Here is a 72,089-nt window from a genome sequence, read left to right as displayed (position 1 = left end):
AGTGCAAAATCACCAGAAGAAGCAGCTCAAACTCTCTCCTCAGCACCAAGACATATTCAGAGTTGGCTTACCAGATCCTGCCTTCTCCTAAATACGCAGAAAACAGTCTGTATGATCTTTTCCAAAAAAGTTATGAACATTAGTCGTCCTAATGTTTTTGGAGATCATGAACTTAAACTAGTAACAGAATTTAAATATCTGGGTGTGCTGTTGGATTCCACACTGTCCTTCAAAAAACATGTTAAAATGATATCTCAAAGACTTAATTTCAACATCTCTAATTTTAATCAAATAAGAAGAGCTCTGACTGATGAAGCTGCAATGATGTTTTTGCACTGTATGATCTTTTCCCATGTAAGCCAACAAGCTGGTCTCTTACAGGTGTGACAATCCTAAAACCAATAGAAGCTTTATATAAAAAAGCTTTGAAAATTCTAGACAAAAAACCTTTCACCTACCATCATTGTAATATCCTCTCAAAATATAACTTGTATATTAGACAGGCATTTTTAAATTTAATAAAGTTTTCAAAGTTCAACAAGTGCTTATATGGGCTGGCACCACCGCCTCTAAAAGAACACATTAAATACAAAACTGCATCACGAACAACCAGAGCCACAAGCAGGGGTGACTGTGAGGTTTCTGTGAGAAAAACTACTTTTGGTCAAAATGTTCTGTCATTTAAAGGTTGTGTAGAGTGGAACAGTCTTCCCACTTTTGTAAGGGAGGCACCCACTTTTACTACATTTAAAAGGTATTTAAAGGAGTGGCTTAGATCAACACAAACATGTGAACACAATTCATAATTACTCAGTTTTAGCATTACATAAAATACTCAACCTATAGGACTTGTACAATACAACTTGCACTTTAGGTTATGTGCAATACACACAGCACTTTAGAACTTGTGCAATACTCACAGAACTATAAAACTCGTGCAATACACACTGCACTTTAGAACTTGTGCAATACACATAGCACTTTAGAACTTGTGCGATACACATAGCACTTTAGAACTTGTGCGATACACATAGCACTTTAGAACTCGTGCGATACACATAGCACTTTAGAACTCGTGCGATACACTTAGCACTTTAGAACTCGTGCGATACACACAGCACTTTAGAACTCGTGCGATATACACAGCACTTTAGAACTCGTGCGATACACACAGCACTTTAGAACTCGTGCAATACACACAGTACTTTAAAGGTTGTAGTAACCCTCCTGAGTTTATGTTTTTGACTTGGCTTCTGTCCTGCCCTGTATGTATTTGACTGTATTTTGTTTATCTGGTATTTTATGTTAAGTGTGACCATCAACCTGTCCAGGGACAACAGATGGAAACTAGCCTGTGGCTAAAATCTGGCATAATTACATATGTATCTTATGTTTATTAATTTGCACTGTCCCTTTTCTAAAAAAAAATAATAATAATGTTTACTACATAATTGCACATATCTTACTTCATATATTTGATGTCTTCTGTATGCATCTAAAATGTAGAAAGTAGTATACATAACAAAAAAGAATCACATGTATTTAGACCATGTTTGTAATAGACTTGACTACATGCCAACATGGTTAAATACAATTGGTGGGTGGTGAGTGAATGAGGTGGGTGGGTGAGGTCTCCATCTGATGTAGTTGCAATTTGGTCTTGTAGCAATCTCTTCAAGTAAATATATATATGTATATACCGGTAATATTTAATACATGTAATAAAATATTGCGTGCATTTTCCCATACAGTCTTTTTTTTTTTTTTTTTTCTCAGCTACGATAACCTACTAGCCTAGATTTGCTCTGGCTTCCACGTAGTGAATAACACAATCCCATTAGTGAAGTGTTGCCGCCTGCTGTTAAATGTTGTACCGCATCCAAAAAGGGAAAATGAGAAAAAACCTGACAGCGCTGATTAAACTCTAGGGATTATCCTCGCGGTGTGGAAATAAAACCAACCCACTATAGAGATATTGACCCCAGTTGCAGTTTTTGCCACTTCTTAGGCCGTATATGGATTGACAGAGAATGTTTTAGATCTGATGAAATCCCGTCAGTGGTCATTACCCACGAGGCTTAGCGACCATTAATCCCACATCAAAATTGCACAAATCACCAGTGCTTCAAAACTGTAGTTCAATGCCCTTAGCTGGATGTGTGTCACCTTGCAGAGGTCACCGTCAGGACCGAGGATAGAAGATGAAGATGAGTTAGAGATTTAAAAGTATTGAAAATACAAATCAGAAACATAGCAGCAGGTTTTACCATCTTCTACCTTACAATAAGCAAAAATACTTTCCTGTTTCGATTTATTAGACCTTGCTCTGGCCTTGATAGACCAATATATCAGAGGCCGACATTTGCATTTTTCAGCATATTGGCTATCGACCTTAAATGTCCACCAGAGGCCAATGTTTAGTTTTGGCCAACCAGCTGCCTAAAGGATACACCTAAAGCAATATTTGAACACTTTAGTGCAAAGAGACAGCTGCACACAACTCTCATAGATTTAAGGTAAAGGGCTGTGGCTCACTCACTATACTAAGTTAAATCAGTGTTGATAAGCTGTATTGACAATGTAGCTGTGCAAAAATTTGAGACTGAATTGGCATGACTAGCTCAGACAATGGTGAAAATCTTTTTTTTTCTTCTTTTTTTCCTATTATGGCACAATAAAGATAACTCAAAACAGGTGCCATAGCAAATTCAGGCTTACAACTTGCATCCCTAGAAAATTATTTCTACACCCTTTTGCATTGTAAAGCCTATTTGAGCATAGAGGCTGATAGAAAATTTTGTTTTGCAACCCGATATTGAACCTTGTATTTGCATAAGAGGATATGGATATATGATTTCAGAAATATCTGGTACAAACAACCAATATTTTAGGTTTGTCTGAAAATCTGTTGTTGGCTCTCCGCCTCCTTATCTCTATCCTTCTTGGCAAACACAGTAGACACCAGGCACGTGCTGCTAACATCAAATGGAGCTTGCCCCCAATGTTCTGGATCACTATTTTGATCCTATACATAGAAAATAAGTCACAGGTCACCAAATTAAATATTCTATAAGACTTTTTCCTTTTATAATTTCCATAGATTGAAAGTGTGTCATCTCAAAAAGAGACATATGGATTTGATCATTTTTATTTAATATTTTTTTTTATATAAAAAGGAGTGGGCTGGACTTACGGTAATGTTGGTGTACCATATTAACCGTATTACCAGACACGCTAAGTCATTTGTATCTTTGTGATCTAGATTTTATAGAGACAACAGGCAACCAGAACCATATGGAAAGGGGGTGAAATGCCATTAAAAGTGAATAAATTATTTAAAGATTAAGACAGCACAATGTGCTTTTGTCCTTTGGATCAAGTCTCCACCACAATGGTCAATGGTCCTTTAATGCAAGAAACTGACTAATCAGAAAAACTAGTTTGTGTACTTGGTTTTTACATGGTCTTTTGAATTCAAAGGTTTCCATGTCGAAACAATGAAAACAACTATAGGATGAATTTAAAGGGCTTAATCATCATCAAACTCAACAGTCAACAAGAACTAACCCAGAACCAAACAAAGACTAAAATGTGGGAATAAACGGGCTGAACTAGAACTCAACCAGGACCAAAACCGGGAACAAAACCAAGACTAAACCAGGACTAGAACAGGACCAAACCAGTAAAAAACTTGAATAAGTATTAACACATAACCCAAGTTAATCCAGGCTTAACAGTAGGACCTAATTGCTTTCTTATGGTACATTATCGCCCATTACATCAACCACATTAACTAAGAAAAACAAGACCTCCTCCTGCCCTTATATTTACCTGCAGTGGAGATGACGACTGTGAGTCACTTCAGGGCTGTGTGTTTGAACTGCTCTTAACCCTGTCCACTCTGCTCTATGCCCCACACTGTTCACTGCTGCTCCATTAAGGACTTCTAATCGCCAATCCCATCTCCAACTCAGAGATGCTGCCGCTTGCCCATCTCCTGTCTCCCTCTATGGGGACTTCACAGACAATTACACAGCATAATGCATCTAATATTATCATTTGTTTGCACAGACATTCAGGCAAACAAACCCTCCCATGGTAAAATGACACCACTGTATTTTACACAATGGGCTGTCTCACAGATATCATAGCAGTTGCTACTCAAAATTACAAAAAATAAAAAATAAATAAAAAACATAAAATAAAATAAATAAATCTTAAACTAAGTATTTTATTTTATTTAGATATACAGCATTTTCATTGTTTTTGGACCAAACAATAATTGTTGAAGGCCCAGGCAATAAATCAAGAGAGGCCTACAGGAAATTCTGTCAGTAAAAGCATGTGGTTTGAGACAGAGTTTGGACTTTGGATTGGAAATTCGGTTATTTATAATTTGTAAATAAATAAAGAAAGAAAGATCAAGATTGTGCAATATGATGGCACAAATATGATTTTTTTGCTATACAGTAGTCCCTTGCTATATCGCAGTTCACCTTTTTTTAATGCAATTTTGCATGCTTTTGTTTTTTTTATTTATTTATTTATTTTTTGCGCTGTGTGACTCTGTTTGTTGCTGTATGTTTCCAAGTTTTCTCCCCGATGATGAAGCGCTCTGCACCGACAAATTTCAGAAACGCTTTGGACTTAAAAGTATTTCTCTGCACAGAGAGGCTGCCTCTGAGGATACCGCTGGAGCAGAGGCATACATGAACAACAAATTTTGTGTGTTTAAACAAGAGAGAAATGTGAGAAAACGTTAATGTCTGTCCGAGAAGTGTACAAAGTGTGTGGTGAGGGATTTTACAGTCTTAAAACATATATAATAATTGTAAAAAATACAGCGGACTACTTCGTAGATTTCACCTAAACTACTATATCCAAGATTGCGCCAGTGTGTGTGGCCGGCCGTCTCTCTCTCTCTCCTAATGTTCATTGTGTTTTTCCTGTTTCTGGCTGTTTTCACACTAAAAGTCAACTCAGTGCTGGTCTATGATCGCCAAACTCTGCTTGATCTACAGACATCGTTTCAAAATCTGGTGAATCATGACTTTCATGGGCAAAAGACATGCCCTCCTCCCCTCTCTGATGTCCCAGCTTACCTGCTCCATGTGCCACCGGCTACACCTTTACGCAGAGGACGCAAGCGCCGAGGAAAACGCAGCGGAAGTCTGGTTAAGCTAAAGGCCCATGTCGCGCTGTCTCCAACGGACTTTCTGGAATATTTGGATCCGTCACTTCGCCGCCTTGTTTCTAGGGGCTCCTTGGATCCTATTGCACCATGCGTCATTCTGGTGGTCGGCGCCTCTCAACCGGTCTGTCGTCCCAATGTTCGCGTCTCTGGGTGCAGAGTAAACTTCCACAGCCTACAGCCGCTTCTCCGAGCACCAGGGACGGCTAAAGCCACAGTGTGCTCTGCTAGGATAGCACTTGTGAACGCTAGATCGCTAGCCAAGAAAACGTTCATTTTAAAGGACTTCTTCATGTCAAACAAGTTGGATTTTCTATGTGTCACTGAAACCTGGATACCTGTGGGTGAGTCCAGCGCTCTGAGTGAGCTTTTACCTTCTGACTGCTCTTACTTTAATTCCCCTCGAACAACTGGCCGCGAGGGAGGAATTGTGACTGTGTACAAAACAAAATATACATGTAAACAAGTCACATGGCCAGACACTTACTCCAGCTTTGAGATTAACCTCTTTGAATTAGGTTCTGTCCAGCCAATGTTGTGCACGGTTATATATAGACCGCCCAAATACAACAAACACTTTATGGGAGACTTTTCGGACTTCTTAGCTGGACTTATGCCTAAGTATGACCGTGTCTTTATCCTTGGTGATTTAAATGTTCACGTTTGTTGTCCCAATAACCCGCTGGCCAAGGATTTTTTAAACCTCACTGACTTGTTTAATTTTACACAATGTGTGACCGTTCCAACACAAGAACACGGACATACTCATGATTTGGTTTTAACGCATGGTTTGACTCTCTCTAACCTAAATGTCCTTGATGCATCTTTTTCTGACCATAATCCTGTCGTTTTTGACATTGAGTTATCGTGCCACATAGAAGTTGCGCGCTCCAGCCAAGCGCTGTCGCATTGTAAACTCCTCCACCGCTGCTGCATTTGGTGCTGCATTTAATCAAGTCGCGACTGTTCAACCAATATCAAATGGTTTTAAAACAGATGTGGATTCTCTCTTGTTATGCTTTGACTCAAACTGTCAAACTGTTTTGGACACGGTAGCTTCCGTGAAAATGAGGCACGTATCCAGGAACCTTGGCTGAATGACTTTACGTGCGCGGCTAGACGAGAAACTAGGAAAGCTGAGCGCAAATGGAAACATGACAAGTTGGAAGTATCATTTCAGTTATTTAGAGACAGTTGGCGGTCTTATCAGAGAATAGTAAAATCTGCTAAAACTAAGTATTTTTCAGATATCATTGTGTCCAACTGTAACAACCCTCGTGTTTTGTTTAAAACTGTAAACTGTGTACTTAATGCTCCACAGTCTGTCTGTGTTGAGCCCGCTGTTGAAATGTGTGACAGTTTCCTTAATTTCTTTGTCTGTAAAGTTCAAATCACCAGAGCTCTTATTAGCCCTCCTCTGTATAATCCCCCTGCTCTTGTCAGGCCCTCTGATGTTTTTAATCACTTTGAATGTGTGACTTGTCATTTTTAAGAGAAACTGTTAATAGCTTGAAGCCTTCTGGGTCCCCCCATGATCCAATTCCACCTCAATTGTTTAAAGAGGTTTTCCCAATTGTTTCTCAGCATGTGCTCAATATAGTAAATTGCAGCCTATTAAAAAGGGCGGTACCTAGGAGTTTTAAGCTTGCTGTAGTGCAGCCTCTTCTTAAAAAACCTGGTCTTGATGCCGCTGACATGGAAAATTTCAGACCCATATCAAAGCTTCCTTTTATTTCGAAAATCTTCGAAAAGATTGTTTACTGTCAACTGAGGGATTATCTAGAGGGCCATGACATCCTCGAAGTGTTTCAGTCTGGCTTCAGATCAAGGCACAGTACTGAGACCGCATTATTGAGGGTTTTTAATGACATTTTCGAGGCTACTGATTGTTGACATAGTGTCATTTTGGTACTTTTAGATCTGACTGCGGCGTTTGACACAGTAGACCACCAGATCCTCCTGTCACGACTGCAGCATTCTGTTGGTATACAAGGGTGTGCACTCGAATGGTTTAAGTCCTACCTAACAGATAGACAATTCTGTGTCCACATTGCAGCCACTGAATCCTCTGCTGCTGCCCCTCTCACTTGTGGAGTACCGCCAAGGCTCCCTCTTGGGTCAATTTTTCGCAAGCATGGCATTTTGCGAATGATGCACAAATTTACATGCCGCTTAAGAAGGAAAATTCCTACAGTGCTAAAACTCTCAGAGACTGTGTTCAGGAAATCAAAAATTGGATGTCGTTAAACTTGCTGTTCTTAAATGACAAAAAAACTGAAATTGTAGTGTTTGGGCCTAGTGAGGCAAACACCTTTAGCACTGATCTTGGCTCTCTTGCTCAATATGTGAAACCTGTTGTGACAAATCTTGGTGTGAGGCTGTCTAATGATTTAAAACTTGATGTCCAGATAAGTGCTGTTGTCAAAACTAGCTTTTTTCAAATTCATCAACTCGCGAAAGTAAAACCTATCCTGTCACAGCATCATTTTGAGATTTTAATTCATGCTTTTATCACCAATCATTTGGATTACTGCAATGCTCTTTATATTGGTCTGAACCAAACTTCTGTCGCACGTCTCCAACTTGTTCAAAATGCAGCTGCTCGCCTTTTAACTGGTACAAAAAAACGGGAACACATTACTCCTGTTTTGATATCCCTACATTGGCTTCCTGTCTCTCATCGAATTGATTTTAAAATCCTTCTGTTTGTCTTTAAATGCCTCCACGGCCTCGCTCCACAATATCTGTCTGACCTGCTTCATTCCTATGCTCCTGCTCGCTCACTCAGGTCTGCAGATCTTTCACTGTTGGTGGTCCCCAAAATGAGGAGGAAACTTCGAGGAGACCGTGCCTTCTCTGTGGCTGGTCCCAAACTGTGTAACGCGTTGCCCCTGCACATTAGACAGGCTGAGTCACTTTCTACTTTTAAATCAGTTCTTAAAATGCACTTTTTTTCTTTAGCTTTTCACTGATATGTTGACTTTTATAGTGTACAGTTTGTAGTTATTTAGTTGTTTGTTTGTCATTTATCCATGTTTTTTAAAATGTCTGTTGTGTACTGCACTCTGGTCAACTCTGTTGTTTTTAAAGTGCATTAGAAATAAAGTTGGATTGGATTGGATTGGATAAAACTGGTTATTTTTAGAATGTAACCCCTGCGATAAACAAGGGACCACTGTATCCGATTCTGCACTATATAGTAAAATCTACAGTTGTAGTAGAGAGGAGAGCGATACATTTATGATGCTAAAGGTTGACAGTTTAATCCTAGTTGTTACTGCCATTGTGTCCTTTGGCAGTATTGGCTTCTGTCCATTCAAATAGCGATTTCAATTGGACAGCGATAAGCCAGATCTAGTGAGCGCATGCTGAAACAACCTCCTGTACATTTACTTTATAAAACATAGTGTGAATAAAGCCGTGAGCAGTTCATAAATTGGCCTTTGTTGGTAGCGTGCCAGTCCCGTAAAAAATTAAACTAGTTCCAAGTCGTTTAGAGCTAATGATGGAGGCAATTATTCGTTGTGGTCATCTGCTCCATTCTCGCGCACCCTTTTATTTGCCCAATGGATTGACTAAACAGTCCCTGCTGCTTTGTCATGTTGATTGCCAGCTGCACAGTCATGTTGCTTAATTTTATGATCTTAACTTAAGTATTGCCGCAATCCTTAGGCTCATATTTAATCAGAATAAATAGCATTTTTGTTGATGGGAAACCTGAGTGTACTTGCGAGATATGGACCCATGTGTTTGAAATGGGATTTAAAGACACAAATGGTAGTTTGTGTAAGTTAGTGAAGGCATCAGGTGTTGCTGTTCTACCACTGATTAGGGATGGGACGATATATGATAATACTGTCAATCACGATAAAAAAAGGTCTGAAATTAATCGTGCGTGGCATTTTTTAATAATCGTGATCATCGCACATAATTATAATCGCCTTTAAGACACTAGACTGCCTCCTGTTTCCGGTTTCAATGTTTAGATGTTAGTTCTGGTGTTTGCCCACAAGGGGGACCTCTATCATTGCAATGAAACTTGTTAACTTCTGTGCCTATTCTGAATTGGGGATGGTTCTTCAGCGTCAGTCAAATTCATGGCTAGTGGGCAGGCAGTGGATCTGGATCCCAGCGCATATTTATATCCTCCACTCAAGAAGGTGAAGTCTGATGTGTGGAATTACTATGGATTTGAAAAGACTAACAAGATGTGCCACCAATCTGCAGAGCCTGGCGAAAAAAGATACGGCTTCGAGGGCAAACACGAACAAATTATATGCACATTTGCGAGACAATCATCCTGCATTATTTGACAAACTTGAGCCGAAAATATCCATCATAAGTAACATTGAATGAATAGAATGAATGAATGGATGGATTTGTATGAATCTGTGTTTGTGTTGACTTTGATATTGCTAGGTTAGCACGAGCTGAATGGTACTTTGCACAGCTTGCTAGCAGTGGCACATGGTTTTACAACAACCATGATGAATCTGAATACCAATAACTTCCTAGGACCTGCCGTCCACATATGTGGACAACACATTTTAGGTTGTCTAAGCCACAATACAATTTTTTTCTCTACAAGGTACTGGTGTCCACATATGAAGACATTATACTGGCTTGGTTTAATAATTATCATGATAATATTGTTAATCGCGATTATTCTGGTCATATATATGTGTGTGTGTGTATCTTCTGTTACTACTTCTATTTTACACATCCATCCATATTTTTTCTTTTACGCATTGAATAAATGAGTGAAAATCCCCGCAGCACCGCGCTCTCATTCGTCACCTTCGAGGGACAACAGAGGCAGATTACTGTAATGATGGTAAAATATTTAGATAGCCCCATGTCTCCCCTTTGAGATGGCATTTGAATTTGATTGAGAGCACGTCTGGGTGCGGAGTTACGCTGCTGGAAAGTCCGGAACTGTGCTCTATCAGCGCCGATAGGATCCGACGCTATAGGGTTAAGATAACTCGGGCTTGTTTATGCGTGTGCAGCGCCGATGATGTGACCTAGGGTCAGGTGTAATCTGACTGGTTGTCCTGTATATTAGTCATGTGACTGGATGGATGATCTACCCAAAATGCCTTCGCGATCGACTGGTAGATCGCGATCGACTGGTAGATCGCAATCGACGTAATGAACACCCCTGATCTAAAGGCTCAGGTCTTCAATGGTGTATATAAAGTTTTCTCCAGACAGTTTTTCATTAACTGTTCTTTGATTGTATTTGACTGCTATAGCACAGACCAGAGTGACTTAAGCCAATGGAGAAAGCAGCTGCGTTGGACTTAATCAAATGTTAAGATTTATTACTTGAGCTATACAAAATGTGGAAAGTGTTCGAATCAAAGCGCATTAGGGAAAATCATAAAACCACATCGACAAGCTAGTTCAGTTATAAGGGGATTACTGATTCAGATTCAGAAAACTTTATTGATCCCAGAGGGCAATTCATTTGCAGCATTCTCAGAGCAGTTCTCACTTGTCACATACATGCAAACACACACACACACAGTGTGTCAGTCCATTACAGTCCACAAGTGGAACTCAAAGCACAATATAAGAACAATATACATAATACAGTGCAAAACTTCAAGAAACACTACCCTTAGAATTTAGCAATTTAATAGCTGAGGGCAACAAAATAATTTGAAAAGCAATTTGTTTTCCGTATTGGAGCATAAAACCGACGCCCTGAAGGCATCATGATAAAGTCAGGAGCCAGTGGATGGAGGGGCTGAGCCAGGAGACACTTTGCTTTGCTCAGCACCCGCTCCTCCCACAGAGAATGCAGCTCCCTCTGTTTAACCCCTGTAATTTTTGAGCAGGTTTTAACAATGTTCTGCAGTTTGTTCTTATCCTTCAAGGACAGGGACTGAAACCAGCAAATGAAAGAAAAAGTGAGCAGACTCTCGATAAAAGAACAATAAAAGTTGTTCAGAATATTTCTGTTTACATTAGAAGAGTTCAGTTTTCTCAACAGATACATTTTTTGCTGCCCTCCTTTAACAATACTTTCAGTGTTTAGATCAACCCTCAATTTGTTGTCTATCACGGTGCCTAAATACTTCTTCACAACATCTCCATGTATAACACTAACACTATGAGAAGGTGCACGTCTAAAATCAATAACCATATCCTTAGTTTTGGCAACATTCAAATCCAGGTAGTTGTCCTCACACCACTGGACAAACTGCCCCAGCGCAGGGCCATGATTTATCTCAGATCCTGCAAGTAGCGACACCAGGACCGTGTTATCCGAAAATTTAATGAGGAATCCGTTTTCCTCTGAGGATCTGCAGCTGTCCGTGTACAGAATAAAAAAGGAGAGGCGACAGTAGACAACCCTGAGGAGATCCCGTGTTAGAGGTGGAGGGAGGAGACATTTGTTCATTTACAAGGACACGCTGGACCCTGTCAGTGAGAAAGTTTAAAATCAGTAAAAGAAGCTGATCTGGTAAATTAAAATCTGCAGCCAGTCTTTGAACCAGGGCATGGGGCTGCATTTTATTAAGAGCAGAGGAAAAGTCTGCAAATAAAAGTCTCACATGGGCTCCAGTGTTTTCAAGGTGCTTATAGACAGTATTCAATAAAAAAAAAAAGCTTTGCGTCCTCCACTCCTTTCTTAGGCTGATATGCAAATTGCAGTGGATCCAGTTTTCCTTCAATTAAAAACAAAATGTGAGTCTTTAAGATCAGTTCAAAACACTTCATAACAAGTGATGTGAGTGCCACCGGCCTGAACTCACTCAACTCTTTTGATTTGTATGATTTGGGGAGAGGTATCACCGTTGATGTTTTCCACAGAGTAGGAATTTGACAATGATCAATGCACATTTGAAAAACAACATTGAGCTGGGTGGTGCAGGGTGTGCCCACAGATGGCATCAGGACCCCTGGCCTTCTCTGTCTTTACCTTCTTAAATAAAGCAGTGACCCGATTCTGTAAAATCACAATTTCATTTGAGGGTTTAAGACAATTCCTACAGTCAGACACATTTTCAAGACAACCCCCCTTTCAAAACGAGAGAAAAAATTATTAAAAGCCTTTGGCAACTCCCCATCAGACACACCCTTTATCGTTAGAGGTTTCCTGACCTCTTTTTGGTGGCCACAGGAGGCCATGTTCTTAAAACCTTGCCAGGCCACTTTAAGATCCCCACTGCTGTACTGGGCTTCCACTTTGTCCTTGTATTTAAGTCTGGCCTTTCTTAGTTCCCCTTTCACTTCCCTAGAAATTATCTTTCTGTCCAATTGGTTCCCAGTACAGTAGATCACTTTCTTTTTATTTATAATTGATTTAAGATCTTTAGTTATCCACAGTTTGTTATTTGGATAGATCACCACATTTTTAGATGGTATGATCAAGTCAACACAAAAAGTGATGTGAGAAGAGATCGTTTCGCATATGTCCTTAAGATCATCTGATGCAAAGAAACAGTCCCAATCCGTGCATTCAAAGGAGGCCTGAAGTGTGGCAATGCTGTCCTCAGACCAACACTTCAGTTTTTACCTCACGCGGCAGGCGCCTTAACACAGGGATATACCGAAGTTGTGGTAGGAGGATCCCAGAGAAGGAAGTGGCAGAGACTTGTATGCCCCACTCACTGTACCATAACACAAATCAAGAAGAAGTAATATAACGTGTAAACCATAAAATAACATTAAACGGAATATGTGAATAGAGTCATCATTGTAACAATATGGCCATATTTGGACTGTGCTGATAATATTCAAGTTAATGGCGTGACCAAAATATTCAAACTTACTGGTAGTAGTTCCACAATTTCTATGGTGGAAGACGGTAAGGTAAGGAAGGCTAAATGGTCAACATAATAATGGATTATCTCTTTTCTGCAGCATTGTATCACCATTCAAAATGTGTTATTTTGCCAGTACATTATCTGCCTCCTAGTAGCGATTTTGATGATTTACAACAATTTGTAGATGCTTGGGACTACCAGAAAAAATACACTAGCTAGCTCCCACTTTTGAGTATTCTATTTACACTAAAAGCCTTACATTAAGAGCATGTGACCTTGTACCTGGGAACCAACATGACAAAGACTAAGCAACTGGTTGGAGTTGTAAGTTTATAAATTAACAGCCTTTCTGACACTTCAGGGCTTACTGGTTTTCTTTGGACGACCCATGTCTCCGCCCCTCTGTGCTGATATAGGGCTAACAACAGACGCACGCCTCACTAGACTAAGTCAGACCAGAGCAAACACCATTCATCACCATAGCACCGGGGCAGGGGGACTTTGGTCCTGTCTGCACACATTACATATATACCACAGCAGGATGTAGTGCTCCTTTAAGGCCTCTTTAATACATAAAAAACAAAAACAAAAAAAAACAAAAAAAAAACAGATAAAGCCATCGAAGGTCAAGTTTCTCAAATCTTAACCATCAAAAGATAATAATTAGATTGGATTCTAATAGCCAGCTAGTCAAAGATGAATTTTTCAATTAGTCGACTAGTCAAAAGATTATTTGGTTAAAAATGTATAGTAAAAATCTCAAAAGAAATAAAGGTTGGGATATACTGACTGAAGCATCTAGACAGAATATTTATGAATTAAGAGCATTAATGATGAAAATTAGAAAATAGTTTATTCTTTTGGCATTTTGATATAATAATGCTGCCGTCTTTGTTATAACAACATATGTTTAAAAGTGTTTTGGAATCTGTATAGACCAGATAACACTTACAATTATCAATCATCGCCGACAATTATTTTTTATATAGTCAACTGATCACGATTAGTCAATTAATCATTGCAGCCTCAATTTTAATCATGGTATCCTGTGTACTGGTCATAGACTGTATACAGTGGCTTGCAAAAGTATGCATCCCCCTGGAACTTTTTCACATATTGTCACGTCACAACCTCAAGATTTCCAAATTTGTTAAAAATACTTTTAAAAAAAACTTAAAAGTGCAGCATGCAAAAGCACCCTTTTTCTTGAATGCAACCAATTGCTTTAGAAGTTGCCTGATGATTTTGGAAAGATTGAATGTTGACCTAATGACTAAAAAGAGTCCACCTGTGTGCAATCTTGTCTCGGTATAAATGCAGCTGTGCTGTGAAGGCCACAGAAGTTTGTTAAGTGAATGTTGAGGAGCAAACCATAAAATTAAGTCAAAAGGAGCACACCAAACAGGTCAGAGAAAAAGTTGAGGTGAAGTTTAAAGTAGGGCTTGGATCTAAAAAGATTTCCCAAGCATTGATAGATTGAACAGTGCTCCTTGAGATGTTCATTCCATCATCCAGAAATGGAAAGAGTATGGCACAACTGCAAACCTACCCAGACATGGCCGTCCACCAACAGCACTCATCAGAGATGCAGCCAGGAGGCCCACGGTGACTCTGGAAGAGCTGCAGAGATCCACAGCTCAGGTGGGGTAATCTGTTCACAGGACAACTATTAGTCATCTACTACACAAATCTGGTCTTTAGGGAAGAGTGGCAAGAAAAAAAAGCCATTGCTGAAAACCATCCATAAGAAGTCTCGTTTACAGTTCACTAGAAGTAATTTGGAGGATACAGCAAACATGTGGCAGAATCTGGTCTGATGAGATCAGAGCACCTTCAAAATCAAAATCAAACTTTTTTGTCTAAAAGCAAAACGCTACGTGTGGAGGAAAACTAACACTGCACATCACTCTGAACACACCATCCCCACGGTCAAACACGGTGGTGGCAGCATCATGGGCTCGACACACGGGGAGCGACTAACGACAGCGTGCAGCGACACTCATCGCATAGGCTTTAAAATCGAACACACGGGCAGCGACAAACTGCAGCGACTAGCGGCAGCTTGTCACGTCGCGCTCTGTTCCAGAGCAGATCGCGAGCCTCCTACACGTCTGATTGGCTGTTTATTTGGAGGGAATTTTGAGGTTAATAGCGGTAGATGGGAAAAAGACGCTAAAATGAAATCTCATAAAGTTTTGGTTGGTTGCACTCTACAAAACTAAAAAAAAAAAAGCGATCCTGGGTCCACCCTATTTTGCAGCTAATTCTGTTTAATGTAAAAACCTTAAATATATATATATTTTTTAATGTTGAATCAGTCATTTATCTGAATTAACAAATTTGCACATATTAACTTACCACTCATATTCACCCTGGCACCAACAAGTTCCCAGGCAGCTGCTTTTTTTGATATATCTCGGTAGTCTCTTTGAGATGTCAAAAAGAATTGGGAAATCCGACACCATGAGTATAATTTTCTCCTCCATGATGTTTCTGAAGTGGACAGTGCATTGGCTCGTCAATCAAACTCTCGCTGATTGGCTGTTGTGCAGGCGACAGCGATAAAAGTAGAACATTTTTCAACTTTCATCAGTCGCGCCGCAGGCCCGCGTGTGCACGTCAACATGCACAAGCGCAAGGTTTTCACGTGCACGACTTTCGCTTGTCGCGGAGGTGAGAGAGACGAGCGATTTTCACAGTGTCGCACAGAGACCATTGAAAATAAATGGAGAGCGAGCGACGTCGCTCCCCATGTGTCGAGCCCATCATGCTGCTTTCTTCAGTTGTAAAAGGGAAGCTGATCAGAGTTGTTGGGAAGATGGATGGAGCTAAATACAGGGCAATCTTGGAAGAAGACCGTTGTAGTCTGCAAAAGACTTGAGACTGGGGCGGAGGTTCTCCTTCCAGTAGGACAACGATCCTAAACATAAAGCAAAAGTGATAATGGAATGGTTTAAAGCAAAACATGCATGTGTTAGTATGGCCCAATCAAAGTCCAGCCCTAAATCCAATTGAGAATCTGTTGCAAGATCTAAAAACTGCAGTTCACAAATGGTCTCCATCAAATATGACAGAGCTTGAACTTTTTTGCCAGAAAGAACGGTCAAAAATTTCAGTCTGTAGGTGTGTAAAGCTGGTGGAGACATACCCCAAAAGACTTGCAACTGTAATTGCAGCAAAAGGCGACTGCAAAAAGTATTGACTTAGGAGGGCTGAATGTGCACGCTGCACTTTTCAGTTTTGTAAGTGACTTGACAAAATTTGAAAACATTCCAGTGGGATGAATATTTTTGCAAGCCACTGTATATGAATGGACATGGCTAACCTTCTACCCACCACATTTCAAAAAAGAAGTGAGCATTGGCATGCTTCTGACTCCAACTGGCTCCAATTCACTTTCTATTGAAATACTGTCACCTCTCTCCGTAACTGCTGCTCTCAGGCTCGTCATTTTGGTCTTAAAACGTTTGTATTATCCCGCTCTACATTTATTTTGCTATTTTTGTCCGTAAATCAAGAGTTATCCATCTTCTTCCGCTTACCCAGGGCCGCAGTGCAGGGGTAGCAGTCTAAGCAGGAACACCCAGGCTTTCCCCACCTCGGACACTTAATTCAGCTCTTCTGGCGCAACTCAAAGGTGTTCTCACACCAGCCGAGAGATCTTCCCCAGGATCTCCTTCCTAAGGGACATGCCTGGAACACCTCCCCATGGAGCCGTCCAGGAGGCATTCAGAACAGATGCCCAAGCCACATATTTACCCATCCCACAGCTTGAGAACCACTAAAAGGTGTTGATGTTAGCAATATCACAACTTTATAACCATTTCCCTTGCACTGTGAAGAGTTGAACTGACATGTAATGTAATGTACAGCATTGGACAAACAAGACAACCACAAGCTAGGCTCTTCCAAGACTGGCTTAAATAGCTGTGACTTTTTCCAGAAGTCTCGGCAACTTTTACTGAATGGCTTACATCACTGTTTGTTTGCTGTGGGTTATAAAGTTCACCTTGACTTTCCCGGTAACATGGTAGAAATGTGTGAAAAAAATCCAGAGGTCAGCAGATTCAGTAGGATACAATGTAAGTAATGTAATGCAAGTATATGATGTAATGTAAATATATAGTGTGCATGTAATATGGATCATAACAGCATTTCTTTCACCACAGCCAACATCTGCCCATCAGTGATTTACATGGCATTTTTGTCTTGCCAGAAGCAACATTTATTACAGGTATTTATATACATTTTGAATCATCCTGAAAATACTTTCAATGATGTCCAGTGATTATTTAAAACTCATGACAAGCCAATAGGGAAAACTACTGCTTTTACTAAGTGCAAATGCAATGCTCCATTACTCTGGGTGACAGGATAACATTTAATGGGAACACAAACCTTGTCAAAACAACTTCAAATAAAATCAGAACTAAAGAATGTAAAATTATTAATATTTTTACTGCTAAGATTTCAAAGCAATGTGTTGGGGTCTAGAGACAAACTTACATGGAACATTTGGCAAATCCTTCACCCACAAATCACATTATTTTTGCTGTACACATCCCCAGTATAATGTTTACCATATGTCAAATGTAAATCAACAATGCAACTCTGTCCTACATGTAAAATATTTAATGATCTTGACATTTCAGGCCAATTAACTTTTAACCTAAACGTCACTGGACTCCAAAAGCAAGACTTCACCATAGTTAAATTAGTTATAGACTATATCTACTATGCTAAAAAAGAGTTGAATTATGCGTTTAGTGTAACACATCTTCCCCTGTCTGCTACTCCATTCCTTTAGTGTTCACTGGTTTTGTCGCTCTATAACTGTACTGCTTAACTTGCAGATGCATGCAAGTTGCCACCCTATCATTCTCGTTAGATCAAAAAGGTGGAGTTAGCTGGCAGCAAAACTTGTCCAACTAACCATTATACAAATATTAGCGGTTTAGGAAAGTTAAACATACCCCAACCCCCGCTTGTATAAAGTCATGGGGAATGAATGAAGTTGCTGGAGACCGAATTGGAAAATCAACGATGAATTCAATGATGAATGGGAAAAATGTAACGCTAGCAAAAGGTTTTAATGCGCTCAAAGTGTGAATGTGTCAAACTTGCCTCTATCTGTGCAAGAGTCGCTCCCTCACGTAGTAAATCCTCCTTGGACAAAAGTAGGATCAAAGCTAGGATTCTCCAAGTAACTAACTCCTGAGGTCCCTCTGCCCACTTGCTGCTGTTTTCGCGCTTTTCTTATTGTCTTCAAATTCGTTTTTTGTGGAGAGGCAGGGCGCATCCGAAACTCAGCCCGCTCCTGAGCTTGATGGTGGAGAGTACAGGGTCCACCGCCGGGACGTTGGGAGTGGCTGGGCTGGAGAATAGCGGCGTCTCTAGCTCGTAGTTCAGCGTCCCTTAATCACCTCCAGCCCGGCACACTCCGGGGGGAGGGACGTGGCGTGGGGCTGTGCGATGCTGGCTTTACGTGGCGTAGGAACTTTAACAGGCCATCCTGAAAACTGTACAAAGATAACGTTAAAACATTTTATAATGACTACTGTACTTTCTTTGTATTTACTTGTCTTGCCTGATTAGCTTGATTGATACTGATGAGTCAAAGTAATTTTAAGCAACTCCTTCCCCATAACTTCATAAGCATTAAATAAATAATATGTAATATGTGCTTTTACAAATATTTTCATATTGAATCGGTTAAATGAATGAAATCATGCACAAAGAGAAATGTAACTTAAACTCAGATATCCTCTCTTAAGTTTCGTTTACGCAGTGAATCTCAACGCACTACTCCACTTTTTCCTTTATATCACCAGCAGACTGCTGCCTCTGTGCGCCCGGCAGGACAATACCCCCCTCCTGTGTCTTAATTCTGCATAGCAACTAGGCCTACCTGTCAAAGCACGTTTACGCATAGCCTGTGCCAACTGAGTTAGGTCCATAAATACTTCACATTTATGTCACGCCCCATAAACTTACCTTTCTTCCAACATTGAGTTTCTTTTATTTATTTACGTATTTTTTCCTTTCTTTCTTTCTTTTTTTTCTTTTTTCTTTTTTTTATTTTTTTATTTGCGAGATCGTTAAATGCCTAAAGTTAGTTGTAGGGGGGTGATTAGGTAGGTCGTGGCGTTTGGAAATTACGCACAGACGTTACGAATATGCATGTAATACAAATACACTCAAAAAATGAATACTAATTGTACAACTGTATCTACTTTCCTTTGCTAAAGATACGCATTCAGTTAGTTTTATTCTACTTTACTAACTGTACTCCCCTTCTTTGTAAGTGTAGTGACCCAATATGATTTAACACCACGACGCATGCGCCCCAGCGTCCATAATTTACCCGTTTCTGGGAGTACGCGTGTTTGGAGTCCAGCAACGAATCACTTTTTGTTTCACGGACTGTTTTTGTACCCCAATAGTATTTCGGTAAGTCTATCCTTCGTTTTGTAAGTTTACCTTATCATATTCGTGTACGATTTGACAAAAACAACACTCGTACGCTATACAGGTGTCGCTAAAACACGTCGCTGGGCTGTGGTTTTTAAAATGTGATCGCATTGTACACCGTGTATTTCGAAAACAATAGCTGGGCATCAATTGTATCAATCAATGTAACATTAAAGCTAGAATATCGACGTGTTCCGCCTTACTACGTGATTTAACGGTTGACTGCAGGAAATGGTTAACTAGTTTGAGGTAATTAGATTAAACGACAATGTCCTGCCTGGGCCTAATTCGATGTACTGGCTTTATTCACGTGCAATCTGTCATCAAATTAGGAGTTTTATTCTGTTTTTAGTCGCTTTTGAGCCTGTTTTTAGTCACTTTTGATCCTGCAAAGTTGAGGTAAGAGTTTGCTACAAATTAGCCAGATTGGTTTGAGCAGCTAACACTTGTACACGGCCTACACAAAATGGGGATTGTCGTGGCTATTATTGCCAATGCTAATGTTGATTTCTTTTGTCTTTGTCCTTTTTAAGAGAGTCTTTTATGAGTAATCAAAGGCAGCAGAAGCCTACGCTAACAGGCCAGCGCTTCAAAACTCGGAAAAGAGGTAAGAGTTTCACTGCTTTACGGGTTTGGGCATGTTGCAATGGCTGGGTTGGACAGTAAGGTGTTGTAACGCCTAGAAGCAAGTGATTGTGTGTTGTTTTGGGTTTCTGCACTTCATCGTCCCCTTCTGTGACAAATGGCAAATGTTCTCCGGCAGAGCCTGTAAATGTAGAATCGTATGTTATTGACTTATACATACATATATATATATATATATATATATATATATATATATATATATATATATATATATATATATATATATATATATATATATATATATATATATATAATTTTTTTTTGTCAGATGAAAAGGAGAGGTTTGACCCTACACAATTCCAGGAAACTATTGTACAAGGTCTGAATCAATCTGGCACTGATTTGGAAGCAGTCGCGAAATTCCTAGATGCCTCTGGTGCCAAACTCGACTACCGGCGCTATGCTGAGACCCTGTTTGACATCCTGGTGGCCGGGGGAATGCTGGGTAAGTGGCTTCTGTCAACCTTTACAAACAAATCAAACAGTACATTTTTAAAACGGTAGAGTAATAGTTCTCAAGGATTTGTGTTTTTTGTCTAAGAGCAGGTTTTCTTGAGTTGCACAAGTTTCTTAAATAAAAACAAAACATGTTTTTAGCCCCAGGAGGAACTCTATCCGATGACATGACCAGCACGGAGTTTTGCCTTTTTAAAGCACAAGAAGACATGGAGACGATGCAGGCTTATGCTCAGGTGAGTATACTTGTCTAGTACATGCAGGATTCCATAAATATTAAATTAAATCAGATATCTGTAGAGGAAGTTATGGACATTCATAAATTTGACCCATTTGTGTCTTTGTGCATAATGTAGCAAGTATAAAGTAAAAAAATGCAATAATTTTATTAGATGCTATGCTTTTATTACATTTTTTGCAAATAGGATTTAAAAATGGCAAGAACAGAAACTTGTGTACATTTCTGAAACAATGGTATGAAGTGATATTTCTGCACAATTGTGTTTCAATGTTAGTCCGTTCACTTGAGTGATATTTGAACCGCAAAGTTTGCGAGATGTGCTGTTTGTCATAATCACCTACTCCTATTCTCAAGTATATTATTCAGCTAGAAAGCACAATGAGGTCTTCACTTTGTGTTGCCAAATCCTACAGCTAAATCTAGTTTATAATAAACCTAAAAGGACTAACAGCAGAGAGAAATGCTAACTCTTCTTTGCCTGTCAGAATAACATTCTTTAAAAAAAAAAAAAAAAAAAAAATCATATGTACAGGGAATAAAACTCTTAATGAGTTGAAGTCATTTATTTAACCCTTTCCAGCTCAAGTCTAACAAAGTTCCCCACTACAGTTATTATTCTGTCTGAAGGAAAAAGTACCCACAATACATAATGGATGGAACAATTGTTTTTGTGGGGCCAATATGCAAGTCAATTATAGTAATTATCTTGACAGCCCTACTGACTTTCAATGGTAAGCATCAGTGTTTTAAGCAGATGTAGTGTGGCACCAGATTTGTTTTTGACTTTCAATTTATGGGTGTGTTTTAGTAAAACTTGACTTGTTTTTGTTAGGTCTTCAACAAGCTGATCCGGCGTTACAAGTACTTAGAGAAAGGGTTTGAGGAGGAGATTAAAAAAGTGAGTTATTTTTATAGTTTCTATAATCTATAACCTTCTGCTTGTATACTTTTACATTTCAGCTTGTGGGATTTGGTGTGCAGCTATAATGGTACATTTCTTCCACATTTTTAGCTGCTGCTCTTCCTTAAAGGCTTCACCGAGTCAGAGCGTAACAAGTTAGCCATGCTCACAGGGATTTTACTGGCCAACGGCAACATTTCGGCCTCCATTCTCAACAGCCTGTTCAACGAGAACCTGGTCAAAGAAGGTACAGACTTGAGGGGCTGATTTGACATTGTGTAACTAGAATTTTCACGTTACTGCTTACTTATTTTGCTACCTTTAGAAATTTTGGCTAGTCTACTTATACTTTGCTTTGATATGTCTCGTCTCAAGGACATTTGTTACATTGTTAACAAATTGTGCTCATTGTATTTGGTGTTGGCGATGTGTTCTTGCACAAAATGAGGCTAGGTGTTTTTGACACCTCTGCTTGGTTATATTTGGAGTACTTTTGCAGTTAAAAACATGCACACTTTAGTGAAGGTGCTAAAAGCTAGGTATAATTCAGCTTACCTTTTATAGTAAATGCTGTAGCACTCCGTATAGAAGGCAACTTGCTAAGTATTAGTTCATGAGTTGGTCCTTGGTCTTGCAGTTTGTATATCTTAAAATATTTAAGCATGGTGAGCGTGTACAAATCTGTTTAAAATGAATACAAAGAAAGTTGTTTTTTCTTCAAAAGTACAAAGATGGTCAGCAGTGCAGTGACAGACTACATACTTTTGTACCTGGAGTATGTTATGGCTCCATATCTGTTATAGTTCAATAACCTACTGGGAGATGCATTTCGGAAAATCTTGATTCTAGGCTCCATTAGATTCTATAGAAATCCAAATGTATACATACAAGGTGCTGAAAGAATTGTTTTCACTTTTAGGCCCCCTAACATGTTGAACTTTTCCCCTTTTTTATGTGTAATGCCCAGGCAAACGTGTGTCTGCATCTAACTTTCTTGACTGTTAATATCCCTTTGATGCCTCACTCTGCTGCTTCTCAGGAGTCTAGACCGAGGCCTTCTCACAGAGCTGCTGTTCCACATAGAGCGCTGTCTGATTGCCTCCCGCAGAGCTGTTTACCATTGCATTACTCACGCCTAGCTTTATCCCACCAGGTCTGCACACAAACAACAGCTGACATGCGCTTTTCTGCATTTGTTCAGGTGTCTCGGCCTCCTTCGCTGTGAAACTTTTCAAATCCTGGCTCTCTGAAAAGGACATAAACTCGGTGGCTGCGAATCTGAGGAAAGTGGGCATGGACAACAGACTCCTGGTAAGAGCATCCCCCCTCCCCCGGTCGACCAGTCCTGTCAACTGTATTGATGAATTGATGCTTATGTGTTATCAAAATACATCAAATGTAGTTAAAACAGTTTACTAGGTAGCTCACCAAATTAAAAGGGACGAAAACCTGACAAATGCAGTAAATGAGTTGCTAAAGACTCTTGATTAGGTTTTTCTCTCATCTGTTTACTTTTCCATTTTCTAGGAGCTGTTCCCAGCCAACAAACGCAGCTGTGAACACTTCTGCAAGTACTTCACTGATGCCGGACTCAAAGAGCTCTCGGACTTTGTCAGAAATCAGCAGTCCATCGGTGCACGTAAAGAGCTACAGAAGGAGCTACAGGAGCAGATGCTGCGTGAGGAGCCCATCAAAGATGTAAGACATGGTTTATAGTCTCTTTTCTCTATAAAGGCTCTGAACTATAGGGCAGGTCTGTTTTAACCTTTAGTTCTGGCCTTTGAGTCGTACAAAGGTGCAATGTCAAGTTGGGGTCCAGTCATATTGTCTTTTCCTTCAACTTTGTTGCATGATTCTGGTACTTTTCCCCCTATCTGTGCCATTGTTATCATTATGAAACAGTAAATCTATGTTTTTAATTAGTGAAAGTGGAAGTTGGAAGTTATAAACAGGAAGTTGGCACCCATGAAAAAAGGGAATCTTGTCAAATATGATTTGCATAAAGATGCCTTATTTTTGTGGTAGTATTATTTTATATATATATTTTTTTAATTAAGCTAAACAAGATAAACCAGGTTGAGCAGCACAATTGTGGATTGAGTAAATTGCTGGAACATAAGTTCCTATATGCAAATGTATTTAAAATTGGTTTGCAAATGACAGCAATTTTGAAGTCTCTAAATTGGTTAAAAAACAGCAAAAAAAATTACTGCTCGAGAACCACAGTGAAATGGATTTCTCATCACTGATGCCTTTGTGTGTTGGGGGTTTTACAGATTATTGCCTACTCCAGAGAGGAACTGAAGAAGAACAATATTTCTGAGCAGACGATGATTGGCCTGATTTGGGCCAGTTTAATGAGCACTGTGGAGTGGAACAAGAAGGAGGAACTGGTCACGGAACAAGCCATAAAACATCTGAAGGTACAAAGATTCAGTGTGGTGAGAGTTGTCAATTGTATTGCAAATCGGAATACTGGGGGGGAAAAAAATCACATAACTGAATAAAACTATCGGTTAGCGGCTTCATCTTGAGACCACATGGTATAAATAAAGGGAATTATTTTGTGAAATTACAATGTCTATAAAGGTTTTTAAAATTTAAAAATTTGTGTTGAGGTTACGCTTTATCAATTTAGTTTGACATGTTAGTATCGTGACAACACTAGTGGAGAGCATGTGACCACATATTGCAACAGTGTTGCTGTTGCAATATTGGCTGATGCAATAATCAGTACAGCAGGAAAATTAATGTATCACAACAATTTTCTCTTTTTACAGAAATTGTTTTTGGAAAGTGAAATAGACAAAAAGGCAGATTTTATTCATGATTTTACTTTACTTTTAAGAATTTTTTTTTTTTTTTTTTTTTGGCCCAGTTTGACTAGTAAATGAAGGTATGTGCATTTTTGGTTTTAAATTAACTAAATTAATTATGCCAAAAATATATAAAATTATCACAATATCATTATTGCAATACAAAACAGCCCTAGTAAAAACTTATTATAGCTTACCATAATTCCCAACATTGACTATAGCCCAGTGGAATTAGTGAAACTAAACTCTGTTCAATTTAAATTTTCTTCAAGTTTCAATTAGATTTACCTGGATTGCATTTCTCCTTTTCATGGATAGGAAACATGATCTTGAACAGGTGCAAAATAAAAAGCCGTTATGTCAAAATGTATTGATTTTAAGAAGTTTTAAAATGTAATTTTCAAGGTGATGACTTAAGTTTGTAATGTTTCCTCGGCAACACCATTTTTATACTACATTGGGCAGAAGATTAAGGTGTCAATATTGAACCGCGGGTAGAACTTGCAGTGTAGAAATATTTCACACTAGGCTTTGGAGATTTTGTAACATCTGTAACCTTGTGCTTTTGTCCAACTGTACAAACTGTTTTTAGAGGCTACTTGTCAATGTGTTCAGTTCACCAATTGCACCTACCTTTTGCAGCAATACAGTGCATTGTTGAGCGCTTTTACCACCCAGGGGTCCTCCGAAGTCACTCTTCTGCTCAAGATCCAGGAATACTGTTACGACAACATCCACTTCATGAAAGCCTTTCAGAAAATTGTTGTGCTGCTCTACAAAGGCAAGTTAATTTCTTTAGAACTTTTTTCAACTTTTGTTCTACCTTTTCTGGTGGCCAAGTTTGTGGAAACTCGCTAGGTATAGCACGGTCATGCCAGATGGCTGGAGCTTGCAGCCAAAAGTTTGTCTTGATTGTTGATGTCAACCTACTTGGCAACATTTGAGTTTCAAGCACCTGCTGATGCATCTGTGCTTTTGGCAAAACACTTAGCTGTATTTGTGTTTTTCTTTCTTAGCTGACGTCTTGAGCGAGGGAGCCATTTTGAGGTGGTACAATGAAGCCCACCTGGCCAAAGGGAAGAGTGTTTTTCTTGAACAGATGAAAGCGTTCGTGGAGTGGCTCAAGAACGCTGAAGAAGGCAAGCACTTTGTCCACTTATCCCGGTCATTTATTGTGCAAAATGTGATGTCATGACCATTGTACTAAAGAGTTTATAGTGCTGGGTAAGTAGGAACTGTGGTAGAATTGTATGCGTAGGGCAACTTGCCATGCTCCTCTTAATTCCTTTTACTTAAGTTTAGTATTAAAAGATTCTTCACGTACTTGCTACTAGAGATGTCTTAATTGTAAGACAACAATTTGATGCCAATATACTGTAGCATTTTGGTGTGTTCACAAAATAAACCAGAAGATATTTGGGATGTTTCCTTACATGGGATCCTCTAGGCTGTTACCCATGCCAAAACGAGAGCAAAACAGCAGTCTCAGCTTGCTAGATCCAGTCTCCAAAACAGACCAGTAACTGAAGTCATTGCAGCCAATTGTCACATACAAAAGCAGTTGTATTAACATGTAAACGGCTACAATAAAAACAAAGGTGTCAACTATCAACTAAACACAAAATATCATTACAATTCACTTTTCACAAATAAATCCTCTTTTCTCAATAATATGATCTGCTTCATGAAATCAAACATTCTGCAAGATGAAGCACTGGGATACCTATTTTTTTTGTACATTTTTGTTTTCCTGTAATTGTAAAGGCACTAAATGAGACCAAAAAAAGACCTAACCCACTGTGTGAGGTCTGCAGCTAATAAAGTATTCATTTCTCATATACGTGTGTGAGCCAAAAGCAGTGCTCTGATTGGCTACGCTTGGGCGATACACCCTGATTTCACTTCACCATCTGAATAAAGCTGTACTGAAGCTGAAAATGAATGCTTGTGTATATTGACAATGTGCTGAAAGTTTTTGAGCGCTATGGATGAGTTGGATGGATATTTCCTCATTCTGCTCTTTGAAAATTGGGTACCACAGCTTGTTTTTTTTAAAGTACAGATTAATTTTAAAAGATTACTTTGTATAGATTGAGATGGATAATTTGCCTCCCACTTTACAGTAAACTTAAATGCTTTCTTTTTTTCCTTTTTCCAGAGTCTGAATCTGAGGAAGAGGAAGCCGACTGAGAAGGCTGGAAGCCGACTGAGAAGGCTGGAAGCCGACTGAGAAGGCTGGAAGCCGACTGAGAAGGCTTGAAGCCGACTGAGAAGGCTTGAAGCCGACTGAGAAGGCTTGAAGCCGACTGAGAAGGCTTGAAGCCGACTGAGAAGGCTTGAAGCCGACTGAGAAGGCTTGAAGCCGACTGAGAAGGCTTGAAGCCGACTGCCGTTTTTGCGATTTAGTATTTTTTACATTAACACAGCACCAAATGCAGTGCAGAGTTTTGTAACAGGTATTTTGGGGGATTCTGTTTTCTTGTCTTTTCTACCTCCTCATATCTAGTTTGACTTGTAAGGGCTTTAATACTGGTTTATTTTAGATACCAACACTTTCCCAAGTCAATACTCTTGTCTTTGTACTTGTGAGCTGAGCTGGATATAGTGCCACAATAAGTTTAATTGATCAAAACTCCCTTTGATCTATCCAAACTAATGAACTTTTTTCCAAAGATTGTTTGTTATGAAACAAGCCATTAGCGGCACACTTTGAAATATTAGCCTTCTCAGATTTCTTGTTTGCTTGAGGTGCTCAGCCAGCTCCTCTCAATGGTAATCCTGTTTACCAACTTACCAATTACATTTGTACCAGTTTTGTGCAACTTTTATTATGGCAGATTTTTAGGGGCCTCTGTCAGTGGTTGCCAATTTGAAACTAGTAAAAGTGGCAAGATCTCATGAATTGAATTAAATTTGTAACAGAATCATGTTGGCGCTGTAGTTTTTAATTTTCTGTACCATGAGGTTTTTAAAATAAAGACACTGCTTTCCCAAATTGCTTACTTTGCTCAATTTGTTGTGTATGCGTGAAATGTGACACTTTACTTGCAAACATCCAAAGATTTGTAGAATACAGAAATGGCAAGTAAAGTTGACATCCTCTGCCAAGTGGGGTGATTCTTTTGAAATTAATTGCCAAGTAATTGTGCCATATCAAATCTGATCAATGCTTTTGTTAATTGCATTCAAAAAATTAGATGGGCAGATGTTTGACCTGTTCCAAAAAAGTACAGTGTAGATGCTCACTGGTACCATTTTTAAAGACGATTAACTGAATAAATGCATAATGGCTTTAGTGCCATACTGTGGAACATTGACTTCTTATAAATGCTGGAAATATTTATGGAGGATTTTGGCAAGGATTCATTTCCATCTTGCAAATGTAAAATTTTGTAAATTGGAGTTTGATAGTAGCCAAATATTTAAACTTATTTAAATTGATTTAAATGCTCAAGTGCAATATTGCCACTTTTTTTTTTCTCCTATTCCAAATGTTTATTTTTGCTGCTGACTCACAACACTGCAAACCAAACACTACTTCACTGTCAAAGGTAATTGTTTCCAAAAGGTTGCATAATTTTGAGGAAATGCCTTTTGGTCACACTTCCACTTCATTCTTAAATATGTCCCAACGATTTATCTCGTCCACCCTGGTCTAATCAAGTAATCACAGAAGACAGCGACCCAGAGGTGCGCCCCCAATCTCATTCACTTCACTTGGAGCCCACTTTAAATGCTAATTATGGCGCAGTCAAGCATGCATAAACAAGAGTGAGCTGGTGATTCGCGATGTTAGCCAAACAAAGGGCCATGCACAGTCATTAGGACCAGGCATTTTACAAAGTAATAAACAGCTTGTGGTGGTTAGCACTGCTCCGGACACAGAGAATTTTTAGCAGCTTCTTCAAGGTGTTTTAAGGTTAGCTTCAGACAGAAATAAGCCATGTACGAGAGGTATGTTTTCATAATTGGATAAAAACTCAATATAAAAACTTGGATCTCGAGCTGAAATTTGATTACTTGTAAATGAATATCCTTGAAAGTTAAAGTTGATTTGAGAAAAAAAAAGCCAGACACAAAAAATGTTAATTAAATTTGATCTACTACCAAAGGCCTTGAACGTGATTACTTCCAAAGCATGTTATTATCCAATTGATAAATCATTTTGCCTATTAAATGGCCCACGCTATTTTCTGATCTATTATATTTCCTCATCACAAGCATCCCCGGAGTTGTGCTTTGTTTGATACACACATGTTTAAGGCTGAGTTCTTCTCAAATAGAAAACGCTTTGTTCCAGCCTTCGATGTCATGGTGGTAATACAGGAAATGCCCAACTGTGTTTTTAAACTCTATATACCTTCATTAGAAGCATTTGGATCATTTCAGCCCTGGAATTGCCAGTCTCTTCTGAGCTGAAGGTAAAAGGTAGCTGTTAACTTGAAAACTACCAGTAAATGACAGCTATGAAGATATAGACGAACTAATAATAAAGGGTTACAAAAACGAATGTGAATGAAACAAAACTCAACTCCAGGTGTGTTTTTCAGGAGGTAACCATATTATACCGGTTACCTCCTCAAAATTAAAACACCTGCAATTCAATAAACTGTTGAACATTCCAGGTAAAGCAATAACGTTTCCATGTGGACAAGCAAGTGGGGCATGTATGGCGCCTTTAAGCCTGGGTCTTAAATGACGATTGCAATTTTTCTGTGTCTTCTATCTTTATAAAGCTGAACCAGACATCGCCATTTAAACGTTAAAATATAGCAGTTCCTAAGCAAAAATCCATCTACAAATGATTAACACTAAAGGCCATGTGAAAAAAGGAAGAAACAACACAAACTGCTTTGAAGTCATCAGAAATGATTGCTCCTGTGTTGAAATCTCCGCTCTTTTATGTACACTGGTGTTGCAAAGTGTCTAATCCCCTCTTAGGTCATATCTTGTACTGATAATACTGTGTTCACTACACAGGCTGAGGATCCTTCATGAATATGTAATCAGTTCAGCTTGTCACCAACAGATGGCAGTAAACCCTTTAGTCATACTCCCCTCTACAACCAATGCCTCTCAGAGATTTTGGAGTATCAAGCTCAAATGAAAAATGCCATTTTGAAGGAACAAGGACTAGAAAGTATTAGACACTGGAAGACGACAAACCTGTGCATTTTTTTCTGCTTCTCTTCCGTGCGGATATATTTGCTTTTTTGTTTTTTTTTAGTCACTCTAAAGAACATGAAATGGCCATTTTGTACTTTTTCAAAGCCTTATCCAGGTTAATAAATGATACATTTAAAATATGTTGCAACAATGGAAAGTCAAAAGAGCACTCTGCTTAATTATATTTATGAAATATTAGAATAGCCTCGGGGACAACGTTTTATCTCTTTGTTTGCTAAAGTTATAGCTCCAAAAGAATTCTTCTCTCCTCTCTCAACTGGTCACTTTCAGGGCCAATCCGCCATTTGAAGATTACTGCCACAGGGTAAAAAGTTTTAGATGTAAAAAAAAAACTGTAAAAATATATTATGTGAATTATAATAACCTTTCAATATTTTACTTAAAAAAATATAATAAATAAATAAAACGCATTTAGAATTTCTGGTCACTTTTATCTGTCCAGTTCAAACCACCATTTGAGCACCACTGCCACAGGGTAAAACTTAGCACACTGAAACTCATCTTTTTTTTTTTTTTTTTCTTTCAAGGCAGAGAAGCCCAATCATAGCTGGCAGCCATTTTCTCCCTCTCCTTGCTTACTCCTCTTTAGTGTGTATTTGGTAAGACAGTTCATGTGTTGAGGCTTCGGTAGAGTAAATAGCCGCGAAGTACTAGCATTGCCTGTATACATGGCGATTTGGAAGCTCTCTCCCACTTAAAGCAGGGTTTGCATAGAGTCAAGGGTGCAGCAGTGAAGAGCAATTATTGTGGATTTCACACCGACATTTTTGGTCAGTAAACACAACTCAGTGAAATGCAGCTCATCTGAATAATGCTGTCAGAGAGAAGGAGGCCAAGGGTTCCTTTGAATAAAAACAATTGGAGGAAATCTTCAAAATGTGTGCTCGGATAAAATGTTTATTTGTACTTGTATTTTTGGTGTTGGTTTTGTCTGATCCTCTGCTACTATGGCTGCTACTAAACCAGTACTAATGCTGTCAATTCTACCGGTGCCGATTAAGACTACTACTACTGCAAACAGAGATGTGGATTTCATGACTTGACAGGATGTTTTTAAGGACAATTTACAAAAACATATGAATATATAAGCAGTATTTATTCATGTGGTATAAAGACTTGCTTTGGCAGGCTTTTTCTGCTTTCTACTAGTATTATACTGGTGCTATTGCTGCGTACTCAACAGATGTTGTTTCTTAATTCAATTCAATAACACTTTATTTATCCCAAAGAGGCAATTTAAAATGCACATGGAGCAGTTGTACATACATTACATCACATAAAAAAACATAGCAATGTTAGACAGTGCCATAATATGCACGGTGCTGTTTACAAATATGCTGCCAGACTAAGAAAGGAGGGCAACAAGAACACATCTATATTACTAAAATGTTTGTTTAAATGTTTAAAAAATACATTAAAATAATTTAGATTCAAAAGCAATAGATTTTTTTTTTTTTTTTTTTTGGCAACAGTCCCTGATTAACAGGGACTGTTAATCCCCGATTAACTCTATAAATGGGAGGAAGAAGCAAGAAGTGTTGTGTGTTGAGGAGGTGAACAGCTCTGGGCTCAAGCCTATAATAAGTGACACAACTACTGCTACTGTTTCTCTACCATTACAACTAAAGGCCTACTACTTTTACTACACTTACTTTTTAAGCATCTTCGGGTATTGGTGTAACAACTGGGAGGATCAAAGATTCAGACTTGAGTAAAAAGTTTGAACAATGTTTATTTACAGACACGGAAATGTAAATGAAACGTTAACGGCGCAGACAGTTGAGAGCGGTGTCATATGCTGTAGTCTACGAGCAGGTCGTGGGTAGTGGGGTCAGAGGCTGGGGTGTTTGTACCGGATGCAGAGGGAAGGAGGAATTTGAAGGCAGATGGAGTGATGTTTTTGGTGATTGTAAAGGGCCCCAAGAAGCGAGGAGAGAGTTTCCGGGAATCTGTTTTGAAGGGGATGTTTTTAGAGGAAAGCCAAACTGAATGATCTGACTTATTTTGAGGAGTGGGGGGAGCGGTGCTTGTCCACTGCTGCTTTCATCCTGGCCCCAGATTGGAGAAGGGCCACCCTGGTTCTTCTCCAAATCCTATGGCAGCATTGGAGCAGACCGGAGGGCAGCGAATGGGAGGCTTTGCCCCTGGCACACACCTGGCATGCCAAAACATAGGCCCCGGTGTCCTTGTTAACAGTGGGCCACCAGAAGTAACATTTCAGCAGAGAGAGTGTTTGATTGACCCTAGGATGAGCAGTGTACCCATTCTAGTACCTTGGAGCGGGCAGCATCTGAAACAAAAGGGGCACCGGGAGGACCATTAACTGGATCAGGCTGAGTGCATTGAGCCTCCCAGACCAGATCTTCAATCTCTCAGCGAACAGCAGCGGCCACACACGTAGGCGATATGATGGGTTCTGGAGGGGTAGGAGTGTCTTTCTGGGAGAACTGGTGTGAAAACTGGATGAAGTTAAACCTACTAAAAAATAGCAACCAGCGGGCTTGTCGTGAACTCAAACACCTTAGCTGACTGTGTGTACGCTAAATTCTTATGGTCAGTCCAAACCAGAAACGATGCCTAGCCCCCTCCAACCAGTGGTACCATTCCTTCAAAGTGAGCTTAATCGCTAATAGGTCTCGATCCCCCACATCGTAGTTACTCTCTGCTGGTGTAAGGCGATGAGAAAAAAAGGTACAGCGGTATAACCGATTGTGTGTGTCAAACCTTTGAGCGAGAACTGCTCCAACACCCGTTTCTGAGGCATCCACTTCTACAACAAAGTGGTGAGAGGGATCGGGCTGACGCAGGACCAGGGCAGAGGTAAACAGATCCTTCAGCTTATTGAAGTCAGACTGGGCTTCTGGGGTCCAGCAGAACTTGTCCGCTTGGAACTCACATTTCTCCGCCTTCACGTAGAACTTGTTCTCCAGGAGCCTCTGCAGGATCTGGCGCACATGTTCCTGGTGTTCCTGTGGGGTCTTAGAGAAAATCAAAATATCGTCCAGATACACGAACACAAAACGATTAAGAAAATCCAGTAGCAGGTATCTTGAAAAGCTAGTGTATAGTATTATTAATTTGGCTTACTTACTGGGGCTACTGGTGCGGCTTGTTCACCTATTGCAGTACAGATACAAGTACTGCATAATTATTACTATTATACTACTATTACTACTATTCTGGCTAACGCTAAAAGATTCAATAGTACATATGTTTTTACTTGAATGGGCCATTTTCCCACCTTCCAGTCAAACTCCCTAATATCCTCCATTTTCACTTGGTCTTGTTGAAATCGTGTGAATGAGCCTTGTTTGTTTCGGCAGTCTGTTTATGCTGGGATGCAAATGTGCTCTGGAAGACCACTCTAATGCCTGGCTTAGCACTGAGGTGAAATATGCAAATTAGGATCAACATGTTGACTCACTAAATGCCGTGGCTTTGTCTGCAGATCAGAGAATTCGCCAAACAACCCCAGCGCAGTGCAGCCTCCTCACTGTTCCTGTGTCCTGGACTCAATTGAGAGCACCTATGTGGCAGGACAGGCCTGCTAAGCCCCAAAAACCAAGAGGATCATGGGAGATTTAGGCTTTCAGTGACTGCCATGTGGGCGTCCTTATTTGTTCTTGGCGTAATACCTGTTTATATTCCCTAAATAATATGCTTCATTGGAGCAGGCTATTCATGATGTTATAATACATGGATTAATTTAAACCAATTCAAAAATTCTTCAATGAGTTATTTAAATAGCTTTTTTTTTTAGGACAATTGAGAATTTGACTAGTATTCTGGCCTTGCACAAAACCTGCTAGATTAGCTTATACATGACATTTAATATTTTAAAGAGGTGGTATTTTACTTCTACTGTTAACCAATAAACAAAAATAGTGTATTAACGAGTTTTATCAGTTTCACTTTAATTTTTGACGCTCTCAGTCCCCCCTCCCTTTGCTCCCCTAACTAAAAAAAGCCTTGTGGGTGGAGCTTTGCATAGAATCTTACAGCTAACCGTAAGGAGGGTTCAAATAGAGCCAGTGAGAGACTCCTAAAATACTCAAACATGCATGGATGATATCTAAAACCTCTAGAGCCATGTTTTTGATAAGGAAACATTTTAATATGGTAGAAAGCTCAAAAAAGTTGAGTTTGCATAATAACCACTTTAAAGTACTATATGTTAAATATTCTTTTAAGCACCCACTAGTGCCAATTTTCTTAATGTTTTGAATGTTACTAACACATTTACATAGTTTTTGTGTTATGTTGAATTAAAAAATTGACACATATTGAATTGGATACAATATTTTTTGTTTCAGAGAACATGCAAACTCAAAAGGCTTGTCAAGGAATAAATCTTGAGACATTGTTTTTGTACGGATTTGCCTAACCACGGATTTGACCTGCTTGTCCTCATGGAGATACACAAGTTTAATGCCATACTGTAATAACATCTTCATGGAGAAAGCAACAAGCAACTTCCACCCAAAAAGTTACATAGTGCTCTTTTAATATAAACGTATTAAAACATAATATGCCTATCTGAGTGAAAATATATGACTGTATTTCCATTGTCCACTGTCTTTCATCCTCCATTGTATATATGTACGATCTATAGTCCTTCATACCTTTGTATTTATATGTTATTCAGTTAAGTTATTCATTCAGAGGTGTACAGATTGATTGAGGTGTTATACCATGCATATTTTCAATAGGCTGTTTGTTTCACCTCTTATACTGAAAGCTATCTACTTTAGGCCTTGTATTAATTATCCACAAGTGCTGTCAGCGCTCACTCCAAAACTGAAAGTGTGCGTTTTTCAGCAGCGATTCATTTTGAACTGCACTTAATCGTAACCATGGCAATGTGTAAATGTCCTATTTATAAAAACTATGCACTGGTAGTGTCATTAAGGTATGCCAGAAAATGATTGCATTATAACTATTCAATTTGGGTATATATTGGCAAATACAATTTCTGACCTTGTTTATTAAACTCTAAAATAACCTCAGTTGAATAGTTATTGATTGAAATGTTTGTTGTTTTAATCCTTTAAGATAAATTGGCAATTTTTCTCAATTAGTATACAAATGATCAACATATAGTATGTATAGATTGCGTATTGTTATGGTGACCTTGGGCAAGACACTTTTCCACCTTTTCTGATTTGAATGTGATTTAAGTATAAAATGAGCAAATCAAAACTAAACTGCAGTCAGCAGTGTCTTAGCCTGTGTAAGAATGTCCATTTCTGGTGTAAGCGTCAAAGAGTAATTTGCCTTAGCATTAGTAATTCTAGATATCAGTTTGATGTAGTGCTGCAATGCTAGAAAATACCTTACACCGGCATAAAGTAGAGACATTTTTTTGTTTTCACAGTATATATGCAGACCAAGCCTCCTGTGAGAGCTCAGAATTCTCTCACTGAGCTGCAGAGGCTGCACTAGCTCTGATTAATGAATGGCTGCAGGTGTTTAAGTCAGTATGCCAATCCGTTTAGGCTTAGTTAAAACTGATTTTATTTGGGGCATCTGGTAAGCAAAAGGGAGTAGTTAATGTAGATTTCTAATTCTAACTTAATAATCATATACATTTTTGTAATTAAGAATAAGTGGGCATTACAATTGTTTGCAGATTTTGAACATGTTTACCTTGTATCTGCTGGCACAGATAAGTTAAATAACTATTATATATCCTTTAAAGATACTATTTTTAATTAGTTCTTGTCTGATAATGTGCTAGCTTTGGCAGAGACCAAAGGTAAGCCTGAACAAAGTCAGGTTAGGGGAGGGGGGAACATGTTTCACATATGCTATCTACTGGTTAAAAGTCCTATATTATGCTAAATTGAATCTTGTGAGCTTTACGGCATGTTAAAACGTTATCTCCTCAAACTCATACCTGGAGTTATGTTTCATTCACACATGTTTGAGTAACCCTTTATTATTAGTCTGTCTACATCTCTAAAGCTCAAAATGCTCTATTCCACCTTGTGATGCCATGAAACGACAGTTTTCAAGTTAACAGCTTTTACCTTTTGTTCAGTAGAGATGGGCAGTTCCAGGACTCAAATCATCCAAATAATTTTAGTGTATGGCATTTAAAAACACAGTGGAGCACTTCCTGCATTGTCACAAACACCACATGTTTTCTGTTTCTCTGTTTTTCTGTTTTCATTGACGAATTCTGCAAAACATGCAGGGTTTGTGTGTTAAACTTGTGTGAATGAAATGAAACACAACTCCAGGTGTGTTTGTGATGAGGAAACATTACATTATAACATAGATCAGAAAATAGTGTAATATGGGCCTTTAAAAAAATCTATTCAATTTACAACTAAAGTCTAAAAGAGAAGCTAATACAATGATTACACTACTACTGACCAATCATTTCTATTGATTTATATGTTTCTTCTCAAATTCAATTCAGTGGTGGAGCTGAATTGTGCAAACTGTCACACTGTAGCCTCCATTAAAAATCCTATCTGTGCCATAGTGCCTTGCTCCTGCTCTGAGGGTCCATGTTGAGGGTCTAAGGGCCTGGCTGTAAGAGTTCAGGGATTTAAAGGTTCAACTTGAGTCAACAGTGGGCTCATCACCAACATCATCACTGTGTCTATACAGTACACCAGTTTATCTCTTTTTCAGCTGCAGTGGTCACCAGGATATGAAGAGCACATGAGCTTGTTTAATTTAAGGTAAGTGCTCGAGGATTTCACATCATAATTAGTTTTGTCTAAAAATGAGCATTCAACAGAACTAAGAGGAAGCAATTTCATTAATTGGTTAAATCTCAAATGCAAAAGTATTCTGTTTTTTTTAAAGGGTCATGTGGTAACACAGGAAATACTCCACTGTGTTTTTAACCTCCATATACCTTCACTTGAATCTTTTGAATAATTTCAGCCATGGAGTTGCCCATCTTTACTAAACTAAAGGAAAAAGATAGCTGTTAACTTGATAAGTACTGCTTGATGGCATCACAAAGTGGAATAGAGCATTTTGAGCTTTGGAGATTTAAACAAACTAATGTATATGTATGTACGTTATATATATATATATATATATATATATATATATATATATATATATATATATATATATATATATATATATATATATACATATATATATGTATATATATATATGTATATATATATATATATATATATATATATATATATATATATATATATATATATATATATATATATATATATATACATACATACATACATACATACATACATACATACATACATACACACACTTAAGCCAGTATTTGTGCTGTTTGCTAGGCCCATGCATCTGGGTGGAATTAGCATTTTCTCCTTGTCTTTGCCCAGATTTCTTCTGGGTTCTCCTATCTCCCACAAAACAGGTTGGGCTACAGTAGTGGCACGCACAGTTGCAGTAGCTCTCCATAATGCTGTAACTTGCACGCATAATGACAAAAAAAGAACTTCACTTCATTAGCATATTCTGCACCTGCTACTCTGGCCATTCAGAAACACACTAAACTGTATACTTACTGTTAACTGTTAATATTTATTCATGGGGTAAATTAGCTAAGAATGAATTAATGTTTCAAAAATAACCCTGTGTCTCTATAGATGTCATTTTCCAGATTGCGTCCACCTAAGGCCCAATGTTGATTTAAGCTTTAGTTACACATGTCTGTGTATGGGATGATGTGCCGAAGACGAATGGATAAAATAAATTGGAACTATTGCGATGCTACAAGCTACAGCCATGTTGCTTATTAAAGATTTATTGCTAATGATTGTCATTCTGTTTAGCAGGCCATCACTGGAGGTGCACGTCTCACCGTGTACAGTATAAGGTTTAGGAGCTGGTTATAAGCAGGCGATGGCGGCTGGCACTCTGACAGTTTCCCATGGGAATACCACAGCTACATCACAACGCTTTGGCTGAGACAAACCAACTGATACGCTGCAAATGGAATAAAAGTTCATATCTCCACGTTTTAACGAGTCTCCTCGGAGTGAATATAATGACTGTAACTGTGCCTGGTGTTGGTGATGGGGTGAGAGAGAGAGAGAAGAGAGGAGGGGGGAGAGGCCTGTTTGCAGCACTCAGCTTTCTTTTGCTGTTTATGCACCAGTAACTCGGGGGATTCAGGCAGCAGCAAAAAGACATGAAAAAGCCTTGACAAAACTGTTTGTTTTTGTGAGCAGTCGGGACAAAGGAGAGGGAATCTGCTTAATATTAAATCACATTCCATTGCAATTACAGCAAATATCCATCTTGATCAAAACCACTCCACACCAGAGCCATTTTTATATTTTAATTGGCCAAACCTAATTTTAATTCCAGATTTCCAGAAATTATTGCTACAAAATAAGACTTATTTTCATGTAAGCAACCCATGAATTGAATGTTAAAGCATGACACACTGTCCATTCATATTTCATGAGGAGAATAGGCTCATGTTCAGAAATATTCAGAAATAAATCGTACTGATGGACTTATGGCTAGCACTTTGAAGTACACGTGTTATGTTGAGTTATAGAGTTTCATGTTCAGATTGCATAATACAGCATTGCAGTCTTGGTGATACTTGGATTTGAGACTGGAGGTAAAGTCTACAGTGTGTAGCATGACGGGGCTACAGTTTGTTACACACACAGAGCAGGTGAAGTCTACAGTGTATGACATACACAGAGGAGACGGGGTCTACACATAGCCAACCCTAGCTTTCAGGGGACGCTAAGCAAAATGTGTCTGAGCCCCTGACAGTGGATATACCTGGGCTCAGCTATTGGTGACTTGTATTTGATGACCTTATGACCCTGCTCTCATCACCTTGTCCAATTGTGTTTCTATTTATATGACTAAAAAACTAAAATGTTTTAATCTAACTTATAAGACAGCTGTTCACAAGTACCTCAGTGGCCTTGGGGTGTAAACAGATACATAAAACAAATGTAGGCAGCAGATATTTTGCTACTATATATATGAAAAAAAAAAGAGTAAACTTTATAGAGGGATATTTAGGCTGCTGTAAGCACCTTAGCTCTATTTCAAGTATAACTTTACAAGTTAGGTAATTTTCAATACAAATGTCTGGGCTCTTGGGGGCCCTCTGGTGGCCTTGGGGCCCTAAGCAGCTGCTTAGTCTGCTTATAGGCTGGGCCGGCCCTGTGTCACACCATGGCCGTGTCCCAATTCGCCAAAATGGCCTTAGAATCACCATTGGAAGTGTGCGTCGAAGGGCAGTTACGTAATTTCCGGCGCGACAAGGGCTGTCCCATTTCAATGCACCCTACTGAATGTGCCCAACAAACCTGCCTTGCCCTTTACACGGAGATTGGACGTAACCGAAGCGTGCAACCATGCACACTTCATGCACTGCTATATCCCATGATGCACCACGTCTATGCAAAAAAGAGAAGAAAGTGGAGTCCGCTGCGCAGTACACATTCAAATGTTCATACTGGTTTACCTCATCTACAACAGTGCAACATGAAACTGTTAAATCTGAATAAAGATATGTACAGGCCGTGTGTTTGATGATTAAAAAGGAGGGGAGTTACATGAAATAAAGGAATGTGCAGTTATTGCTAGACAATAAGAAGACATTATTATCATTAGAAATTATTATTATTATTATTATTGCAATAAGAATAATGTAAGAATGTTAATTTCTATTGTAAGCGTCAAAGACCAACAGACTGAAACATAAAGTCAGAAGAGTTTAATGAGTTCCACACAGGTAATGTGAACAATGAAGCAACGGACTCTCCAGAAAGGACAGAATAGAGTCCTGAGACGTGCACAAAATCTTCATGTGTTCCAGCACATTCCATAGGTCTGCACCCCCTGGTGGGCACGAGTCATTTACCTTCGTGTTAGTAAATCAAGATACTAGCTTGATGTAGCGCTGCCCTGCTAGAAAATACCTTACAATAATAAGATGAAAAGAACTGGCACGGCATAGAAGGGAAACAGTGCCCTCTATTGTTATTAAAGTGGTGTAGCCACTGGCCAAAATACCGAATTGTTAAACTGCAATATCCCACTTTATGTACAACTAATCAGTGTTCTCTGGTTTATAGACTATGAATGTCAAAATTATATTGTTACCTCTTGTCTCTGTTATTACGTTTTCACAAGGTATATATTGTTAAAGTTATGAAGTAGCTACAATTGAGAAAAAAATCACCCTGAAACTTATATTTGCCTATTGATATTCAATCTAAACAGAAATCTTGACGTTTCTTGTATTAAATAATAAATAATTAAAAATAACGTACGTAATGTACGTATCGTACGCTCAAAGACAGAGGTGGAAGTGCGGTCCGTGGTGTAGGCCTGTCCCACTTCAGCCAGATGGCGGATACACTGAGGAGGGCACATTCTTGTCCGGAACCTTCAAACTACACTTTGAGGAGTACTTCGAAGGGCACCTTCAAAGGGTGCATTTGGCGAATTGAGACACGGCCCATGTTACACACACAGAAGAGGCGGGGTCTAACGTGTGCTGCATACACAGAAGAAGCGGGGTCTACAGTGTATCACACCACGTTACACACACCGAGGAGGTGTGGTCTACAGGGTGTTGCATGTCATTAAACACACACATTGGTGATGGAGTTTACAGGGTCTATAGTGTGTCACATAGTGTTACACACATACAGAAGAGGCAGGGGCCGTGTCTCAATTCACCAAAATGGCCTTAGAATCACCATTGAAAGTGTGCATTGAAGGGCAGATACGTAATTTCCGGCGTGACAAGGGCTGTCCCATTTTAATGCACCCGACGAACGAGCAAGACAAAATGTGCCCTGCGTTTCCAGCGTTTCCATGGAGATCGGACGTAACCAAAGCGTGCATCCATGCAGACTTCGCACACTGCTATATCCCATCATGCACCGCGACTACGCAAAAAAGAGAAGAAAATGGAGTCCGCTGCGCAATACACGTTCAAATGTTCGTACTGGTTTACCTCATCTACAACAGTGCGACATGAAACTGTTAAATCTGAATAAAGATCTGTACAGGCCGTGTGTTTGATGATTAAAAAGGAGGGGAGTTACATGGAATAAAGGAATGTGCAGTTATTGCTAGACAATAAGAAGACATTATTATCATTAGAAATTATTACTGCAATAAGAATAATGTAAGAATGTTCATTTCTATTGTAAGCGTCAAAGACCAAGAGACTGAAACATAAAGTCAGAAGGGTTTAATGAGTTCCACACAGGTAATGTGAACAATGAAGCCAATGCCATTGAGAAATGTTTCTCTGCATCAAGCCTGGCCGATGTCCCACCCCCAGAGCCATATACCCCACAGTGATTGGTAGGTTTGTTCAGCTCCGCACACACAACACTGTAAAGTGCCATACATATCAAACTCGCGGGCCGCACTAACGTTAAACTTTCATATTAAGGCGGGGCCCACAAACTCGGGGCCCCAGGGCCGCAATTGGCCCGATGCACAGAGCTCAGCCCAGAACAGCGCCACTAAAGGCGATCTCACAGTGGGCCGACTCAAACTAAGTTGAGCATGCAAAACAAAAGGCAAAGCAGAGCAAAACAAAAAGGCAAAACAAAGCAGAGCAAAACAAATGGCTACTGTGGTGTAGCCACTGGCCAAAATACCGAATCGTTAAACTGCAATATCCCACTTTATGTACAACTAATCAGTGTTCTCTGGTTTATAGACTATGAATGTCAAAATTATATTGTTACCTGTCTCTGTGATTACGTTTTCACAAGGTATATTTTGTTGAAGTTATGAAGTAGCTACAAATGAGAAAAAATCACCTTGAACATTATATTTGCCTATTAATATTCAATCTAAACAGAAAGAAACGGCTGCAACGACGACATCTTGACTTAAATAATTAAAAATAACGTACGTAATGTATGTATTGTACGCTCAAAGACAGAAGTGCGGTCCGTGGTGTAGACCTGTCCCACTTCAGCAAGATGGCGGCTACACTGAGGAGTACTCAATCCCGTCCGGAAGCTTCAAACTATACTTTGAGGAGTACTTCAAAGGGTACCTTCAAAAGGTGCATTTGGTGAATTGGGACACGGCCATAGACTGAGTTTCATAGCTAGATGGAGTATATGCTTGGTGCTTCTCACAGGTAAATAGACAGGAAGATGCAACTATGGGCAGAAAGACTGTAGCTTTTGAGACTGATTTCAATCTGCATAAAATACATACAAATCAAAATAGATTTTAGCACTATTGAAATGATATGATTTTTTTTGTTCATAGTTGATACCTTTTGTTATTAATTTAAATTCTTTTATATGTGACATTTGGTTGCTATGCTGACAAGTGGATGTGAAGGTTCTATACATCAGTTACTGGTTTGATTTGGAGACTGGTTTTGGAGTTTTGCTCCTGTTTTGGCATGGGTTACAGCCTACACTAGCCCTTGGGATCAGAAAATGAACAACCACAAGAAATTCTGCATTATTCCTCACAATAGAACGATGCACTATTTTAACAAACAAGTCTCATTTTGAACTGAGCAATATATTTTACACAGACTAGAAGAACAAAATGACATAGCTTACTAGAATGTTTCTCTGTCAAACAAAAATGGCATCTCACAGTGAGCTTTGGGGCATTTATGCAAGATATTGTACAGTGGACCAGGCATAGACACAAACTATGCATCATTAGCCAAACAGGCTCGACAGTCTCCAATTAAAGCAGCTCTGGAGACTTCTTGGAGACTCAAGTAATTAACCAAAGAAAAGGACACGGTGTTACGCCATTGGCACTACAATTTTATATAGGAAATATTTTGTACTAGATGTTTAACAAAGTTCATTTTAAAAGAAAAGGCTGCTTATGTTGTTTTATGTTTTTGTTGTCCCAAAAGCGCTTTATGAATCCAATGTTATGTAAGCATTAAACATTGAGCAGCCATGCATTATGCAGTTTTAATGCACAAAATGGAGTAGAACACCACACGGTGTGTGATTTAGCCATTCCCGGACTCTCAACTGCTGTACAGTTTGCATCACGTGTGGCAGTTAGCCATTGGAACATTCACTGACCGTGGGATATTATTTAGTATTATTTAGCCCAAGAGTGGACCAAAGTTGTATGGTTAAAAGTTCCAAGTGTATGGGCAAGTGTGTTTGGGGTAACAGGACTGTCTCTTTCATCTTTAATCCACAGACATCTGACAGTGCTTTTGTCAACACATGTTATGTCCCTCAGTTCAGTCTTTATAGGCTATTAGCGCCACATAGTCGATGGGACTCGCCTGGGACCTGTACCTGTGCTTTAGTGTATTGTATAGGGATTTAACAGAGAAGCGTCATTCACTTCTGAGCCTCTTGTGCTGCACTGTTTGAAATGTACATAAAGGCTTCGACTTGAATCATGTCTGAAGAGCTGAGGGCCCAGGTGTGTCTGATTTCTCCCACAGCATGTTATCAAACACTAGAGCTCCTTTAGTTGGCTATTGATTAGTAAAAAAAAAGACCCCATGCAGTTGAAAATTCTCTGTGAAGCCTTGACGAATTATGCGTTCAAGATATTCAAGAATTTGATATAAAATATACAATAATTTTGGATCGAGGACCTTTAATGATTGTGGGTCGGTGATTCTGTTTTTGAAAGAAATAATCAAACAGAAAAAATATTTAACCTTAGCTTTATAGCTAGGATTTGATGACTGATTTTGCTGGTAAATTGATTAAGATAAGCCTCGAACCACATTCTGTATTGGAATTCATGACCACATTATTAGCACTTTCAAATTAACTATACCACATAAATAATATAAAAAATGAATAAATAAATAAATATATAGTAGAAATGATTAGGAAAATGGTTTGGATAAAGAAGAGTCAAGTTATCAGGGTGGATTAATGATTTATTTGTTAATTGCCCTCACTCGGAGCAGAGCAACCTATGAAGAACATTATTTATTTAAAGACCAAATATCAAACAGGATCTAGTACAGACACCACAGCCCAAATATGAGTCTGAGGGGAAAGTCTTTTGACTTCCAAAACCTATTACAGAAATTCCCATGATGCACTGCAGCAGCAGTGCGATAGAGCCCCTCCCCCACTTTTATAACAGCTTCTTGGAGCTTTGCAGTAATGCTGCAACTTCATTCAACAGTAACTTATAAACTTTGTAAGGAAAGAAATGAACCACAGACAGGACTCCGGACTCTGTGAGCAGAACATGAATGTTGTTTTTAGTTGAATTAATGTGGCAGTAATATGTTCACTTAAGGCAGACAGCAGTACAGTAAACATGCAAGTTCAAATTGAGTCATACAGGTGCAAAAAGCAGTTTAATGAGTAAAGTTATCATTAATCCAAAAATGTAAATGTACTTTGTATATCTACTATAATACATACAATATCTGTATAATGCAAATAAAGAAAAAAATGAATTGTGTTAAATGTGAGGTGCAATGCATTTATTTGTGGTTTTATATCAGTGGTTTGCTGCAGCCCAGTTTGGATACATACACAGACTCGTCCCAAATAATAATAGAATTCTTGTAACTCCTCCTGCACTAAAATGATTTGTTACAACAGATTAAATATAAAACGTGTATTTCAATCTGACTTTGGCCTGATATAGGTTATTATCTTCTCTGAACCCATCACTATAACTGTTTCCATCCACAGAATGTCAATGAGCCATATCCCATCATCTTCTCTCAGCTGTGCTCACGCTCCTCTGCTCTTCTCTGTTTTTTTTGGGGGAAAAAAAAGTGTTGGTTTTCCCAATGGATGGGCTCCCCTGGCTCCAAATGAAAGTCCTGGTTGAGGAACTTTCCTCAAAAGGCCACACAATCACAGTACTTTGCCCTGTAGACAGCTATTTCATCAAGGGATCACACAGTTATACAATTATTAGCATACCAGCATCCAGTGAGAACATGACCGATTTTACTGCTAAAATGTTTAAGATGAACCTCAAATCACCTTCTGTATTGAATTTCATGACCACTTTATAAACACTTGTAAATTACCTATACTAAAAACATAAAACGTAGAAGTAGTTAGGAAATGTCTGAGAATAATACTTTTACAGAGAGAAGCCAAGTTTGATCTTGTCTTAACCAATCTTGTGGTTGGGGCTTGGGTTCTTATGGCTGACCGCTTGGGGTTGACTGTGGTGCGAGTGGCCACATGGACTATGCTAGGAGATTCTTAATTGCACCTTCTCCTTTATTCTATATACCAGTGGCGGGCCGTGCATTTCACCCTTGAACCTTCAGTGACGTCCCACATTACAACATCACCTCAATATAGGCTAGTCAAGCAACACTTAATTTCAGTAGCATTCAAAACCAATAAGCATGGATTGAATTCACAATTAAGAGTAGCAAACTAAGTTCACAGATATGGTAAAAAATAAAATGAGATTTAAAGAAGCCAAACAAAATGCCAACAAAATTACGCTATGTGAGCTTAAACAGGTCTGTCCAATAAACTGCGCAATGTCCCTGTTTCATGTAAAACATCAACCAGACAAACAAACTATTCTTTGAAAATAAAGTAAATTGACAATAGGTTACACAACAGCAAATAACAGAAAATGTGGTACAGCTGAGATTGAACAAACTTTAGTGCAGTTTTAACTGAGGTGACTCCAATGAGCCATGTTATTAACGTTATAAACTCACTGTTTCATTGTGGAGCTCCATCTCCCTGCGTGCTGCTGAGCTGCAGGTTCACTCAAGTGTCTCCCAACATTTTTAAATGCATCGTAGCTTGCAAGTGCCCAGCCGTACAACAAAAAGTACAATTTGCAGCATGTCTCAGAATCTGTGAGCCACGGGTATCGTTCATAGTTGCTCATCTGGAAATGACAGACAAACCCTTTTCCTTGCTGGGACAGGTTAGCTAACGCAGGGGTTGGCCAACCTCTTCTCATAATATCCAGTTTTCGTAAAAGGCCCGTCTTGAAAATGGTGTGGAAAGTATATCTGCAACCAGATCAATCTCTTCTCCTCCTTCGACCATTATGGGTTAAAAATACAGCAATATCTGTTGGATCTCCAGGTTTAGTTTGACATTCTGCAAACTGCCACCTTTCCGGCTCTAGAGTTTTTATCCAATCACATCTCCAGTTCAGTGTAAGACCTTCTAGCTGGCCCTGGTATGCAGAATCAAGATCTCATTGGCTACTGAAACTGACTGTGTCTGTGTTTACTTACAGTGGTTGGGGTCTGGTCTGTTTATTCTGAAGGTCCCAGGAAAATGAAATATGACTGACAACACAAACTAGTTGAAATATAATTGGATAAAAACTCTACCACAATAAACAACATCAGAGGTCACTCAACTAAGTGGATATAATATGACATAAAGAGAACAGAGAATATTTTTGTTCACACATTTATGAAAATAAAATAAATTTACTTTTCTGAGCACGTTTAGGCCAGCAGAAAAGGCCTTGCTGGCCCTGATGGCCCACCACTGCTATATACCAATGCCAATGACAAATACTGACAAAATGACCTGCATAGAAAGACAAGAATATGTTGAAATATTTCCTAAGTTTACAATTTTCATTCCATGTGCTTGACTGAAATTATAATCCTGTGGTTCATCACTACTTTGGATCTGATATACAATACAGTTATTCTAGAGTTACAGAGTTATTTCTATCTGGAGATATTTGGCTGATGGGAATAGATTTTGCCTTTTAATTCTCATATCCCACAATGCCTAATATTGTTTACATTAATGGATACCTGTGCAGAATCCCCAAACCTCAATCCCGCAACCTGGAGGATTTTGTGCAAAGCTCAGGGGAATGTGGAGTTCATTTCATGTTTTTGGGAACTTTGTTAGCCCAACTTCTTGATCACATTGTTGAAGATATTGCTGTTGCTCTTTCAAAGGTACCACATCAAGTTATTTGGAGATATAAAGACAAGAGAGCTGTCAATCTTTGTAATAATACTATATTTTTGGACTGGCTTCCTCAGAGTGATCTTCTTGGACATCTAAAAAAAAGTGATTTACCATGGCATTCCTCTTCTTGGGCTACTGCTAATGTTTGAGCAACCCCACAATTGGAGCACCAATGCAAGCAAGAGGTGTGACTAAAGTATTGAAAATTGCAGCATGGAGTAGATACAACTTCCTCTAACCTCTTCCTAGAAGATGTTTTATATAAGCCCTCCTATAGAGAGAAGATGAGAGCCCCATGCCAAATACACATATATACTTCTTTGAATCCACTGGATACTGTAGTTTTCTAGGTTGAGTTTGTGATGAGACACAAAGATGCAAAACATCTGAGAACTGAATCATCCAAGCTCGCTGACCTCCAATACTACTAATTGGATGTCATTTTGTTGTAACACTTCTGAAATGTCTGTGGAGATTGATTTGTTAGCTAGCTAACCTGCTAGCCATTGCTTTCCCAATAGGAAGTGAACATAGGCATTCACTTTACATTCGAAAACTGCCGTTCCTCTCTCTGTAACGGCTGCTGTCAGGCATGTCATTTTGGTCTTAAAATATTCAGATTGACCCACTCTACATGATCCTGGGATTTTTATTTTGCTATTTTGTCCGTAACTCAACATATGGACATGCCTTATAGGCCCAAGGTCACTACAGTTAGCATTAGCAACAGGTTTGATTGACAGCATTGCTAAGCGCCTGGTCCCTGTTAAACCAGTAGTGCGGGCGGGAAGGGGTGTTACCTTTAACAGCCTTGCTCCAGATTGGCTCATTGGTTGCTATGATACTCGCGGCAGGCTCCAAATTCACCCCTAAAATTGCTAGCCTCGATGAGCTTCATTTGACTGGAGCCAAACGCTATAGATGACATCACACTCACTTAGTCCACTTCTTGACACAGAGTATGGTTCACACTTGTCCTGGTTTGGTCCAGGTTTGAGCCCAGTTTAGTCCTGATGTGCTACCAGTGAAGTATCCTCAACCTTTAGTCCTGATCTAGACTTGGTTTGGACCTGTTGGTCCTGGTTTAGTCTTGGTCTGTTTCATTCTAGGTTTATTTCAAGTTGAGTCTCATTTCTGATGTGGTTTATGCACTATTGTGAACATACCCTAAAACTTCGATGACATTCAAAAGTAAAGGAAGAAAAGTCAAAGTCAAATTTCTATAGTTACATCACCACATTCTCTTTTATAACAAAAAAATATTGGGAAACATAAACCTTGGCTGCCACGTTTTGTTGAGCTTTTTGCATGGTAAATGTGAATACACTCCAATTGAATTAATTGATGCCAATGTGTCATACTGTAAAAAAAAAAAAAATAAAAAAAATAAAAAATGTATATATATATATATATATATATATATATATATATATATATATATATATATATATATATATATATATATATATATATATATATATATATATAATATGTGTATTGAATGATATATCGAAATAAGTACCGCCAGTTTTCATCATACGATTATATTCTATTTAGGAAGTTATAAAATAGGAATGAGAGAGACAAAATCTTCCCGTTCAGTGTTGATTTGCCTAGGCCCATGAGGCATTTGACAAAGAAACTACAGGGTAGAAGTGAAAACAATTATGATATAAATGACAAAATTGATGCAGCTGTGGGTCCCATTGCATTTCTTTATGACAGACAGACTGGTTTATTGACTGTTATTGATTGTCTTGGCCTCAGACATCTCTTTGCAACAGTTTTTTGTCATTGTCTAAAAATGTCCTTGAAAAGAACTATAGATAGAGCATCATTTTACACTATGTAACTGAAATCATTGCCTCAGAAACCTGCATGGTTCTCGCTGTATGGTTGTAGACAATTTTTAACCTAAAGCTATTGTCTTGAGAGCACCCACTATTCATGCTGTACCTAACTGCTTTAAATTTTAACAATATGAAAGGAAGGAAGGAAGAAGGAAAAGTACCAACAATCTCTACATATCTAGATGTAATGGTACCTTCAAGGCGCTCAAAGCACTTCACATCAAGGAACCACTCACCCATTCACACACACACATTCATACACCATTGTATGCAGGCAATGACGCCATGGTGGGCTAAGAGTCTTGCGCAAGGACACCACAACAGCATTTATTTGAGAGTCACACTGCTGGAATCACACTGCTAACCTGTGAGTCAGTGGATTTGATCAATGATGTTTACGTTGGGATTCAAACCATCAACCTTAAGAACAGCAGATGAGTGAACCTGACCAATTATGTTTATGTCGAGTGCGGGATTTGAACCGTAATATATCTTTCATTTCACAGATTCTCATTTGTGAATTCAAAGTTTTAAATAAAAATTAGACAGAGAGCAAGAAAAGAAAAAGATTTTAAGCATCTCAGAGTCAGAAAAGCACTATACAGAACAGTGCCCCAGAAGTACTTGTGTTTTTTGTGAAGTGTTTTTCAGTCTGCTTCCAGCCTTGTTATGCCACTGGGGCAATAAAAGAATGGATCTGGCTGTACATGACATTGATTTTACATTGGTACACAGAGATTGTATCTCAGCATCTGTCATGATGTGTGTATTTCTGTTCCTGTTTTGTCTCCCTGTGTGCTCTTCCCCCTCCCTCACCTGCCTGAACACGGAGCTGGGCGAAGCTCTCTGCTCCTCCCACGCGCACCTGCCTTCCATTAGCGCAATCACCACCACCTGCTGCAGTGGATAAGAGGGACTTGCACCAGACATTCAGGGCCAGGTCGTCGTCGTCCCTTCATTCCTGTGTTCCTGTCGTGCCTGGGTTGCTCTGTGTTGCTTCACCCTGTTCCGTACTGGATTATCTGCGTTTGGTGCCGGATCCTATGTGTGCCTTCAGCCCTGCTTCGACCCTGCTTTGACCCTGCTCCGACCCTGCTTCTACCCTGCTTCTCAGCCCTGGTACTGTCTTGGTTTTTCCCTGCACTCCACGTTCCTGGATCCTGGCCCGCACCTGGCTTCCCACTCACCACCAGATCAACCCTCCGTTTTGTATCTTGTCTCAATCTGTACAATAAACACTGTAAATATTCCCCGAGTCTGCACTCTTTGGTCCGCTACACCCACCGTTACGACAGCATCTCTAGAGAAAATGAAGTAATCTGTGCATTTTATGAGTGCAAAAAAAATCATGATCAAATACATGTAAGGTTGACATAGCTGAATTTGTTATCTTAAAGTCCAGACAGTGTTTTTATGGTTTAAGTTTGAAAGTTGCAACACAGTTTTACAATATTAGCATTATTATTACAATGCAGTATTGCATTTTGGTGCCTGCAAGCACATCTCCTATAATAATCACTGAATAAAACAATACAACCAAGTGCTACCACTGAACTACTGCTTAGTTATACAAATGTTTTCAAACTCAGCTATAACTTTAGAGGATCACTTTTAAACCCATGTCCATAGATAACTGGTGTTTGGCTCTGCATAAATCCCCTTAGTGGCCCCAGGAAAGGCTTGTTTTGTCTGTATCAGAGGCGTAGTATGGCCACCCAGCGTATGGAAATCAGCTCTAAATCTTGTGTAATCCCTCCATTGTGATTGATAGCTGACTGCTGGGACCCATTAGTCAACAGTTCACTGGAAGGGAAGAGATTTTGTGTGTTTAATATTTAGCATACTGGCACTGTATATGTGAAAAGAATGAATATGTGTATATGGCCTACTGAACAACAGATCACATTTTTGAGGTACTTAGTTGCCTGTCACAGTCACTTCTTGTCATTTTAACAGTCGTCCAAGAGGTATACATTATTGATGTACCAGGTTGTATCATGGTTCACACTCAGAAGTTTTGTGTGTCCAACTCCTAATAAGAATGTTACCATATGGAAAATACATTCTTTTTTCAGTTCAACTTTAGTCAGTAATCAGTTTCTGACTGTCTATAGTTGCCATTTTGAAGGTTTTTCTGCAAATATTCAAAACATTTTAAATAGTTAATTGTTATGGCAACTATGATGATTTCTGATCACTCTGAGACCCATGGATTGGTCAGGAGTGACAAGCCAACAAAGGGAGAGAAGCTCAGAAAACCTGTAGGAGCTTGGAGCAGAGCCACTGCTCCTCTGTATTGTGTGAGGAGCCACTTAAGAAGGCTTGGGCATCTCATTTGAATGTCCTCTGGACATCTCCCATCTAATGCAGAAAAAAAAGTTATTGTCAAGATCCCAGTCTGCACTGTGTTCTTGTGCTGTCCTTATCCCTCCCTTCTGTGTCTGAGCCTGGAGCTGGGCGGGGTTTTTGGTTCCTTCCACTCCACACCAACAATTAAGCTGCACCTGTGGAGGACAAAGGGACTGAGGATCCAACACTAAGTGCCAGATCGTCCGTGTATCCTGGGTGGTACTGTTCTGCTTGACTCAGTCTAGTTTTTGCATTTATGATCTCAATACTCAATTGGTTATTTTTTATTCTTCGCCAGATTCCACACCTCAGCCTCTGACCCAGCTCACCTCGACTGGTACGAACACCCCAGCCTCTGACCCCGCTACCTACAACCTGCTTGAAGACTACAGCATACGATAACGCTCTCAACTGTCTGGTCCATCAACCTACAATTACATTTCTGTGTCTATAAATAAACCTTGTTCAAACTTTTTACCCCGAGTTTGAATCTTTGGTACCTCCCCAGTCTTTACGAGAGTTATATTGAAATCAACAAGAAGTATTTTGGAGATTTTTTCTGTAATACACATTTTGTGTTATTTGTGCTATTGTGTGTAACTTTCCAGGTCTGCCACCATTGTCTTCTTGGAGATCTTATTACTCTGCCTGAAATGTTCCAGAATATGTCATTAAACTTATCCATCTTGCATTTATCCCCAAATACCTTGAAAAACACGCAGTTTTGTGAGCTGGGTAGCCTCTCCACAGATTTGATCTGTAACTTGGCATGTTGCATCACCTGTTTACATCCATGGAGATATGTAATAATGACACGCTGTGGAACATTCCAGGCCAAACAATAAATCTCCATGGCGACAAGCAGACGGCAAACACTCAACCAGAAAATTCACAGTCAAGCATTAAATATCAACCATTCAAACATCACGATATTTCAGTATGAACAGTTGAAAACATTCACTTATCTCTTTACTGATTCTAAAACAGGCATGCCCAAACTGTGGCCCGGGGGCCAAATGCGGCCCTCAGACCAATTTTTCTTGGCCCTCAAGCTTCCAGGTGAATTGGCCTATATTACTTTAAACAGTACTTTTTACTGTATATTTCTGAAAATCTACTTTAACAAGCCCTTATCAAATATTTAATGTGTCCCATTGAGGATGTAAGCATGAATAAAGGTCAGGCAGTTCAGTCTAACTTGTAATAATAACACAGATTTGAAGTATTCACTGTACTGGTGATCAGTCTATGGCCCTCAATCAGCCCTCAGCTTTGTCTGTGATTTTATATGTGGCCCTTCATGAGAAAAGTTTGGACACCCCTGCTCTAAAAGTACGTGAGTAAAACTTTCCCCCAACTAAATCTGCACCACTACACTGATATCCTTTTGAAAATCACATACATATCTTGTTACCTCACTCTGTGAATATTGGCCAGCTTTCTGAGTATGGTTTGCAGAAATGGGGCATGCTGACATAAATATTGTGTGTAAAGTGTGTCCAGTTTGCACAGCTCAAAGACATTTTGAATGAGGTCCTCACCTGTAAATCCCTCTGGACTTTGACAGGAAAATGGAGGATGCTTATGGAGCGTGACAGAGCTGTGATGGCTCGTGTTTGTAGCTCTGATTTAGACTGTCTGCAGCAGACAGACATGGTCAAACTCAAATTATTTATCCAGAGCAGAGGTGTCACTGATGTGCAGATAAAAGACATTTAACCACAGATGTAAAGTGATTTTGTCAGTTCACCATGTTGGGCAAATATAGCAGTGACATGTTATTCTGTTCAATGATGTAGTGCAGAGTTGGAGAGATGGGAAAAGTAGGCTACTCAAAGTTTGTACTATAGCAAACATAATGTGATTTTTGCATTAAATTTTTTATTTAAAGTGGCATTATGAAACTTTTCTGGTGGAGGGTTTGCCACCTACTAGTCTCCAGTTTACTGCTTAGCTTTGAATATTCCTCAATATGGCATTACAATGATCTATCTTGCATTTTTTCAATTACTAGTGTTTTATTGTTAAGAATATATATATAATATATAACTTTTAAGGTGCTATAACGCCACCGTGCAGACAATATTAGGATGCCAGTGTTCCACAGCATGTCAGACTGTGATTTGTCTCCATGGCCACAAGCAGGTGACACTACCAGGTCAAGTTACAGCACTTTAGCTTTAAAAACATCTGTAATGGAATGTATGCAAAATAGGTTTAATGCCATACTTTGAAACATTACATGCCAGACAAGCAAAGACATCTCCAAGACAAGCAGGTGGCGGACTCTATAAGAAAGGTTCCCCGATTCAGCTTTACAAATGCATGGATACCTAAGCCAATCCCTCTCTCTTATTCAGCGTTCTCTGTTCTAAAAGCTGTTTTGAACATTCATATTTAATTAATACTATTTTAATGTAATACTATTTTTAATTTCGTATATGTATTATACAGTGCAATATGCTTGTTAGCTCAGCCATGTGCTAGGTCTCTCCTAGAAGTGAGCCCATAGCCATGCGTTTATTAGGAAGAAATATTGAATGAATATTTAAGTAGTAGAACTTGGTATACATTTTAAAACCAGCAAAAACAACATGAACTTTCTCTTTGGACATTTGCAAAGCAACTATGAGGTATGTCCAAGAATATGGAATATGGAGAAAATGAAGAAAAGAGAAGTAGGTCATAATGAGCCTCCAGTGTAATCATTCAGGCTGACGTTGTAATAGTTAGACAATACTGTGCTTTTATACTTTGCATATTGGTGAATTGTGGAGAAGCCCAACCAGGGACGGGAGTTGAAAATTAGCTCTTGCTATCAACTCTATATGCATCACATCAGCTGCAATGCTCATTTTGTAACTATGTCTGATTGCATTGTCCCTGTCAAATAAATATATAAATAATAAAAATATATATATATATATTCATAAGTTTCAACCTCCTGTTTATATGTGATAATTTGAGGACTTTTGCCCATTCAAAAGAATATTTAGTTTTGTTAATTGCTCACTCTGAAACCCTATAGTGGATACATTATTACACTTATACCAGGGATGGGCAAACTTTTTGACACACTGGCCACAATGTGTTCCAGGCCTGGGCCGGGTCATGTGTTGTTGTGTTGTCATGTGTTGTTTGAAATACAGAAAAAAGGTTTATTGTTTGTTACAACAGATACAGACAGGACAGGGCCCAGGCCTGCCCTGGCCACAGACTGATAGCCTCCCAGCCCCCCCCCCCCCCCCGAGCATCTGAGCTCTGACTATTTTATACCAGAATGACAATGCTACATAAATTTCAAAGCAGAGTGACTTTTCTTTCACACCTATGAGATAATGTACTTATTGTATGTATGTATTACAACAACGAGAGCCTTCACACATCTTAATGTCTAGTCTGGATCTGACAGACTGATGTGATCTCACTCATGTGATCAAATGCATTTAAACACACAAAATGGCTATACTTAAATTTCTATCACAGTGTATATTACATTAGCGATTCGGCCTGTAACATGTAGCAAAGCATGAATATACAAGACTCACTGTACAAATTGTTTTCCAAATTCATTGATTAAATTAATAATTAATTTATTCAATTTCAGTGAAGCACAGCAGAAAAACTTTGAACAAGGTTTACCCTTACCTATTTTAATATAATTTGTTCACGTTCGACGGGCCGGATTAATAAGCCCAAAGGGTCGTTTGTGGCGTAATTTGCCCATGTCTGATTTAAACCCATAATAAAAACTCATAAAAATTCATTCCTTATTATTTGTGGATCTTTCCAAAACACTCAAACAACTCCTCATAATAGAAAGATAATAACTCAGTCTTAGAGGCTTTAAAATCAATGCTCCAACAGTCTGTTGGAGTGAGATGGGGATTTTCTGTGCGTCGCCTGCATGCATGTATAAGCTGTGTTTCCATATTTCATTTTTGAGCAACCCTTCATTATTAGTCTGTCTACATCTCCACAGCTCAAAATGCTCTATTCCACCTTGTGATGTAGTGGTAGTTTTCAAGTTAACAGCTACCATTTACCTTTTGTTCAGTTAAGATGGGCAGTTCCAGGGCTGAAATCATCCAAATGATTCTAGTGAAGATCTGTGGAGTTTAAAAACACAGTGGAGCACTTCTTGTATTATCGCATGACATCACAAGGTGGAACAGAGTGTTTTCTGTGTAAAAGAGTCAATCAGCCTGAATATACAGGGTTTGTATGTTAAACATGTGTGAATTAAATAAAACAGAACTACAGGTATGTTTACGAGGAGACAACAACATGATAGCATTGATCAAAAAACAATATGGGGCATTTAAACATGAGTGTATGCAATCTTCCCAACTGGCTACTTACACTTAAAGGTGCACTACGTAACAGGCCAAGTTACAGTTCAGATCTGTGGACAGGTGACCCCATTCAGAGTTCAAATACAAATGCTTTTCAAGATATTTTTAAGCTCTCACTAGCCTAAGCAGCTACAAATCATTCTGCCCTGTTATAACATCTCAGTGGAGAAAAGAGTTTGGTATGACCCTCCATGAGAAAAGTTACAGAGTGCACCTTTAAAATTACCTGTCTCTACTGAACTACTGCGGTGTGTCTTCAGGCCTGCAGCAACTTGAAAGAAAGTGGCTTCGGGCTGAAATGAGATAAAATACATTGCGTTCCAAATCTCACTTAGTAACCTGCAGAAGGATAAGGTTAAGGGCAAGAAAAAAAAAAAATGTATTGATCACAATGTTAAGGTCAAGTCAAAATAGAATGACTATTACAGTGCTGGGGATTATATGTTGGCAGATTCATGACTTTTACAGCATTTTGTTTATTCTCAATAGAGGCTGGTAGAGCTTTTCTTTTCTCCCTGTCCTGACACAAGACTTACCTTTTTCTTTCTAATAAAGATCAATCATAATTTTAGATTTTTTATTTTCTCTTAAACATACATAGACTTTTAATTATTACCCATAGACTGAATTTCAGTTAAAATTCAATTAATTGCACAGCTGTCATATACATACATATGTATGTCCGTGGGCGGTGTCATCCCCTCTTTTCCACGCTCGGACCTCTACCAGAGGCCTGGGAGCTCGAGGGTTCTGCGCAGTATCTTTGCTGTTCCTAGCACTTCACTTTTCTGGACTGAGATGTCTGATGTTTTTCCTGGGATCTACTGTAGCCACTCCTCCAGTTTGGGGGTCACTGCCCCGAGTGCTCCGATGACCACAGGCACCACTGATACCTTCACCTTCTGGCCTTCTCCAGCTCTTCTCTGAGCCCCTGGTATTTCTCTAGTTTCTCATGTTCCTTTTTCCTGATGTTCCCATCACTTGGTACTGCGATGTCCACCACAACGGCTTTGTGCTGTTGTTTATCCACCACCACAATGTATACAAATAGTACATGTATGTAAAACAAAATATTTAAATGGAAAAACTATAAATGAGAATAACTGGCTGTTGTGTCATTGGGCAAGACACTTGCCTAGTGGTGGTAGTGGCATGAGGCAATTTTGGGGCAGACTGGCAGCCACACTTCTGGTAGGTAATGGCCTTGAGGGATTTTTGGCCCATCACAAAACCAAACACTGGTCGATTTTGAAGTTTAGGAAAAAGGAATTATGGGAAAAATCATGTGAAAGTAGTTGGCAATACAGAGGGCTAATCTTCTGTAGGTGAGCAAGGTGAGCCATAAGGCCATGAACAGAAAAATGTGAGAAATCTTCCAATAAAGCCTTCATAGAGAAAGATTTTGACCAGGTAAGTGAAGGGGAGATACAGAGGAATGATATGGCCAACGAAAGAGAGGAGAGAGAGGAGGAAAGACAAAACGGGAGAGAGAGAGAGACAGAGAGAGAGAGAGAGAGAGAGAGAGAGAGAGGAGGCTGAGGGGGTATCAGGGGAAACTCACTGATAACAGGAAGAGGAGGAAGTGTATGCCAATTGTGCCAGCAAAACAAAATCGAAGTATAACAAAACAGGGCCTGACTGAATTTGGGCTAAGAAAGGAAAGAAATCAAAAGCCTAATCTGACTAATTTAAAAAAAAAGTCTTCAATACGATAAAACTTGTTTTATCGCATTAAAGCCTGTGGCAACAATCGATAAACCTAGTGTGCATAAACAAACATAATCCTACGTGATGCCAACCATGGCATTAAACTTACTTGCAAAAATACTGAAAATACTTTGAAAAACATGCCTTTTTACTGTGTGCCTTATTGCCTGTCCACAAATCTGACTTGTAACTTAACTTGGTGGTGTCACATGCTTCTGTCCAATGGCAGCCGCATGGAGACAATCAGGTAGCAGAGCCTCCACTACACAAGTTACGTAATGGAACCTTTAAAGAAAATCAGGCATTGGATTTACTCAAAGACTTTCATGAAAGCAATTGACAAAGCAAACTAATGTTTTTAGTTAAGGACTAACTTCAGCTCAGCTTGCATCTGTTATTTGACAAAAAGTAACTTGTCTGCTGTGTCTTAGCCTTTAATCAGGAACTTCAGGAACTCGCACCAGACTAACCAGAAAAAACAAATGAATACAATGAAAAAAAAAAAAATAAATAAAAATAAATATATATATATATATATATATATATATATATATATATATATATATATATATATATATATAATAACTTAATTAACTTAACGTAATTAACTTAATATATAACTTAAGTATTTTTTTGCTCTGATATCTATACGTTTTACGCAAAGTAACACAAATGAGTATTTCTTCCACTACTGTGTCGGTGATGTCATAGAGATTATTGATGTGTGGCGAGTGAATAATGCTTCTTTATGCGTAATGGAAGCCAGAGGTCCCAGAAGGTCAGTGACTTATATTATGACTTATTAATGATAAATGGTCACATTTTTCTATAACACCTTTTCATCTTCAAGGCACTCAAAGAGCTGTACATCACGGAACCACTCACACACACACATACACATTCATTCACCAGGGGCGAGGCGGGTTAAGTATCTTGCCCAAGGACACAAGAACAGCATTCACCAACTGTTTCATCAACTGAGCTACTGTCATATCTTCTCAAGTTTGTGTGAAAAGTCTGGTACATTTTGGCTGAGTGATTATGAAGACCCAAACATAAACTTGTGTTACTGAACAGTGAGGTCAGAGTGTCACAGATGAATGTAGGGATGTAGACACTGCAGATTTTGGCAAGAGTCCAAAAGAGAGATTCACCACCTCAGGACCTGTATTGTGTCCTTAACCTCAGAGTGAGTGTTATTGACAGTATACACGTTTGACGTGAGGTGACCTGATTCAAAAATATCGTTAAGCTCATATTTGTGTGGTTTTATTTTACCTTGTTGCTGAACATGTTCATCATTTTGACATAACATTTGGCCCATCATTATATTGTAAATGCAATGTCATTATCATTTATGAAGTACTTTTATTTACTTATGTCCACGAGTATTAATGTAACAAAGGAAAGGTAAAGTGCTATATTTAAGTAACATTTTTAGGTATCTGTATTTTTATTATTATTTGAGACCAGCTGAAAAGCTGAAGAGTGTTTTAACACATTTGTACTTTGAGCAAACAAAAATATGCAAATAAAAACCAACCAACAAACAAACAAACAATAAGCACTAGTATTTCTTCCACCACTGCCTTCAAGACATAAGTTATTGTATTAGTAAACTTGTAAATTCACATCGTGGTCTAGTTGGTAATAATGACAACTTCACATAAAAAATCAGCACTGGCAATGACTGCATATATATTACTTCATATATTTGATGTCTTTTGTATCTATCTAAAATGTAGAAAGTAGTAAATTAAAAAAAAAAGAAAAAACACTGAATGAGAGGGTGGGTCCTAACTTTTGACTGGTGTAATACAGTTTGCTTTTTAGTTAGCATTTGTGCTGTTAGGGTGGGAGTAACACAACAAGCTAATCCTGACTAGACCTTGAAATATTAATACAAAATGCATGGATGTTTGACTTAATTTATTGCATTTTAAATTTTCATTATTAGCAAAGCAACCTTCCTTAGCTAAACCAGTGTTCCGTGTACCCACATAAACTGAACTAAAAGTGTCTTAAAATTCACTGAATAGGAAACTAAACAAAATTTGCTTCTTGATGCAGAACTCTTTCCTTTAGCGGCCCATAGAGCTAAACCAGTAGATATTCAGTGTTGGTGTGTTCTGCTGATAATGAAAAATTGAACAAATTTCCTGATCAGTGAACAATACCCGAGCTGTTATGACTCATTGTATTATTTGCTGAATACTGAAATCTGCTGCTTACAACACTCAAGAGGCTGCCTGGTGGAAAGATCATTTCAATCACATTTACCTTGGAGATTTTTTTTTTTTTTTTTTTTTTTTTTATAATATGGCAATATTTACCCTCCCAGTTTTTTACTTTGCTGTTATTCTTGAAAAGCTTCCAAGGTTAGATTGAGGTGTTTTAGATGAATACCCTTGCCAAACTTTGTTCATCCTGGCAGCATATTGTAAAAGGGGGAAAACATTTCTCTCTACAAAATGTTCAATACACATTCAAAATAGAGTGATGGAAATCTCTAGTGGCCCCCAAAAGTAAAGTAAAACAGAAATGCGTGTTCAAATTTTGACGCAGCCTCCAAAATGATTGAATATTGTTATTATTTTCCAACCATTTAATTAAGAAAACAGCTTCATTGGGTTCAAAATAAGTAATTAATACATTTCTTAGACCAATACTTGCTGGCAAAGTATTATCTCAATAGGACCTTCGTGTCTTACTCATTTTAATAAATTCCAAAGTCGACATTCAGTTATTCAAGCTTCTTAGATCTCTATTTCTAAACACGCTTGAGCAAGACACAAATTGCATTGAATTTAATTCAACACATACACATGCTTTTTCACACTGGCTTACATTATGTATCTGATTGATCCTAACCAAAATAACATGATTTTTGTATGTTTATTTCTCGAGTATCTTGTTATTTTTATTGTTAAACACAATTTCATGGAAATTTTGTGCTAAATACAAACACAAATGCTTCTGTAAAATAACCTTGTTTAGTTTTTAGTTTATTGGTTTATTTTAACAGGGACCATATGCAAACACATTAATCTCATAAAAGAAGAGATGCTTCACACCAGATTTAGCTAAAACTAGTTTCCATCTGCAGTCCCTGTGAAGGTTAACAAACAATTAAAATGCACCCAAGTATCCATTTATTTACAGTACAATGAAACCATGCATTCTGCCATTCTTTCATTTAAAAACACCACACTCCCTATTTCCACATTTAAAGTACTCAAATATTATGTTAAAAAATGACCATAATAGCTACTACATGCCAATATAAATATATAAATTAGTGTTGACAATGCTGACTCTTTAAAAGAACTTTTCTAACATTATAAGAGAAGTCCCTCACGTTAGAAGAGAGTTTCAATCTGTCTGGGAGCTTGTTCCATTCTTTAATGCCCTTGTACGAGAAGGCTGTCTGAGCTAAGGATGAGCTACATCTGGGGAGTCAACAGTCATTGTGACTTGTGGACTTGGATGTTCTGGTGGTCTTCAATTCAATCTATTAGTCGCACATCTGAATACACAATCAAGTTCTTAGTCTTTTCTTAAGTTTCTTGGTTTTAATGTATATACAAGGGTCATTCAATAAATAAGGTGAATTTTTCGGTATAAGGACTTTTAATACAGTTAGAAGCTTACTTTTTTTGGTTTGTTTGTTTTACTTGTTTTTCCACATGGATTTAATTTCTTTTGCAGATTAAAAAAAAAAAAAAAATGTGAGAGTTTTGGCGATTAACAAAGATGGCCAACCAAGAAGCATGCTCCAGGATTGAACAGCGGTCAGTCATCAAGTTTTTGGTTGGTGAAGGGTGCAAACCCATATTCACAGGAGAATGTCAACTGTGTATGGTGCCGCATGTTTCAGCCAAAAAAATGTCTACAAGTGGGCTAAATTGTTTAAAGAAGGACGGAGCAGTGTTGAGGATGAAGGCAGGCCTGGGAGGCCTACAGAAGTGAGGTCTCCTGAGGTGATCGAACCATACACAGTTGACATTCTCCTATGAATTTCAACGTGTTTGCACCTTCAGGATGAAGGATGGTAGATACACCCGAAATGCTAAGAAATGTTTAAATTTGTCGCAATCTACCTTAGCTGTGAAATGAGTTCTATTATCTGACCTGTTAAGGGACACCAAATCTAGGGATTACCTCCTGCACTAAATGTTTAACAACTTCTTTAGCTGACTGTTTTCACTAGAAGATAACGAAAGGCGTGGACATGCATGTCAGGCCCCCTATCCGTAAAATCCATCACAGTCTTCTCAAAAGGTTTATTTGGAAGCGTAAAAGTGCCAAGTGGAAGTTTACAGGTCTTGACAAGTGTCACTCCATTATCACAAAAGCGATTTCATGTGTGGGTGCCATCAAAGGTCAGTGTGTTTCAGGAGTGCTTCATAGCTTCTGTATGTTGGTCCATGATATTATTCAAATAAACAGCTCTGCCACCACCTGCAGTACAATAATATATTTGAAAAATTTCAATCTGGATTCAGAGCTCACCACAGCACTGAGACTGCACTGCTTAAAGTAACAAATGACTTACTACTAGCTGCTGATAACGGGCTGGCTTCAGTCCTGGTCCTACTGGACCTCAGTGCAGCATTTGACACCATTGATCACAACATTCTACTGCAGAGGTTAGAATGTGACATTGGAATCAGAGGGACCGCCCTCAAATGGTTTAAATCCTATCTATCAGATAGGTACCAGTTTGTTAGTATAAACCAGTGCACCTCTCCCTGTTCTAAAGTAGCCTGTAGTGTTCCACAAGGATCTGTGCCTATTTACTCTGTATATGTTGCCATTAGGTAACATTATCAGAAAACATGGCATTAATTTTCACTGCTATGCTGATGTGTCATGATCCTGCAATATCTGTCTCCCTGTGTGCTTTCCCCTCCCTCACGTGTCTGAGCCTGGAGCTGGGCGGAGTTCCTTTTCGTCCCGTGCCCACCTGGAGCGCATTAGCGCTATTACTTCCATCTGCTGCCGAGTATTTGAGGGCTCAGCAGAAGACACTCGGGGCCAGATCATCTGTTTGTTTTTCCCTCTGCCCCCAGGAACGTCTTGGACCAGAGACTCGGCGAGACCGTTCGCGTGTCAACACCCCTGCTCTCGCTCGTTCCTGCTCCTGTCTCTGCGCTCCAGCTCGGGTACAGTCACCCCTCTGTCTTGTCTCCTGTTCCGTCTCGGTCCCCGGCTGCTTCTCGCCTCCTGCCCTGGCTCCCGCTCTCTGGACTACGCCGGCCCGGCCTGCCCCGGTCTCGTCTCGATCCTGTCTTCGCTCTGGTCCTGGCTTCCCCGTCCCTGCTCTGCACTACGCCCATCTGGTCTGCCTCCCGCTCCCTGGCTCCCCGTGTGTGTTAAATGAACTATTAAAACCTGAAATTCTCCACTTTGTAAATAAACACTGTCAACTTGCCCTGAGTCTGCACTCCTTTGTCCACACCCGCACTAGCCGTTATGACAGAACGATTTGGCCAACATGGACGAGCAGACTCAGGACCGGATTCCTCACTTCGCCCGGCATTCTCCCACCACGGAGAATTCATTTGACTACTCGACCTGCCTACCCTGCTTACCTATCTGTCTCCTGTTCACGGGCCTGTTCCCCGCTTGCTGTCCTGTCCCGACCGGTCCACTCCTAACCTGTCCTCTCCTCGTCAGAGCTGTGGTAGCTCCGCTGGACACCGTCTTTCGTCCAGGGACCTCCTCGAGTCCTCTGCCCCTCGTCAGGACTGTTGTAGCTCCGCTGGACACCGTTCTCCATCCAGGGACCTCCTCGTGTCCTCTGCCCCTCGCCAGGACCGCTGTAGCTCCGCTGGACACCGTTCTCCATCCAGGGACCTCTTCATGTCCTCTGCACTTGTAAATAAACACTGTCAACTTGCCCTGGATCTGCACTCCTTGGTCCGCACCCGCACTAGCCATTACGACATGATGACACTCAGCTGTACTTATCAATGAAACCAAATCAGACTGATCAAATAGATAAACTCAGTGCCTGTGTGAAGGACATTAAAACCTGGATGACCTTGAATTACCTGCTCTTAAATCCTGAAAAAACAGAGGTCACTGTCGTTGGTCCCAAAGGTCCAGATTCTCTGTCGGACCAGATAATCTCACTCGACAATGTGAGTATAGCTTCTAGCCCTACTGTAAAAAATCTTGGAGTCCTATTTGATCAAAATCTCTCATTCACAGCCCATATAAACCTAGCTTGTAAAAACAAATACTTTCACCTGTGAAATATAACTAAAATTAGAAATATTATATATATAATATCAGCAAATGATGCTGAAAAACTCATCCATGCATTTGTTACTTCCAGACTTGATTACTGTAATTCTCTGCTTGCCACCTGCCCCAAAACTACTATAAGGAGCCTCCAGTTGGTCCAAAATGCAGCGACTAGAGTCCTAACAGGAACTAAAAGAAGAGACCACATCAGTCCTGTACTAAAATATCTGCACTGGCTTCCTATCGAGCTTAGAATCAAATTCAAGGTCCTCCTCCTGACATACAAAACCTTAAATGGTATGGCCCCATCCTATCTGCAAGATGCTATTGTCCCGTACCAGCCAAACAGAGCACTCCGCTCTCAGAATGCAGGACTATTAGTGGTTCCCAGAGTGTCCAAAAGTACAGTGGGAGGAAGAGCATTCAGTTACCAAGCTCCTGTGCTATGGAATCAACTCCCTGCTGATGTTAAACAGGCCCCCACAGTCTCTGTATTTAAGACCAGGCTTAAAACCTTCTTCTTCGGTATAGCTTATGACCAGGTTACTTAGTTTAATGTCACTCTGAACTAACTATGACCAGATTGGCTGGGAGTGACATTAAAATCCGGGATAAGATAGGCTGCAGTAGGAGATAACTAGCTGGGGGAAGTATGGCAACCTGAGCACTATCCTCTGCTTCCTCCTATTTTCTCATGAGCAATGCTATTCACATGTTGTCCCCGTCCCACTCCCCCTGTGGAGTGTAACTCTTTCAGATGCCCCGATGACAGCTGGACCCTCTCCTCCTCCTCGCCTGGCCCTCCTCCACCCGCCTCCCTCTCCTCCTCGCCTGGCTCTCATCCTCCTCGCCCGGCTCTCCTTCTCCTCGCCCTGCTCTCCTTCTCCTCGCCTGGTCTTCCTCCTCCTCGCCTGGCCCTCCTCCGCCACCATCCCTCCTCCTCGCCTGGCCAATTTTTCTTGTTTTTTCTGATTTTTCCTGTTGTTTGATTTTCCTGTTTGTTTTTGTGTGTAGGCAGCACGGTGGCTGAGTGGCAACACTCATGCCTCACAGCAAGAAGGTTTGGTTCGATCCCCGGGTCACCCAGGCCTTTCTGTGTGGAGTTTTGCATGTTTCTCCCCGTGTGTGGGTTTCCTCCAGGTACTCTGGTTTCCCCCATCAACCAAAACATGAATGCCCTTCGAGACAATTGTTGTGATTTTGGTGTCTCTGGTGCTGTTTCAGGCACGTCTGGTAGTTTGTCTGTGTTTCTGTGTCAGTTTCTCCATTTGTAGTTAAGGATCTTCGCGCAGCCATTGCTTTTCCATTGTAGTTGGCGGCTTTTTTGCGGCTGTCTGTGGCATGATTTCCTTGTGAAATTAGATCATTTCTTTTAGTGTGAGCTTTTAAGGCCTCTCTTCTTGGTAGTTGCACTGCCTCCAGATCAGTTAGGACTTGTGTCCAGTTGACTGTGGTAGGTGCTTTCAAATCTTCTGTCACATCAAGGGACAAGTACAAAATCTTGGTGTGTTTCTTTGGTTGCAGGCTTTTTATCAACGCAACAGTCTGTGATTTTGAGAGTAGTTTATGTCCTTCTGGATAGAAAACTAGAGACACATAAGATCTCTTCCATAGAGCGAGATTTTGCAATCTGGTAGGACATAGTCTTTGTAGTCAGTGGAAATAGGTGTCTTCTGCAGGAAATAGTGGCTCCTGAGTCCACCAAAAAATGTATCTTCTGTCCATTTATCATCAAGACCACCATCGGTTAGCTTCTCCATGGTTTCAGCGGCTGGCCTTGGTATAGCTGTAGGCCCCTTCAGTTGTCATGTTCATCAAAACAGTCGTGGTCATCAGGATATTGAGCACAGTTGTCACGGCAAAGTGGCATCATTCTTGGAGCTTGGGGTAGTCCATATTGTCCTGGACTTTGTTGTGTCATCATGATTGGAGCAGGTTGTATCTGTGCTTGGACCTGCTTCATCAGCGGCTGAGCACTTTGCATGAAATTTTGGTTGTACCCTTGTTGTGGCTGAACCTGATTTGTTGTTGCCTTAGGGGGTAGTCTCTAGACCAATGTCCAGTTCCACCACATGCATAATATTGACTGGGTTGCATATTCATGTTTCCTCCTTTTTCTCATCCACTCGTTCCTCATCCTCCTCTTCCTCCAGGAGCTGTGTAGGTGGAGCTTTTTGTTACTGTACAGCTAGTTGCTGGACAGGTGGAGCTTGTTGTTGTTGCATGACCATCATGATTGCAGCAGCAATTTGATTGGTTGTGGCAATTTCATCTTTATCATTCAATTCAATTCAATTCATTTTATTTTTGTAATGCCCAAAATCACAACAACAGTTGTCTCGAAGGGCGTTCATGCTTTGGTTGATGGGGGAAACCGGAGTACCCAGAGGAAACCCATCCAGACATGGGGAGAAACATGCAAAACTCCACACAGAAAGGCCTGGGCGACCCGGGGATCGAACCAAACCTTCTTGCTATGAGGCATGAGTGTTGCCACTCAGCCACCGTGCTGCCAATCATCTTCTTGGACTGTCAGTAGTTGTAGTTTTTTGTTTTTTTGTTTTTTGTTTTCTTTCTATTTGACTTCTTCCTGGAGTTTTTTGAGTTGTAATTTTAGTGTAGCCATTTCCATATTTAGTTTCTGCTCTTCATTTTCACTTTTGGACTGGAACCATTTAGAGACAAAGTGGACTCATTGCATGTCAAATTCTTCTTCTGGCTTAGAGTGGATGCCCACTACTTCACTCAAACATTCTTGAATTCGTTTTGGGAGTCCTCTGACCAGAGCTGAGAAAAACATCACTGTGGAACCAGTTCCTGCCTGCAGGGGTTCACCTGTTGTGTCATAAAATAGTGCCTTGGCTGTTTGTTGGTATGTGTGGTAATCTTCACTGCTCTTCATCTGCAGGGACAGGAGTCCATCATGGAGCCTAGTTGGGAAGCATTTTTTTCAGTCCATCTGAGAGGTGGAACCTGAAGGTGACCAGGCCTGTGGTACTTTGAACTGATGCATGGAGTTTTTGTTGTATTGCTGTGTGTATGCAGTTGTCTCATTAGTGGCTCTCACTAAGGTGGCTTGTATGTCTCCCCAGCAGAGGGTTTCTCCTACTGTGTACTTGAGCAGGGCACAGAGTCAGGCCAGTCCACTTTGAGTGATGTGTGGAAGACTCATCTTCCAGGAGTTAAAATCTTTAAGCTGGAATGGTTGGTACAGTGGCATATGTCCGGGTATTACTCTCAGTGGTGCGATGTGGGCTTCTCCTGGTGTTTCTCCTGGGCCCAAATCCAGCAAGTCAGTTGGTGGTTCTTGTCATTTTCCATGGAGAGGCATCATTGGTCTATTTATGAATGTGTCTTGTACGCTCTGAATGTCCACTATGGAGGTGAACAAGCCCATGATTGGCTATGGTCTGGTCTAGCTTCTGATGGTGGCAATGTTGATAGTGTATCTCTTTGTTCCAGGACATGTAGCATGCTTTTATTGAGTGGCTTCAGTATTATTTTGGCTGTTTTCTTAGGTTCGTCTGGGTCAGAGGAGCTGCCAGAGTTGCTTATTCTGTCACTGGTTTGTCTTGAGATTCCCTTTGGCGCACAGTGTCTGGTTAGGTCAGTCAGTTTTTGTGTTGTTGCCACTTGTGATTCCAAAATGTCTGTTAGTGAATTGAGCTGGAGTTGGATATCTTGAAGTTTTTCATCTATAGGTGTGGGTCCAAGTGGGACCAGAGACAAGGCTCCTCCCTTCACGTTGTGTGTTGCTCCTTGTATTATTTCTTTGGCTGTGGTGGGGGCAAACTGGTTGGCTTCTGATGGTTGGAATGATGGTGGGTGGCTTGGTGTGGAGCTGGTGGGGATTGGAGGTGCTTGTGGAGCCATCAACCAATCAGTTTGTAGTTGAGGTATGGTCTGGGTGGGATTCTAGGCTAGACTCAGTTCACAGAATTTCTTTTGTCACATTGCCTTCCATCTTCCTTTTCCTCTCCTTCATTATCAGTTTAAAAATTTTAGGTCCAGCTGCTGTTACTTCCGGTGTTGTAGGTATGATGTTTCCACCCATTGCCATTGTTTCTTGTGTAACTCTTAAATAGGGGGTAAATACCAGTACTCGTAGGTTTTTCTTCTTCTGTTTCAGCTTCTCCTTTGACAAGAATTTTTGCAAATGCCACTGCTTTTCCTGCCTTTTCTTTGGGTTTTAGAACCAGTACAGAGGCTAATGCTTGCTCATGCTTCTGGATTTGAAGTTGCTTAGCCCATTTTTCCATTTTTTTTGTGCGACCTCTAGTTTGTCTTGGTGTTGTTTAATTTTGTCTTCATTCAACATCTTGCCACAGACAGTCCAGACAGAGTGTGTCTGATGATGCATGAATTCGCCATGTAGTAGCTCATGATTTTTTCCCATTGGGCATTGGTTGAGACAAGCATGTCTTCACTGCAATGAACTACCCTTTTTGCACTATATTTACTAAACAGCGATTTAATCATTTTTTATTTTAGCTTTAGCTTGTTTAGGATCTGGTTCATCCTCACAAATCTTACTCTGTACATGCTCTAGAAGGTTAGTCGTTTTGATAAATTGTTGTGCCATTTTGTATTATGAATTTCAATGTTTTTATGTTAAAATCCAAAATTTCAAAAAAAATTAAAAAATTAAAAAATATATAATAATAATAATAATAGAAATTGTTTACTGTTAGAATATTGTTTATTAGAATATATTAAATTTTTTACCATATAGATATTCATTTTGAAATTTGAAATTTGTACTGTTACTTTAAGAGCGTGTATCGCGCAGCACATAATCTACAATCAAAAACTAGTTCAAAATAAAACACACACTGCGGGTTTAATCACACAGGACCTTTAAAGGTATCTAGCACACACAGCAAATTAATGTAGCTTTAGAATATGTATCATGCAGCACCTTTAAAAGCATCCAGGACACACTGCAAGCTTCTGTCGCTTTAAGAGTGTATCACACAGTACCTCTAAAAACATCTATCATACACTACAAACCAATGTCGCTTTAAGAATATGTCACACAGCACCTTTAAAAGCATCCAACGCTACACTGCAAGCTATGACACATATCATATATTTCATACTCAACAACTAGTTAAGAATATCAACAATTAGTTAAGAATAAAACGCACACACTGTGGGCATGGCTTGGCCCATACTTAGTTACCTCACTATTTATTCTCTGTATAAATACTCGTTACCTTGGCACCCGGTACCTTTATATTCTGGTACCTTTAGCACTTTTATTTCTCAAAACTTCCTTACTTTGTGCACATACACATTAAAATCATTCACACGCTGGCATAAAGTCTGGCAACAACATTAAGTTAAATTTAGCAAAAAAGAGTCCAATATGCAGAATTCCATATTTTAATACACAACCACTACTTTGGAGAATATCAGTCAATATGGAGACTCTACGAGGTTGTCTCCATATACACTTAATTGTCAATTGTTGACAATGCCGGCATCCTCCACCAAGTTTCTCTGCCGGTTTCTGTTCTGTTGTATGAAGAACAGCCACGGCGATCATTCTGTAGATTGTCAAATGCAGAGTCTAACAAATTGAGATTACACTAGTGTTTCAAAATACTCCTGGAGTGGGTGTATGGCCTGTATGAAGGAGGCTATTGTGAAGAAATGAGAAATGTGGCCTGACCAAAATGTAACGGTTACGTCTGAGTTTTCTGTGATTATGAGAAATGACAATGGTTATATGGGAAACAGAACGTTTTGTAAGCAGTGTATTATATTTGTATATTGTTCACAAGTTCTCAGATTAACCAGCAATGGGCGATATCCGTAAAGTCGTCAGCTTTATTTTTTACAATTATTATACGTGTTTTAAGGCTGTAAAAACCCTCACCACACACTTTATACACTTTATACACTTTTCTCAGACAGGCATTAACTTTTTCTCACATTTCTCTCTTCTTTAAACATTCAAAGTCCAAACTTTTGTAGATAAAAAATAAAAAATAAATAAATACACAATTATAGATCAAGACCTGTTTTCAGGCCCAAACATTTGCTTGAGAAATAAAAATATAAACCTTTTCCTATACTGTACATAAAAATGCTGTCTAATTGCAGGATCAACATTTTGCCAGCTGACAAAGGGGGATGTACCGTAATCCTGAACTCAGCTGATTATGAGGCTAAAGTAAACAGCCTCCTCAGTGACTCCGCCACCTATAAATTGCTGAAACGTGAACCTACCAGTGGGTAAAAGAAGAAAACCATAGACTGCTTACAGAAGCTGGAGAAGGAGGAAGTCATTGATAGACAGCTGTATTACAGACTCTATCCTAGTGATTCCATTCCTTGTATCTATGGCCTCCCAAAGATCCAATGGCTCTGAAGGAGTACCCCTCAGAGCCATTGGATGTAGTGTTGATTCTATCACATACAATGTGGCCAAACATCTGAAGACCATCCGGGGTCCTCTGGTGGGCAACACGGAGCACCATATTGAGAACACAGCAGAATTTGTGAGCAGAATCAAGCATCTTCAATTTGATCCAGATGAGACCATGGTTTCATTTGATGTGACCTCTCTTTTCACTTGTATCCCCGTCTGTAGTGGTGGAGGCAGCAAAGGGGAGGCTACTGCAGGATACTAAGCTAAAAGAGAGAAGAAAACTGATACCAGACCAACTCTACAAACTGCTGGAAATTTGTCTTAATACCACATAATTCCAGTTTAGAGGAAACTTATACATGGAACAATTTGAACAGGAGGCATTGGTCCCATTCCCAGGCACTCCACCCACACATCGGTTTCGATATGTGGATGACAACTGGTCTAAAATCAAAATTCAGGATCTGGAGCCTTTTACTGCACATATTAATACGCTGGATCCAAACATCAAGTTCACATGGGAAGAAGCCACGGAGAACAAACTGGCCTTTTTAGATTGTGCAGTAACAATAGGAGAGGACCGGCGGCTCCAAGTAGAAGTCTTCAGGAAGCCCATGCACATTGACCAATACCTGCAGTTTGATTCACACCATCCACTGCAGCACAAACTCAAAGCAATCTGTACACTACAACACAGAGCTCAAGTGGCGCCCACAAACACAGAGGGAAAAGTAAAGGAGGAACAACATGTGGAGAAAGCCCATTTTGGATATGCTTGTGGATATCCAAAATGGGCCTTCAATAGAGAGCTAAAAAACAGGACACAGCGGGTGTGTCTGAAAAACTTCAGAGAATCTTCAAACAGTGTGAGTGGGTTCCAAGATTCAAGATTCAAGATTTCTTTATTTGTCTCCCTTATGAGAAATTTTTCTTAGACCAATGGGCTGCTCACACCACAAAAAACAAACAAAACCATACCCAGGGTGCAGTACATCTCTCTCAACACACACACTCATTTCTACATCATTTATCATTTAACAGTTCCACCGAAACAGGCACAAATGAATGTCTATATCTGTTATATTTCCATCGTGGTACCCTGTACCTCCTCCCTGAACTCAACAGTTCATACTCAGGGTACAACACATGTGTCGGGTCTGAAAGAATGCTCCTGGTCTGTCTCCTCATGGCCTGTTTGTAAAGTTCTTGAGGGCTCAGAGGGTCAGCACAGCCCATAATTTTCCCTGCTGTCCTTACCAGATTTAAAATTTGGGTTTTTGATTTGACCAGCAAGTTTCCAAACCAGCTGGTGATTCCATATCTTAGCACCAACTCAATGGTAGCTCTGTAGAAAATGAGCATGATATTACTACTGACACCAAATAATCTGAGCCTGCGCAGAAAATGGAGGCGCTGGTGTATTCTGCTGCAGACAGTGGTCACCTGTGTGTTCCAGCTCAGATCTCTCTCAATATGGACTCCCAGATACTTAAAGGAGCTCACCTGCTCTATGTTATGGCCATGAATGGTCACTGGGCCATGGTCACCAGCTGCTCTGAGGTCAATCACCATTTCTACTGTTTTATTTGTATTAATCTGCAGTTTGTGTGAGTCACACCAGGCCACAAGCTTCTCTACAGCAACACCATGAAACTTTACATCAGATGTCTTTGTTAACAGCCTGAGTAGGACAGTATCATCAGAAAATTTCAATATATACTGGCATGATTCAGAACTAACACAATCATTGGTATAGAATGTAAACAAAAATGGAGAACTGACTGCGCCCTGAGGTGCCCCAGTGCTGCACATGGTTGTGTTAGACAGAGCTGAGTTGAACTTAACCTGTTGTGGCCTATCTGATAGAAAGGAATAGTACCATCTTATTAGAAATGGGTTTACTTTTGCCTGTACCAGCTTGCTAAGGAGGATGTGGGGCTGTATTGAATTAAATGCAGAACTAAAATCAATAAAGAGAAGCCTAGCATATGTAAAGGGGTGTTCAAGATGTTTCAAAATGAGATGCATCAGTGTTACAATGGCATCACTCGTGCTACGTTTCCTTACATATGCAAACTGATATGTGTCCAAAAGTGTCTCCAGCTGTGTGCGCAGCTTTTCCAACATCAGCCTTTCAAAACATTTAAAAACATTTGAAGTCAAAGTTACTGGCCTGTAATCATTGTCCACTTGGGGGCTCACTTTTTTAGGTACTGGGATTATGATGGATTTTTTCCAAAGTACGGGCACCGTGCAGTTGTCAATGGAGAGCTGGTATAGCTTGTGCCAAACAGATGAGAGCTCATCTGCAAATGCTTTTAAGAAAAAAGCAGACATGTTATCTGGCCCAGTAGCTTTGTTTGTATGAATGGTTTTAAACACTTTTGTAACAGTATGAGGCTCTATCAAAACTCTGTCTCTATTTAAATCACATATAACATTATCCAAAACTGCTGTACATTTACTTCTGTTATCTGCATCAAAACGCATGTAAAAGTCATTTACTTCATTTGCCCTGGCCAATTCATTCTGAGCACACAGTGGTTTTCTCTTTGTGTCCATATTTGTCATTTGTCTTATAGAGTTCCACAACTTCCTTGAGTTAGATGTGGACAAATGCTGCTCAGC

At 39.5% G+C, this 72,089-nt stretch overlaps 1 protein-coding gene and 1 pseudogene across 1 annotated transcript; both read left to right on the top strand.

Moving 5' to 3' along the window:
* Positions 1-19,313: 19,313 nt before the first annotated feature.
* LOC117389316 (eIF5-mimic protein 2-A-like) lies at positions 19,314-27,494 on the top strand. The gene is made up of 13 exons (XM_033986969.2): positions 19,314-19,419; positions 19,974-20,047; positions 20,354-20,530; positions 20,683-20,777; positions 21,615-21,680; positions 21,795-21,930; positions 22,885-22,994; positions 23,211-23,381; positions 23,960-24,106; positions 25,142-25,280; positions 25,516-25,638; positions 26,658-26,693; positions 26,874-27,494. The coding sequence occupies exons 2-12, from the start codon at positions 19,984-19,986 to the stop codon at positions 26,687-26,689; spliced, it is 1,260 nt and encodes a 419-aa protein (XP_033842860.1). The 5' UTR covers positions 19,314-19,419; positions 19,974-19,983; the 3' UTR covers positions 26,690-26,693; positions 26,874-27,494.
* Positions 27,495-40,941: 13,447 nt separating this feature from the next.
* Positions 40,942-47,024, top strand: LOC117388959 (UDP-glucuronosyltransferase 2C1-like; annotated as a pseudogene).
* Positions 47,025-72,089: the final 25,065 nt, after the last annotated feature.

The sequence above is a fragment of the Periophthalmus magnuspinnatus genome, chromosome 21, assembly GCF_009829125.3.
Source record: "Periophthalmus magnuspinnatus isolate fPerMag1 chromosome 21, fPerMag1.2.pri, whole genome shotgun sequence".
NCBI classification, from domain to species: Eukaryota; Metazoa; Chordata; class Actinopteri; order Gobiiformes; family Gobiidae; genus Periophthalmus; species Periophthalmus magnuspinnatus.
Note: the sequence above shows the minus strand (reverse complement) of the source record. Positions and strands in the feature narration are given on the sequence as shown.

Bases quoted from the DNA above. Each gene is read 5' to 3' on its own strand.
- LOC117389316 (XM_033986969.2), top strand. From the start codon at position 19,984: ATGAGTAATCAAAGGCAGCAGAAGCCTACGCTAACAGGCCAGCGCTTC. The intron at 21,681-21,794 runs GTGAGTTATTTT...CCACATTTTTAG, and splicing joins TTGAGGAGGAGATTAAAAAA to CTGCTGCTCTTCCTTAAAGG. The intron at 22,995-23,210 runs GTAAGAGCATCC...TCCATTTTCTAG, and splicing joins GCATGGACAACAGACTCCTG to GAGCTGTTCCCAGCCAACAA.